The 72,089-nt window shown below is 42.0% G+C and overlaps 1 protein-coding gene and 1 pseudogene across 1 annotated transcript; both read left to right on the top strand.

Moving 5' to 3' along the window:
• The first annotated feature begins 16,082 nt into the window (after positions 1 to 16,082).
• Positions 16,083 to 16,443, top strand: LOC110293838 (28S rRNA/ribosome and sororin micro-cofactor pseudogene; annotated as a pseudogene).
• Positions 16,444 to 35,602: 19,159 nt separating this feature from the next.
• LOC110295466 (uncharacterized) lies at positions 35,603 to 50,890 on the top strand. The gene is made up of 5 exons (XM_085836118.1): positions 35,603 to 35,686; positions 35,797 to 35,899; positions 41,377 to 41,519; positions 42,482 to 42,505; positions 50,625 to 50,890. Exons 2-5 carry the CDS (start codon positions 35,819 to 35,821, stop codon positions 50,695 to 50,697), a joined length of 321 nt encoding a protein of 106 aa, XP_085692244.1. The 5' UTR covers positions 35,603 to 35,686; positions 35,797 to 35,818; the 3' UTR covers positions 50,698 to 50,890.
• Positions 50,891 to 72,089: the final 21,199 nt, after the last annotated feature.

The raw sequence follows: 72,089 nt of genomic DNA, 5'->3' as shown, positions 1-72,089 counted from the left end.
TTAACTGCCTTGTTAGTCATAAGTGCTTACTTACAAAGTCTTGGCCTTAGTGGAAAAGTATTAGCTTAGTTGAGATTTCTGTGGGAAAAAGTTGAGGCCTCTATGGGAAAGTACTACCCCCAGTTAAGAACAAATAGCTATAGATCTTGTGGACAGGTACCTAGCAACCCATTCTGTTCTGTTCCTTCTGCTGAACTTTTTACCTGGCCAATATCCTGCTTTTGGGAACAGGTGTGTTCTCCCAGAAACAAAGGGATTCTGCGTCATCCCCCTCCCCATACCCTGCTTCTGTGGGCATAAAACCTGCCTGGGAACAATAAAAATTTGACAGCTTGATCAATCAGACTTGCTGTCCGTTCTTGTGTTTCTCGCCTTTCATTCTCTCCACAGGTGATTCCCCAGACCCTGTTAGACTATTCAGCAGGCCTGGACAATTATACTTCTTAGAAATTAATCTAATATGCTTAGTGAACTGTAAACATTCTTTTTTTTTTATTATTACTCAGCTACATCTTAATTTACACAATTGCTATGAGGATACTGGTATTTACAATGTAAAGCTTGGTAGGAATGTTTATTAATAGCATCAAATTTATACTCTATATGTTATATAACAATCAAGCTTATGATTTCTAAGGACTATCACAGTACGTATAGCTATCCTAAAAAAATAATGAAAATGATATCTACGTATCCTCAAGTAGATTCCAAGTTTTTTTTTTTTTGTTTCAGTTTAAATAACTATGGTTTACCCTTCCACATGCCGTGATCACCCATATATCTTAATAGCAGTAGTGACTAGTCAACAATTCATATATTCCTGGGAATATGATATTACCATAAATATAACATTGAAAATCATCTCACAAAACACTCACTCATGCAACTGTGGGTTGCCTGACTAATTACAGTATATCTTCTTTGCCAACATTTGAACCTAATTTTTTTGTTGTTTATTTTGTCATTAAGATAAATTCTCACTATGTTGAATAGGCCAGTCTCAAACTCATCCACTTAAAAGTGATTCTCTGGCTTCTGCCTCCAATTAACTGGAACTATAGACATGTACAACCACCTATCCTGCATATCTTACTCTTTAATAGTACTTTTCAAGTTCTATTTATGTCTTTTAAATTAACATGAACTATTGTAGCAATATAACAATTCCACTTCATCATAGACACTCCAAAAAATGTCATTGTGATTTCTAATCTGTCCTCTTTCTTGAAATGTAATTTGTTCTAGTGCTAGAGATGAAACCAGCACCTCCAACCTGATAGTCAAGATATCTACCTTGAAGCTTTATCTTCAACTACTAGACTGTGGTGGGTCGATTAAGATTGGTTCCCATAGACTCCCATATTTGAATGCTCATGAGGGATTTACATTTTTGACAAGGACTAGAAGGTATGGCACTGTTGAAGGAATTTCATCACTAGAGATGGGCTTTGGCTTTTCAAAAGTCCATACAAGCCCACTGTCTCCCTCTCTTTCTGTGGACCAGAATATAGCTCTCAACGACTTCTCCACTCCACCACCGTGCTTGCCATGTCTGCTGCCAGGCTTCCGTCAATGATCATAACAGAACAAACTTGAAACTGTAAGCAAGTTGCCCCTACCCCCAATTAAATGTCTTCTTTTAGCTGGATGTGGTGGTTCAAGCCACCAAATCCCAGAATTCATGAGGCAGAGACCTCTAATTTTGCAGCCAGGCTGGTCTACAGAAAGAGTTCCAGAATAACTAGCACTACACAGAGAAGCTTTGTCTCACATATGCCTTGTAGCCTCCCTCAGCCTTGAAGCAGGCTGATCCAGACTTTGACCTTGCTGCCACTAAGAAGGAGATTACCTAGGGTAGAGCCTTCTGACCTTGATGGCTCTATTTTCTCTTCTCCAAGACTCTGCTTCCTGCTGAAAGGTCATTGAGACATTCAGGAGACACACCCTGTAGATTGCCTACAGGCTGGCTCCAGACACCAAGAATGGGCTGGCGGGGTATTGGCCCCTCTTTATAAGCACCAACTCTCAGTAAACTTCAGAGGCTTTGAACAGAAGGGTTTGTCTTGGGCTCATTATTTTCTTGCCATCTGATCTCTTTGAACCCCAGTCCACCTTTCAGGGGAAACCAGTTCGTATGCTACAATGCTCCACCTGCAGTCAAATGCTTTAATAAGAGTTGCCTTGGCTGCCATATCCGGGATCCATCCCATAATCAGCTTCCAAACGCTGACACCATTGAATACACTAGCAAGATTTTGTTGAAAGGACCCAGATATGGCTGTCTCTTGTGAGACTATGCCGGGGCCTAGCAAACACAGAAGTGGATGCTCACAGTCAGCTATTGGATGGATCACAGGGCCCCCAATGGAGGAGCTAGAGAAAGTACCCAAGGAACTAAAGGGATCTGCAACCCTATAGGTGGAACAACAATATGAACTAACCAGTACCTCCCTGGAGCTTGTGTCTCTAGCTGCATATGAATCAGAAGATGGCCTAGTCGGCCATCAGTGGAAAGAGAGGCCCATTGGTCGTGCAAACTTTATATGCCTCAGTACAGGGGAACGCCAGGGCCAAGAAGTGGGAGTGGGTGGGTACAGGAGTGGGTGGGGAGCATGTGGGGGACTTTTGGGACAGAACTGGAAATGTAAATGAAATAAATACCCAATAAAAATGTACATGCATTTTCAATAAACAAAGTATAGCATCAATATGAAGCATGAGATAACTTATATTACAAAATCTAGGAAGATGAATTATCTGTCTTAATCAGTGTTCTATTGTTGTGAAGCAAGACCATGACCAAGGCAACTCTTTTTTTTTTTTAATTTTTTTTATTGGGTATTTATTTCATTTACGTTTCCAATGCTATCCCAAAAGTCCCCCACACGCTCCCCCACCCACTCCCCCACCAACCCACTCCTACTTCTTGGCCCTGTTGTTCCCTGTACTGAGGCATATAAAGTTTGCATGACCAATGGGCCTCTCTTTCCAGTGATGGCCGACTAGGTCATCTTCTGATACATATGCAGCTAGAGACAAGAGCTCTGGGGTACTGGTTAGTTCATCATGTTGTTCCCCTTATAGGGTTGCAGATTCCTTTAACTCCTTAGGTACTTTCTCTAGCTTCTCCATTGGGAGCCCTGCGATCCATCCAACAGCTGACTGTGAGTATCCACTTCTGTGTTTGCTAGGCCCCGGCATAGTCTCACAAGAGACAGCTATATCTGGGTCCTTTCAGCAAAATCTTGCTAGTGTATGCAATGGTGTCAGCATTTGAAAGCTGATTATGGGATGGAACCCTGGATATGGCAGCCTCTAGATGGTCCATCCTTTCGTCACAGCTCCAAACTTTGTCTCTGTAACTCATTCCATGGGTGTTTTGTTCCCAATTCTAAGAAGGGGCAAAGAGTCCACACTTTGGTCTTCCTTCTTCTTGAGTTTCATACGTTTAGCAAATTGTATCTTATATCTTGGGTATCCTAAGTTTCTGGGCTAATATCGATTTATCAGTGAGTACATGTTGTGTGAGTTCCTTTGCGATTGGGTTACCTCACTCAGGAAGATGCCCTCCGGGTCCATCCATTTGCCTAGGAATCTCATAAATTCATGGTTTTTAATAGCTGAGTAGTATGCCATTGTGTAAATGTACCACATTTTCTGTATCCATTCCTCTGTTGAGGGGCATCTGGGTCCTTTCCAGCTTCTGGCTATTAAAATAAGGCTGCTATGAACATAGTGGAGCATGTGTCCTTCTTACTGGTTGGAACATCTTCTGGATATATGCCCAGGAGAGGTATGGCGGGATCCTCTGGTAGTACTATGTCCAATTTTCTGAGGAACCACCAGACTGATTTCCAGAGTGGTTGTACAAGTTTGCAATTCCACCAACAATGGAAGAGTGTTCCTCTTTCTCAACATCCTTGCCAGCATCTGCTGTCACCTGAATTTTTGATCTTAGCCATTCTGACTGGTGTGAGGTGGAATCTCAGGGTTGTTTTGATTTGCATTTCCCTGATGATTAAGGATGTTGAACGTTTTTTCAGGTGTTTCTCAGCCATTCGGTATTCCTCAGGTGAGAATTCTTTGTTCAGCTCTGAGCCCCATTTTTAATGGGGTTATTTGATTTTCTGGAGTCCACCTTCTTGAGTTCTTTATATATATTGGATATTAGTCCCCTATCTGATTTAGGATAGGTAAAGATCCTTTCCCAATCTGTTGGTGGTCTTTTTGTCTTATTGATGGTGTCTTTTGCCTTGCAGAAGCTTTGCAACTTTATGAGGTCCCATTTGTCAGTTCTCGATCTTACGGCACAAGCCATTGCTGTTCTATTCAGGAATTTTTCCCCTCTACCCATATCTTCAAGGCTTTTCCCTACTTTCTCCTCTATAAGTTTCAGTGTCACTGGTTTTATGTGGAGTTCCTTAATCTATTTAGATTTGACCTTAGTACAAGGAGATAGAAATGGATCAATTCACATTTTTCTACATGATAAACGCCAGTTGTGCCAGCACCATTTGTTGAAAACGCTGTCTTTTTTCCACTGGATGGTTTTAGCTCCCTTGTCAAAGATCAAGTGACCATAGGTGTGTGGGTTCATCTCTGGGTCTTCAATTTTGTTCCATTGGTCTACTTGTCTGTCACTATACCAATACCATGCAGTTTTTATCACAATTGCTCTGTAGTACAGCTTTAGATCCGGCATGGTGATTCCACCAGAGGTTCTTTTATCCTTGAGAAGAGTTTTTGCTATCCTAGGTTTTTTGTTATTCCAGATAAATCTGCTGATTGCACTTTCTAATTCATTGAAGAATTGAGTTGGAATTTTGATGGGGATTGCATTGAATCTGTAGATTGCTTTTGGCAAGATAGCCATTTTTACAATGTTGATCCTGCCAATCCATGAGCATGGGAGATCTTTCCATCTTCTGAGATCTTCTTTAATTTCTTTCTTCAGAGACTTGAAGTTCTTATCATACAGATCTTTCACTTCCTTAGTTAGAGTCACACCAAGATATTTTATATTATTTGTGACTATTGAGAAGGGTGTTGTTTCCCTAATTTCTTTCTCAGCCTGTTTATTCTTTATGTAGAGAAAGGCCATTGACTTGTTTGAGTTAATTTTATATCCAGCTACTTCACCGAAGCTGTTTATCAGGTTTAGGAGTTCTCTGGTGGAATTTTTAGGGTCACTTATATATACTATCATATCATCTGCAAAAAGTGATATTTTGACTTCTTCTTTTCCAATTTGTATCCCCTTGATCTCCTTTTGTTGTCGAATTGCTCTGGCTAGGACTTCAAGTACAATGTTGAATAGGTAGGGAGAGAGTGGACAGCCTTGTCTAGTCCCTGATTTTAGTGGGATTGCTTCCAGCTTCTCACCATTTACTTTGATGTTGGCTACTGGTTTGCTGTAGATTGCTTTTATCATGTTTAGGTATGAGCCTTGAATTCCTGATCTTTCCAAGACTTTTATCATGAATGGGTGTTGGATTTTGTTAAATGCTTTCTCCCCATCTAACAAGATGATCATGTATTTTTTGTCTTTGAGTTTGTTTATATACTGAATTACATTGATGGATTTCCGTATATTGAACCATCCCTGCATCCCTGGGATGAAACCTACTTGGTCAGGATGGATGATTGTTTTGATGTGTTCTTGGATTAGGTTAGCGAGAACTTTATTGAGGATTTTTGCATTGATATTCTTAAGGGATATTGGTCTGAAGTTCTCTATCTTTGTTGGGTCTTTTTGTGGTTTAGGTATCAGAGTAATTGTGGCTTCATAGAATGAGCTGGGTATAGTAAGTTCTCTTTCTATTTTGTGGAATAGTTTGTGAAGAACTGGGATTAGATCTTCTTTGAAGGTATGATAGAACTCTGCACTAAACCCATCTGGTCCTGGGCTTTTTTTGGTTGGGAGACTATTAATGACTGCTTCTTTTTCTTTAGGGGATATAGGACTGTTTAGATCATTAACCTGATCTTGATTTAACTTTGGTACCTGGTATCTGTCTAATGTCTTCTACCTGTTTAGCAGTGTTCTCCTGTATTTCTTTAAGTGAGTTATTAAAGTCCTTCTTGATGTCCTTTACTATCATCATGAGATATGCTTTTAAATCCGGGTCTAGCTTTTCGGGTGTGTTGGGGTGCCCTGGACTGGGCGAAGTGGGAGTGCTGGGTTCTGATGATAGTGAGTGGTCTTGGTTTCTGTTAGTAAGATTCTTACGTTTGCCTTTTGCCATCTGGTAATCTCTGGAGTTAGTTGTTATAGTTGTCTCTGGTTAGAGATTGTTCCTTTGGTGATTCTGTTAGCTTCTATCAACAGACATTGGAGACTATCTCTCTCCTCTGAGTTTCAGTGGTCAGAGCACTCTCGGCAGGCAAGCTCTCCTCTTACAGGGAAGGTGCACAGATATCTGGCATTCCGACCTCCCTCCTGGCCGAAGATAAAGGCCCAAAACAGGACCTGTCCCAGAAGCTGTGTTGCTTTGGCCTGTCCCAGAAGCCATTAGCTTCTGTAGTCCACACTCTCACCTGTGTAGACTACATTCGGCAGAGTCTCAGATCCAAGATATCTCCCACCGATGCTGAGGCAAAGCCCTCCAGTGCTGGGCGGACACCTATCCTCTGGCCGAGAAGGTGCCCGGATGTCTGGAGCCTGAAAAGGGGGCTGCCTCAGAAGCTCTGTGGCTCCTGCCTGTCCCAGAAGCTGTTAGCTTCTGTAGTGCACACTCTCACCTTGCAGACCACTTTGTTCAGAGTCTCGGATCCAAGATCGCATGTACATTTCTTTTAAGTATACTGAGGCTATTGGATTATTTTTTTAAAACTTCTGGATGCTTAAGCATCACTTCTCCTTTGTCTTCTGTCCTTAAATTATCAGAAAATAATCCTAAAGCAAAGAGACTCTGATAAGAAAAGAAGGTACTTGTTTTGGTCTATTTTCAATTATTATCAGTGAGAGCTTCAGGCTGAGTAATTTAGGAAGAAAAATTTATTCCCTACACTTCTGTGGTCTTCTACAGAAAGACTTTCTGCTGGTTGGATTTTACATAGACTCACAACAATGTAAGAAATCACAGTGGGGTAGGGCATCCTGAACAAAATAGCAAGAAAGAGCTTCCTTTCAAACCACGCCCTGGATAGTTCATTAGCTCATTCCTCCATGGCAAGCCATGAGTAAAGGAATTAGGTTTGCAGCAGGTGAAATTTGAGGAACACATCAAATCTCAACTGGACCTTGCTTTTCACAGCTCTTCCCTCTCTCAATTATACTCGAATTTCTAATAATCCAATATATTAAATGATTTATATTAGAGCCCCATGATCAAACACCTGGAGAGGTGTGTTACTGATATAGATATCTCTCAGGCTAATAGAATTGACAACCAAGAGGAAGTACCATGGTGTTTATATTTTCAGAACCCAAAATATCTGATAACATTCAGACAACATCAATCTGTGCATCAAAAAAGTGGACAAGTGCCTTTAATCCCAGTACTCAGGAGGCAGAGGCAGGTGGATTTCTGAGTTCCAAGCCAGCCTGGTCTACAAAGTGAGTTCCAGGACAGCCAGGGCTACACAGAGAAACCCTGTCTTGAAAAACAAAACAAAAAAATAAAAAAATAAAAAATAAAATAAAAAATAAAAACAAAAAAATAAAAAATAAAAAAAATGGACAAGTGTGATATTCGTGATTACCCCAGCACCCATACAGCATCCATGGCTAAAAAATACTACATTTGTTATTTTTCTCATCACTCTAATAAAAATTTCTACAAAAGCAACTTTGGAAAAGGATTTATTTTGTCCTAGAGTTGCAGGGGACTTCAGTCTATGTGGGACTATTGATGGGGACTAGATATGTCTATATTGGTGGGAGACTGAAGCAGATGACACATCATGGTAGCTGACTAATAATGCTTAGGCCAGTACCAGAAATGACTATGACCTCAAAGGCCTCCTTTTTGTGACCCATTTCTGCCAACCTGCCTACTAGGACATATGTTCCAAAGATTATATAACCTCTTAAAACACTATTACCTACTAGAGGGCAAGTATTCAAATACAGGAAACAGAAGCGAGGGTGGGGGGCTGTAGTCTCCCTTCCCCCAGCCTGGAACCTGTTTGCTCAGGGGTGGAGTTTCCTGCTCATTCGTCCTGCCACACCTACTGCTGGACCCTGCTGCTTTGCCCCTTGGAGCCACACACGTACCCACCCTGTTACTTGATCCCGAGACCATTCGGCGGGAATCGGGTCCCCTCCCCCTTCCTTTATAACTGAGTGTCTGAACAAGTAAAATTGAGCTTTGATCAGAATGCCTGTCTTAGCTGCATTTCTTTCTCTTGCTGCCTAGCCCCTCTTCTCTTCCAGGTTTCCAAAATGCCTTTCCAGGCTAGAACCCAGGCTGTGATCTGCTGGCTGGACACAACAGGGGGCATTTCACAGTCAAGTCACAACAAATACACCTCCCTGAATTTTTAATATAATCTTTTGACTTGTGGTTGTTGCCCACTCTTTTTTTTTTTTTTTTTTGGTTTTTCGAGACAGGGTTTCTCTGTGAAGCCCTGGCTGTTCTGGAACTCACTCTGTAGACTAGGCTGGCCTCAAACTCAAAAATCCACCTGCCTCTTCTTCCCAAGTGCTGGGATTAAAGGCGTGCACCACCACCGCCCGGCTTGTTGCCCACTCTTGTAGTAATTATTTGGGGTTTCTATCTCACCATCGATCACTTAGCTTGCAGATAAAAGAACGAAAACTTTATATTTATGGTAAGATTTTAAAGTACTTGAGCTGGCGTATACCTACCCTCTAAGCTATTTTGCCTACTTCCCTATCAATAGCCCTGAGTTAAATTTGCCATAGTCTTCCTGAATCACTTTTATTCTACTTGGCCAGCCCTCATGGCTATGTTTTCATAATTCACCTAACCCGTGGCATCTTCTCCTCTCTCCACCTTCTCCTCATGGTCCTCCTCAGACCCCAAGCTGCGGAACCAAAACCTCACCTACCTTTCTTCTGCCCAGCCATAGGCTGTTGGCATTTTTATTCAACCAATGGTTTTAAATTAAGGAACAAGGGCACATAGCATCACTTGGTGTCTGTGAGGATTCTCTGGTCCCTGAGGCAACTGGGGCTAGGATTTAGTATTACAGTACATAGCCACAAATCAGACTTCAACAGCCCACAGTGGTCATTAGGATGATAATCCAACCACTTTATAATCATAATAAAGTTCTCGCTAAATTTACTTACAGGAAAGGATGTGGCCACAGAATAGGTGACTCAAGAATGCTATATTACCAAAAACAGTTCCATCTTGGCATAGATGAAGTCTTCAAGAAAACTGCTCTATGAAGTCCAGCACTCAGTTAACCTTCCAAATCCTCTACACTCTAGCATTCCCAGGAATGCAAGAGGGAGTGGTAGGTGTGATCACAGGTAAAGTCCTGTGACCCTCTCCACCTTTTACCAGGGAATGTTGACAGCCCTGTTTCTGTTGTACAGACCTAGATATCATGGTGTTATTCTGTCAGTCACTGCAACAAACTCAGCTCCATGATAATTCCCCCAACAGCAGTACAAACTTTTCTTTGAGTGGCTAGAAAAGGAGGATCCAGTCTTTGGATATACACTAAGTACCAGGCCAGCTGTCTTAGAGTTTTATTGCTATGAAGAGACAACATGAGCAAAACAACTATTAAACAGAAAACATTTAATTGGGGCTGGCTTACAGTTCAGAGGTTTAGTCCATTATCATCAGGGCAGGAAGCATGGCAGGATACAGACAGGCCTTGGGCTAGAGAAGGACCTCAGAGTTCTACATCTAGATTAGCAAACATCAGTAAACCATTGTGCCTGGCTTGAGCTTCTGAGACCTCAAAGCCCACCTCCTAGTGATGCACTTCCTACAACAAGGCCATACCTCCTAATAGTATCACTCCCAATGAGCCTGTGGGGCCATTTTTATTCAAACTACCACACCAACTTAGGTGATATGAGTTCTTGTCTTACCTTCTCGCCCACAAAAAAAAAAAAAAAAAGAAAGAAAGAAGAAAGAAAAAGAAAAAGAAAAAAGAAAAGAAAGAAAGACCCAACCACTTGGTAGGGCAAACTTTCCTGTGGCCTCTATACTGATAAACATTGAGGACATTGCTCATTACAGCAGTGTGATGGCCCCATTCAACCTTTGTTTCAGGTTTCAGGTCAGGGCATGTTTTGGCTTCTTTTTACTGATAAGAAACTCATTGGATTGCTTCAAACTATTGATGCCAGCAATTCAGCTGAATCTCAGTTGCATAATCTTTTCTTGCCTGTATTCATGGCATAGATTTAGAAACTCCCTTTGTTTCAAATCACTGACCCTCCACTTGGGCCTGTAGATGCCTGAGAGATGACTAAAAGCAGAATAAAGCTTGACATCTCTGCTTTTGGTTTGTATCTGTTGTCTTTGTCGTGTAAGACTCTTGGGCTTCTGCTCAACTCTGCATATAGACATATAAATCATTCAACGGTCTGTCTGAAAACATGAGTCAGTGTTGATTTACCTTAAGTTTGCCTAGTCTATCCCAAAACCCTTCAAGGTTCAATGTATAAAAATAAAAGTAATAGACGTGATTTACTTTCAGGTTTTAAATGTCCATAGACAGTCCCCCGAAAATGCACCCGGAAGTCTCCAATCTTTGTCCTAAACTTGAAGTCACCTTGGATTCCAGCAACCATCAAGTCTCTCAGACAGATAATCCCATTAGAGCACTATCCTACCTGAGAGCATTTACCTCAGAATGAGAGTTGGTGCTACCCCCAGTACCCCAAACAGTAGCAGTCATTTCACGGGAACCTGGTAGTCTCCTCAACTGATTAAGATTTCTCTGGAACCACATTTAGACACCAGGGCTAAGATAATGTTCAGCAGATGTTTGACTAGATTGTTTAGCTATGTGCACGTCTGTCCCCTGATTAAAAGCATGTCTGGAATGCTCATCCATCTTTTCAATGTGACCGTACAGATTAAAATTCTTTCCTGCCGTTCACAATTTCTTACATTTGCTTTCTTTGGTGGAAGTGTGGCTATGAGGTAGGAGAATAGGCAGGGAATGAGTTCTGGAAGACCTTAAACCAAGGCCAAAAAATTGGGAAAAATGAAAACACTCTAGGTGAGGCTCACTAGAACTGCCAGGAGCATCCGCGGAGCACACGCAGGAGCACCCTTGGGTGTCGGAAGGTAATCTCTGATGACTTAGAATACCAAAGTGCATGTCCCTGGGTAGAGATTTAAATAGCTAACTAGTTCTAGGATGCATGAAGTTTTTTTGCAGAACAACGTGTAACAGAACATGGATGAGAAAGCCTGCACTATGCAAATGACCCTCAGAGCCACAAACTGTGACACAAAGGCCTCACTGTTTGTACAACATTGCCTTTGCATTGCTGAATTCTTTCTCCCTGCTCTGGCCCAGGCTCACTTCCTTCCTTGGAAGTGTGTCTTTTTCTACTACACTGTTCCAAGGTTTGCTCCTGTGCACATGTCTTTTCCAAAATTCTTATTCTGGACACGGAAACCTGGAACTCATTTGGCAATTCCCTCAAACCCCAAACCCCAATATCTATTGTATTTTATTTACTGGAACTGTGAGACCAGGTCCTCTGACTTGAGACTTTAGTTGTATATTAACATTTTATTGAACACATTTTATCTTGTAGACATTTGTTAATTATACATAATAACATTTCATTATGATGTTTTCATACATGTGTATATTCTCATAATATTCACCTCCCCCAGTTGTCTCTCTTGTCCCCTTCACAGTCTTGTTTTCTCTTTTCCAGTTAGACTTTTTCTTCTTTAAGTGTGTGTGTGTGTGTGTGTGTGTGTGTGTGTGTGTGTGTGTGTGTGTGTGTAGCAATGAGTTTAGTTACAGGAACATGGAGCAACTTACCAGTGGCCATACCACTATAGAAAATATTTCTTCCTCCCACAGACATTATCAACCTCCAGCCAAAAATGCATTTTAAATCCCATATATTAAAGAGATGTAGGATTAAAAACAAGAGCTACAAAAAATGCATGCAGCTGAAGGATCAAGAAACAAGTGTACTGGATGCAAAGAGAACTGGAGATATGATGTCTGTTTAAAACTGAACACTAAGGAATCTTGTATAGTCCATACCATAAACATAGCATGTTAAAGAATTGGTGGGACTGTAACTGAAATTAACAGACATTTTAGAGCAGGTGGACCACAAAGGAATTATGTCAAGGAAAGGGGACAGACAGTGTGTGGTGATGGCTAGTCGATAGGCGTCATATGGTAGATGGAAAGCTGGTGCCCTTCCTCCCACTCCAGCATTTGCTGTCGGGTGTCTTGTTGATCTTTCCCATTCTGACTGGAGTAAGAGGAAATCTGAGTAGTTTTGATTTGCGTTTCCCTAATAGCTAAGTTTTTTGAGATATTTCTTATTCCTCCTCTTCTCCTTCCTCCTCCTCCTTCCTCCTCCTCCTTCCTCTTTCCTCCTCCTTCCTCCTCCTCTTTCCTCCTCTTTCCTCCTCCTTCCTCCTTCTTCCTCCTTCTCCTCCTTCCTCCTCCTTCCTCCTCCTCCTTCCTCCTCTTTCCTCCTCCTTCCTCCTCCTCTTTCCTCCTTCTTCCTCCTCCTTCTTTCTCCTCCTCCTCCTTCCTCCTCCTTCCTCCTCCTTCTCTCTGTTCAGGTCCTAGGCTCACTTTCTAAATGGTTCATTTAGGTTTTTGACTAGTCTTTTAAGTTCCTCATATATTCTGGACATTACTCCTCTGTCAGGTGCTTAGTTGGCAAAGATTCTCTCCCATGCTGTGGACTTCCTCTTCACTCAGCTGCTTGTTTCTTTAACTTTGATTTTTAGTTTTATGGAGTCCCACTTACCCATTTTGTTCCTAATTCTTTAGCAAATGGACTCCTGCTCAGAGGGCTCTTCCCTGCACCTATGACACATAACTGCCTATATTGTCCTACACCTACAGTGAATACACCCTACCTATGTTCCTATGCTGTGTCACAAACAGTGCTGCCTGTGTTTTCTCCCAGCAGTTTCGGTGTTCCAGGTTTCATGCTTAGGTCTTGGATGCACTTGGAATCAGGTTTTGTGCACGGTGATAGCTACAGCTTTCAGCTAGCTCTTCTGGACGTAAACATCCAGTGTTCCCAGCACCATTTGTTGAAGATGCTCTTTTTCTCCAGCATATGTTTTTGGCATCTTGGTCATATATTAAATGGCTGAAATTCCATATCCTCTGTTTGAGTTTTCTATTTTTGTTCCATTGGACTATATAACTATTTCTCTGCAAGGACCATGTTGTTTTATTTCTATGACTGAGTATTATATCTTGAGATCTGGAATTGTAATTCGCCCGAAACTGTTCTTTTTGCTCAGGATTGTTTTGTTATTCAGGGTCTTTTGTAGTCCCATATGAATCACAACAATGACCAGCATAGCATAGCTACCCTAAAGATGAAGTATTAGCGCACATGCCGTGGCCATAACCAAAAGCTTTCTTCATTGTTCTTAAGACCCTTCAGACCTGCTCAACAGGAGGGAAATCATGCCTGGTATTGGAAAGCTAGCTAATTACTCCAATCTGGCGAGGTCATCTTGGAAGAGAACCTTCAATCACCCATTTACTAATCCCTAACTACATTCTAAATATTTGTCCTTATTACCAGAAATAAGTATAGTCCTCACCCCCATCAAGGAAACTTCTGATTGCAACAAATGGAGACCATCACAGAAAATCACAACCAATCAATATGCAAAGTTGTGGAGCCAGTGACAACTGATCCATTGGCAACAAAAGTCCTGCACCTAAGGCTCAGGGATAATTGCAGAAGAGCAGACAGAAGGACTATAAGAGGACGGGGGAACATAGAGTTTGCTGTGAGATTGTGTCCCTTAGAAATGTTAGAAGCTCTGCCCTTGAAGTCTCACCAACATGACTGCCTAAACATGACTTGAACAAGGATAGCCCCTAAGTGGACATGCTGATTTGGACTGGGGAAGCTCAAGAGGCCTCTGCTGTAGACAAAGACCTAGGCAACTAAGGAATCCTGAGAGTGGGAGAAATACTCTTCCCTATGAACAAGCACAATCACTTATCCAATGCCAAGTGGTCAGCCCTGAAAATATACACACAAGGTACATGATTCAGACTAAGCAAGTTTTATGTATGCATTCAGGGATTGTCTTAGTCAGGGTTTCTATTCCTGGACAAAACATCATGACCAAGAAGCAAGTTGGGGAGGAAAGGGTTTATTCGGCTTACACTTCCATGCTGCTGTTCATCACCAAGGAAGTCAGGACTGGAAATCAAGCAGGTCAGAAAGCAGGAGCTGATGCAGAGGCCATGGAGGGATGTTCTTTACTGGCTTGATTCCCCTGGCTTGCTCAGCCTGCTCTCGTATAGAGTCCAAGACTACCAGCCCAGAGATGGTCCCACCCACCAGGGGCCTTTCCCCCTTGATCACTAATTGAGAAAATGCCTTACAGTTGGATCTCGTGGAGGCATTTCCTCAACTGAAGCTCCTTTCTCTGTGATAACTCCAGGTGTGTCAAGTTGACACAAAACTAGCCAGTACAGGGATATATGGTCAACAACTAATTCTAAAAGAGGCTATAAATTTAAAAGAGATCAGGGAGAGGTATGTGGGAGAGTTTGGAGAGAAGGAAGAAAAGGGGGAATAATATAATAATTAACTCAGAAAAATGTTTATATGTAAAGCTGAAAATGCAACCTTCCTCATTTCAAAAGTAAGACGTGCAAAACTCAAAAAGAGTTTACATTTTCTGCTCTACTGATAGGATGTAGAGTACAGATTTACTGCCTGTCATCGTGCTTACTGCTTCTCATGCGTTTGGCAACAGGAAGCTACTGTGGATTTATAAGCCAACAAGTGGTTTGGAAGCTTCAGCAGTGAGCAGGGTTGTGGTGGCTCATGCCTGTGATACCAGCACACAAGAGGCTGAGACAGGAAGCTTTGAATTTGAGGCTAGCCTAGGCTATAAAGTGAGACCTTATCTTAGGAAAGAAAAGAAAAGAAAAGAAAAGAAAAGAAAAGAAAAGAAAAGAAAAGAAAAGAAAAGAAAAGAAAAGAAAAGAGGGGAAGGGAAGGGAAGGGAAGGGAAGGGAAGGGAAGGGAAGGGAAGGGAAGGGAAGGGAAGGGAAGGGAAGGGAAGGGAAGGGAAGGGAAGGGAAGGGAAGGGAAGGGAAGGGAAGGGAAGGGAAGGGAAGGGAAGGGAAGAGAAGAGGAAAGCAATGTGTTGGGTTCCCCCCCCCCAATGGTTATGACAAACACAATAAAAATAAAAGGAAAAAAATTAATTACTTTAGGTCATGGTTTCAGTACATAGTCATCTGTCTTTGTTCCTGGGACATATAGTAGCAGGTTGTCAAAGCAGAAAAACATGGCAGCAGGAGGCAAAGAGGTTAACACAAAAGGGTAGGAGGAAATGTATCTGCAAATTCACACCTCCAGTGACCTAGTTCCTTCAGTAGACCCTACAACCTAGAGTTTCCTTCCCCCAGCTCCCAGAATAGCCTCTAGCTGGGGAAGGAAGCGCTCAACACAGGAACCTACAGGCAGCAGCTCACATTCAAGCTACTGACAGCTGCAGAGAGACAGAACCACAGAAGAGTCTCGGTGTGTCCAATCAAGAAGACATCCATTCATCTCTAAGAGAGGGCCATCCACTAGCTAGAAAATATTCTTCAGTGTCTGCAACGGTATTGTTCTGGCTTTTTGCATCACAAAACACAAGAAAATAACACACAAGCTCTGCTTTTGTGGTTGAGGTGTCTGGAATGTTTCTACCTAAGTTCCATTAGTGTCCTTTGAACCTTAGCGTCTGACTTGGAAGGCAGCTGGTCTCTACTTCTTGATTACTTCATATTCAGAAGCCACACTCTAGATATTTAAAATGTGGACTCACACAAAGAGAAATAGAAATTGTTCTTCAGAGCAATCACTCTGCGACAGATTAGAGGGACTCAGATATCCCTAAAGTGGACAGGAGCCAGGTAGTTATATAGGGGTTAACAATGTTTTTGTAGCCATGGGACCTCCGGGAGGAAAGATCAATCGTCCCTGGACTGAGCTGAAGAAGAAGTTGTTCAAGCGCCGCAGGGTATTAAGCAGGGATCGCCGATAAGCGCCAGGTGGTCAGGGCTGTGATAGATGAAGGGCTGACTACGAAGCACCACCTCAAGAAGCAGGCGTCCAGTGCTCGTGCCAACATCACGCTGTCTGGGAAGAAGCGCAGGGAACTCTTGCAGCAGATCCGACTTGCCCAGAAAGAAAAAGCAGCCATGGAAGTGGAAGCCCCCTCCAAGTCAACCGGGACTAGTCAGCCACAGCCCAAGAAGATAAAAGCTCCCCAGGATGTAGCTATGGAGGATCTTGAAGATAAGAGCTAAAGTCCCTGCCTCTTCTACCAGAAGATGGTCAACAGCACCGAAAAGGATTTGGAGGAACTTTGGAAAAAATATTAGCATATTTCACTTTCCTAGACACCTCTTCTACAATGGACCCTGACCTTCCCTGGAGGTGTATATTGTGAAGGAAGAGGACACAGAGAAAGACTGGAGGGCCATCTCTAGCAGTTAACTCCTTTTGTAATAAAGCTTTAGTGCGTTCAAAAAAAAAAAATGTTTTTGTTTGTTTAGTTTTGGTTTTTGTTTTTTGAGACAGGGTTTCTGTGTATAGCCCTGGAACTCACTCTGTAGAACAGGCTGGCCTCAAACTCAGAAATCTGCCTCTGCCTCCCAAGTGCTGGGATTAAAGGTGTGTGCCAGAATGGTAATTCATGATAGGATCCTATAATCACTCTTTGACATTTTTTATCTCTCGCTCTCTCGGTCTCTTTCTTTAAAAGAAAAGTTTATCAATAATATGTGTCTAGAATTTATCCATTTCTTTTAGATTTTCCAGTGTTTTTAAAAGTGTAAACATTTAAAGTGTTCCCTAACCTAGACCCTCTGCATTTTCTTGGTAACTGTTGTTCCCTGTCTCTTTTAATTCTAAATTTATTAATGTGGGTCTTCTCTTTAATTATATTTTCAGAGAACCAACTATTTCAATGTTTGGTTGAATCTATGTATTGTTCCTTTAGTTTCCTCTTTATTAGTGTCTGCTAGATCTCTATTATTACTTACAGTCTATTACTTTCAGATTCAGTTTGTTTTTATTTGTCTAAGACTGGAGTTGTACAGCTCAGGCACTTATAAGTCTCTCTGACTTATATATTTTCAGGTTTAAATCTATATCCATTCTTCTTAGAACCATCTCAGCTGTATCCAGAGGTCTTCCAATGTGCTTAATGAATGGTTTTCTTACATAGCCATCTTCCCAGTGCAGAGAATGGCTTATTCTATAACACTGATACATTTCAGGAAAATGAAAAACACTGAAAGATGCCTTTACCCATATTTTGGAAAGTAGGTTTATGAATGAGTTATGGTTTCTTTAGGGTGTTTGTTTGTTCGTGTATTTTTGTTTTTTTTTTTAAGATTTATTTATTTATTTATTTTTATGTATATGAGCACACTGTAGCTGTACTGATGGTTGTGAGCTTTACCATGTGGTTGTTGGGAATTGTATTTAGGACTTCTGCTCGCTCCAGTCGACCCCACTTGCTCTGGTCAACCCCGCTAGCTCAGTCCCTGCTCACTCAGGACGGAAGACTTATTTTATTATTATAAATGAGTACACTGTTGCTGTCTTCAAACACAAGAATAGGGTGTCAGATCTCATTATGGGTGGTTGTGAGCCACCATGTGGTTGCTGGGATTTGAACTCAGGATCTTAGGAAGAGAGTCAGTGCTCTTACCCACTGAGCCACCTGGCCAGCCCGGTTTCTTTGTTTTTTGTTTGTTTTGTTTCCGTGTGTATACATGTACATATGGAAGATACACTAGTATAGGTGCACATGCGTATGATTGTGCGGGCAGGTTGAGGCCTGAGGTTGGGAATTATCTTTGATCACTCTTCCACCTTACTCATTGAAGCAGGATCTCTCATTCAAAGCCAGAGATCTCTGATAAGGTTAGTCTTGCTAGGCAGTAGCCCGAGAGAATCCCTGTCTCCGCCTCCAGAGACTAGACTGACAGGAATGCTGCTGCGTGCTCAGCCAGCATAGAGGTGGGTTTGGGGCGGATCCTTCTGCTTGTGCAGGTGCTTTTACAAAACACTGAACTATCTCCCCAGGCTCCTATATTAGTGATTTAATGCTTTGTTTATTATTCGGTAGAAGATGATTTTGAGGGAGCATTACATCTAACTGCACATTAAAGAGGAAAATTTAAGGACTCTTTCTCAATAAACCTTTCCTTAGAAATAGAAATTTAACAACTTCATGAATTTTTATAATAAAACTTCAAATGACTTGCTCATAAATCAATAAAAATAAAGTAGTGTTGAAACACTAACACCATCCAAGAAGCTTAAGGAATTACACATGGTGATCTAGGCCTGTAATCTCAAGGAGGCTGAGGATCATGAATTTGGGAGCAAGCTGGACTGTGTAGGAAGATAGAAGTTAGCTGGAGCTACACAGATACCCTGTCTTAACCATAGTAAGTCTGGAGGTACATGCCCATAATCCCAGTGCTCAGGAGTCCAATATAGAAGAATAATTAATTCAAGGGCCATCTAGGGCTACATAGCAAGGCTATATACATTAAACAACAACACATAATGGCACTGTTCTAATATTCATTTTGCACAACAAATTGTTTCAACATTTACATTGTCCTCTGGCATTGTTAAAGCAAATGTATTTCATGTAAATTTTGAGCTTTTTTTTTTTTTCTCTTCTGTTTCTGCATTTTGAGACTCACCTGCACAAAATCATTTTGGCTATTTGGTCTATTATTTTGTTTTGATTTTTTTTTAATTTGTTTATTTGGTTGGTTGGGTTTTGTAAGACAGGGTCTCACTTTACAGCCTAAGATGCCTTCAAACTTGTAATCCTTCTCCCTCAGCCTCTCAGGTGCTAAAGTTATAAGCATGAACCACATGCCTGACTGAATCAATGTCAGCACAGTCCAGAGATACCTTGGAGAGTCTCTAGATTACATAACAAGAATATTCTAATTGATCACCTTCATAATCTTCATCACGAGTCATATTAAGGGTGAGGCGGGATGGCATAATTAAAGTATTTATAGAGAGGTCTAGAACTCTAGTTCTTTCATAAGCATACACAAGCTCTTGCACTAAATCATTCAACCATTTACCATAGGTAAATTCTATTGTACTTGTCCCTATCTATTATACTCCATAGCTGAGAAATACGTAGTGTTTCTATTCCTACAGTGGAGTTCTTTGTAACATGTTTCCCACCGGATAGAGTTCTCATGGGAAAATAGAGTCTACTCTATATCTCTATGGAGAGTCGGGATGGTATCCTGTTGTTGTGGTAGAATGCCTGAGAACTTGTATAAAGAAGGGCTTCCTTTGTCTGTGATTTCAGAGGTTTCAGTTGATGGTCACTTGACTCCATGTCTCTGAGCCCGTGGTGAGGTAGACGTATCATGGTATGGAGCTCATAATGGAGTAAAGCTACTAGACCTGCCCACAGCCATGCACCACCCCAAGTTTCTGTCATCTCAAATATTCACTCCACCATGAGCAGGAATGATTCATGAGCTCGTGATACAGCCACTTCTCAAGGGCCCTGCATCTCAATACTTCTGTACTGGGGATGAAGACTTCAATGCATAAGCTTTTAAGGTATATTTAACATGCAAACTATAACAGTGAGGGTATGACTGACAACCTACCACCAAGAACGTAGAAGAGTCCCTGAGCAAGGAAAGCAACTCCATCTCCTGGATTTCCAGTGCTTTCCTACAAACACACATGAATAAAACCTCTCTAGATTCTTCTCCTTCCTCCCCCTCCCCTTCCTCCCCCTCCTCTTCCCTTTTTCTTCTTCCTTTCTCTTTACCAGACACAACCTGGCTGCACAACCAGCTTTTTCGCAGTTCTTTCCTTTTTGGCACTTTATGACATATCTCATTTGCTACTTCTTGACTCTCCGTGCTTCTGAAGTTGGCTAACTGGGGCAGCCATCAGCTGTGAGTAGGCAAAACTGATACACATGTTAGCATTGGCTGCCACATAACAATCTTCTGTTAGCACTCCAAGCACTTTGGACTCTACTTCAGTGTGTACAAGGGTAACTTATTTTTTTCTTTCTTTTAATACTTCTCTTCTCCGTTACTTCCCTGTTCTCTTTTATTTCTTTCTTTGTGTTACATAGAAGCAATTTATGATTAAGTAGGTAAGAGGTCATGCAAATAAACATTTCATAAGCATTGGTCTTTGGCATGCATTACAGTGATAAGAAGGACACAGTGAGGCAATTCTGAATTCTCCAGTTTTATCTTTCCATGGATAGAAGTTGGCATCCCAAAAATATTCTTTGCTGTGTTTTTTGATGAAACATTCATATTAAAAAGCAATAATCAGACTATCCAAATGTATATCTTGTAGAGATGGCACAGTTGACATTTTGCTTGTATAAATGTACACGTTGTAGTGTTCTGTCACTAGTTAGTTAATGCCTTCTTTTGTATAAATGCTCACTTTTTTTTGTTGTTGTTGTTTTGTTTTGTTTTTAATTTCTTGTCAATATTCTTTTTTTTAATTTATTTTTTATTAGGTATTTTCCTCGTTTACATTTTCAATGCTATCCCAAAAGTCCCCTATACCCACCCCCTCAATCCCCTACCCACCCACTCCCCCTTTTTGGCCCTGGGGTTCCCCTGTACTGGGGCATATAAAGTTTGCAAGTCCAATGGGCCTCTCTTTGCAGTGATGGCCGACTAGGCCATCTTTAGATACATATGCAGCTAGAGACAAGAGCTCCGGGGTACTGGTTAGTTCAAATTGTTGTTCCACCTATAGGGTTGCAGTTCCCTTTAGCTCCTTGGGTACTTTCTCTAGCTCCTCTATTGGGGGCCATGTGATCCATCCAATAGCTGACTGTGAGCATCCACTTCTGTGTTTTCTAGGCCCCGGCATAGTCTCACAAGAGACAGCTATATCTGGGTCCTTTCAGCAAAATCTTGCTAGTGTATGCAATGGTGTCAGCGTTTGGAAGCTGATTATGGGAGGGATCCCTGGATATGGCAGTCTTTAGATGGTCCATCCTTTCGTCACAGCTCCAAATTTTATCTCTGTAACTCCTTCCATGGCTGTTTTGTTCCCATTTCTAAGAAGGGGCAAAGTCTTCACACTTTGGTCTTCGTTCTTCTTGAATTTCATGCGTTTAGCAAATTGTATCTTATATCTTGGGTATCCTAAGTTTCTGGGCTAATATCCACTTATCAGTGAGTACATATTGTGTGAGTTCCTTTGTGATTGGGTTACCTCACTCAGGATGATGCCCTCCAGGTCCATCCATTTGCCTAGGAATTTCATAAATTCATTTTTTTAATAGCTCAGTAGTACTCCATTGTGTAAATGTACCACATTTTCTGTATCCATTCCTCTGTTGAGGGGCATCTGGGTTCTTTCCAGCTTCTGGCTAATAAGGCTGCTATGAACATAGTGGAGCATGTGTGCTTCTTACCGGTTGGGACATCTTCTGGATATATGCCCAGGAGAGGTATTGCGGAATCCTCTGGTAGTACTATGGCCAATTTTCTGAGGAAACGCCAGACTGATTTCCAGAGTGGTTGTACAAGCTTGCAATCCCACCAACAATGGAGGAGTGTTCCTCTTTCTCCACATCCTCGCCAGCATCTGCTGTCACCTGAATTTTTGATCTTAGCCATTCTGACTGGAGTGAAGTGGAATCTCAGGGTTGTTTTGATTTGCATTTCTCTAATGATTAAGGATGTTGAACATTTTTTCAGGTGCTTCTAAGCCATTCGGTATTCCTCAGGTGAGAATTCTTTGTTCAGCTCTGAGCCCCATTTTTCAATGGGGTTATTTGATTTTCTGGAGTCCACCTTCTTGAGTTCGTTATATATATTGGATATTAGTCCCCTATCCGATTTGGTATAGGTAAAGATCCTTTCCCAATCTGTTGGTGGTCTTTTTGTCTTATTGACGGTATCTTTTGCCTTGCAGAAGCTTTGCAATTTTATGAGGTCCCATTTATCGATTCACGATCTTACAGCACAAGCCATTGCTGTTCTATTCAGGAATTTTTCCCCTCTACCCATATCTTCAAGGCTTTTCCCTACTTTCTCCTCTATAAGTTTCAGTGTCACTGGTTTAATGTGGAGTTCCTTAATCTATTTAGATTTGACCTTAGTACAAGGAGATAGAAATGGATCAATTCGCATTTTTCTACATGATAAACGCCAGTTGTGCCAGCACCATTTGTTGAAAATGCTGTCTTTTTTCCACTGGATGGTTTTAGCTCCCTTGTCAAAGATCAAGTGGCCATAGGTGTGTGGGTTCATCTCTGGGTCTTCAATTTTGTTCCATTGGGATACTTGTCTGTCACTATACCAATACCATGCAGTTTTTATCACAATTGCCCTGTAGTACAGCTTTAGATCCAGCATGGTGATTCCACTAGAGGTTCTTTGATCCTTGAGAAGAGTTTTTGCTATCCTAGGTTTTTTGTTATTCCAGATGAATCTGCTGATTGACCTTTCTAATTCGTTGAAGAATTGAGTTGGAATTTTGATGGGGATTGCATTGAATCTGTAGATTGCTTTTGGCAAGATAGCCATTTTTACAGTGATGATCCTGCCAATCCATGAGCATGGGAGATCTTTCCATCTTTTGAGATCTTCTTTAGTTTCTTTCTTCAGAGACTTGAAATTCTTATCATACAGACCTTTCACTTCCTTAGTTAGAGTCATGCCAGGGTATTTTATATAATTTTTGACTATTGAGAAGGGTGTTGTTTCCCTAATTTCTTTCTCAGCCTGTTTATCCTTTGTGTAGAGAAAGGCCATTGACTTGTTTGAGTTAATTTTATATCCAGCTACTTCACCGAAGCTGTTTATCAGGCTTAGGAGTTCTCTGGTGGAATTTTTAGGGTCACTTATATTTACTATCATATCATCTGCAAAAAGTGATATTTTGACTTCTTCCTTTCCAATTTGTATCCCCTTGATCTCCTTTTGTTGTCGAATTGCTCTGGCTAGGACTTCAAGTACAATGTTGAATAGGTAGGGCGAGAGTGGACAGCCTTGTCTAGTCCCTGATTTTAGAGGGATTGCTTCAAGCTTCTCACCATTTACTTTGATGTTGGCTACTGGTTTGCTGTAGATTGCTTTTATCATGTTTAGGTATGGGCCTTGAATTCCTGATCTTTCCAAGACTTTTATCATGAATGGGTGTTGGATTTTGTCAAATGCTTTCTCGGCATCTAAGGAGATGATCATGTGGTTTTTGTCTTTGAGTTTGTTTATATACTGGATTATGTTGAAGGATTTCCGTATATTAAACCATCCTTGCATCCCTGGGATGAAACCTACTTGGTCAGGATGGATGATTGTTTTGATGTGTTCTTGGATTCGGTTAGCAAGAACTTTATTGAGGATTTTTGCATCGATATTCATAAGGGAAATTGGTCTGCAGTTCTCTATCTTTGTTGGGTCTTTTTGTGGTTTAGGTATCAGAGTAATTGTGACTTCATAGAATGAGTTGGGTAGAGTACCTTCCGTTTCTATTTTGTGGAATAGTTTGTGAAGAACTGGAATTAGGTCTTCTTTGAAGGTCTGATAGAACTCTGCACTAAACCCATCTGGTCCTGGGCTTTTTTTGGTTGGGAGACTATTAATGACTGCTTCTTTTTCTTTAGGGGATATAGGACTGTTTAGATCATTAACCTGATCTTGATTTAGCTTTGGTACCTGGTATCTGTCTAGAAAAATGTCCATTTCATCCAGGTTTTCCAGTTTTGTTGAGTATAGCCTTTTGTATAAGGATCTGATGGTGTTTTGGATTTCTTCAGGATCAGTTGTTATGTTTCCCTTTTCATTTCTGATTTTGTTAATTAGGATGCTTTCCCTGTGCCCTCTAGTGAGTCTGGCTAAGGGTTTATCTATCTTGTTGATTTTCTCAAAGAACCCGCTCCTCCTTTGGTTGATTCTTTGAATAGTTCTTCTTGTTTCCACTTGGTTGATTTCACCCCTGAGTTTGATTATTTCCTGCCTTCTACTCCTCTTGGGTGAATTTGCTTCCTTTTGTTCTAGAGCTTTTAGGTGTGTTGTCAAGCTGCTAATGTGTGCTCTCTCTAGTTTGTTTTTGGAGGCACTCAGAGCTATGAGTTTTCCTCTTAGGAATGCTTTCATTGTGTCCCATAAGTTTGGGTATGTTTTGGCTTCATTTTCATTAAACTCCAAAAAGTCCTTAATTTCTTTCTTTATTCCTTCCTTGATCAAGGTCTCATTGAAAGAGTGTTGTTCAGTTTCCACGTGAATGTTGGCTTTCTATTATTTATTTTGTTATTGAAGATCAGCCTTAGTCCATGGTGATCTGATAGGATGCATGGGACAATTTCAATATTTTTGTATCTGTTGATGCTTGTTTTGTGACCAATTATGTGGTCAGTTTTGGAGAAGGTACCATGGGGTGCTGAGAAGAAGGTATATCCTTTTGTTTTAGGATAAAATGTTGTGTAGATATCTCTTAAGTCCATTTGTTTCATCACTTCTGTTAGTTTCACTGTGTCCCTGTTTAGTTTCTGTTTCCATGATCTGTCCATTGGTGAAAGTGGTGTGTTGAAGTCTCCCACTATTATTGTGTGAGGTGCAATGTGTGCTTTGAGCTTTACTAAAGTTTCTTTAATGAATGTGGCTGCCCTTGTATTTGGAGCATATATATTCAGAATTGATAGTTCCTCTTGGAGGATTTTACCTTTGATGAGTATGAAGTGCCCCTCCTTGTCTTTTTTGATTATTTTGGGTTGGAAGTCGATTTTGTTAGATATTAAAATGGCTACTCCAGCTTGTTTCTTCATACCATTTGCTTGGAAAATTGTTTTCCAGCCTTTCATTCTGAGGTACTGTCTATCTTTTTCTCTGAGATGAGTTTCTTGTAAGCAGCAAAATGTTGGGTCTTGTTTGTGTAGCCAGTTTGTTAGTCTATGTCTTTTTATTGGGGAGTTGACTCCATCGATATTAAGAGATATTAAGGAAAAGTAATTGTTGCTTCCTGTTATTTTTGTTGTTAAAGTTGGCATTCTGTTCTTGTGGATGTCTCCTTTTAGGTTTGTTGAGGGATTACCTTCTTGTTGTTTCTAGGGCGTGGTTCCTGTCCTTGTATTGGTTTTTTTCTGTTATTATCCTTTGAAGGGCTGGATTCGTGGATAGATAATGGGTGAATTTGGTTTTGTCGTGGAATACTTTGGTTTCTCCATCTATGGTAATTGAGAGTTTGGCTGGGTATAGTAGCCTGGGCTGGAATTTTTGTTCTCTTAGTGTCTGTATAACATCTGTCCAGGCTCTTCTGGCTTCCATAGTCTCTGGTGAAAAATCTGGTGTAATTCTGATAGGCTTGCCTTTATATGTTTCTTGACCTTTTTCCCTTACTGCTTTTAGTATTCTATCTTTATTTAGTGCATTTGTTGTTCTGATTATTATGTGTTGGGAGGAATTTCTTTTCTGGTCCAGTCTATTTGGAGTTCTGTAGGCTTCTTGTATGTTCATGGGCATCTCTTTCTTTAGATTTGGGAAGTTTTCTTCAATAATTTTGTTGAAGATGTTTGCTGGTCCTTTGAGTTGAAAATCTTCATTCTCATCCACTCCTATTATCCTTAGGTTTGGTCTTCTCATTGTGTCCTGGATTTCCTGGATGTTTTGAGTTAGGATCTTTTTGCATTTTCCATTTTCTTTGATTGTTGTGCTGATGTTCTCTATGGAATCTTCTGCACCTGAGATTCTCTCTTCCATCTCTTGTATCCTGTTGCTGATGCTCGCATCTATGGTTCCAGATTCTTTCCTAGGGTTTCTATCTCCAGCGTTGCCTCACTTGGGTTTTCTTTATTGTGTATACTTCCCTTTTTAGGTCTTGGATGGTTTTATTCAATTCCATCACCTGTTTGGTCTGGTTTTCCTGCAATTCTTTAAGGGATTTTTGTGTTTCCTCTTTAATGTCTTCTACCTGTTTGGTTATGTTTTCCTGCAATTCTTTAAGGGATTTTTGTGTTTCCTCTTTAATGTCTTCGACTTGTTTAGCAGTGTTCTCCTGTATTTCTTTAAGTGAGTTATTTAAGTCCTTCTTGATGTCCTCTACTATCATCATGAGATATGCTTTTAAAATCAGGTCTAGCTTTTCAGGTGTGTTGGGGTGCCCTGGACTGGGCGAAGTGGGAGTGCTGGGTTCTGATGATGGTGAGTGGTCCTGGTTTTTGTTAGTAAGATTCTTACATTTACCTTTTGCCATCTGGTAATCTCTGGAGTTAGTTTTTATAGTTGTCTCTGTTTAGAGATTGTTCCTCTGGTGATTTTGTTACCCTCTATGAGCAGACCTGGGAGACTAGCTCTCTCCTCTGAGTTTCAGTGGTCAGAGCAGTCTCTGCAGGCAAGGTGTCCTCTTTCAGGGAAGGTGCACAGTTATCTGGTATTTGCACCTCCTCCTGGCCGAAGATGAAGGCCCAAAACAGGATCTTTCCCAGAAGCTGTGTTGCTTTGGCCTGTCACAGAAGCCATTGTTTCAGTAGTCCACTCTCTCACCTGTGTAGACTACTTTCCTCGGAGTCCTAGAACCAAGCTGGCTCCTGCGGAACCTGAGGCAGAAGCCTCTCAGGCCGGGCGGACACCTGTGCTCTGACCAGGAAGGTGGCCGGTTGTCTGGAGCCGAAAATGGCGCCGCCTCAGAGGCTCTGTGGCTCTCGCCTGTCCCAGAGACTGCTGGCTTCTGTATTCCACACTCTCACCTCTGCAGACTGCCCTCCGCAGAGTCCTGGAACCAAGCTGGCTCCCGAGGAACCTGAGGCAGTAGCCTCTCAGGCAGGGCGGACACCTGTGCTCTGACCAGGAAGGTGGCTGGTTGTCTAGAGCCGAAAATGGCGCCGCCTCCTTGTTTTGTTTTTTGTGTTTTGTTTTTTTCGAGACAGGGTTTCTCTGTATAGCCCTGGCTGGAACTCACTTTGTAGACCAGGCTAGCCTCGAACTCAGAAATCTGCCTGTCTCTGCCTCCCCAGTGCTGGGATTAAAGGCATGTGCCACCACCTCCCAGCAAATGTTCACTTTTAAATGAAAATTTAGTGTAGGGCATGCATCACTTTATGCTTTTTTATTTTTTAGAGATTTATTTACTTTTTACTTATATAAGTACACTGCAGCTGTCTTCAGACACACTAGAAGTGTGCATTGGATCCCATTACAGATGGTTGCTGGGAATTGACCTCAGGGCCTCTGCAAGAGCAGTCAGTGCTCTTAGCCTGCTGAGCCATCTCTCCAGCCCTTTATTTGTGCTTTTAAGGACCAGCATCATGCTATGCTGCCAGGCAGCAGACAAACTCCTGGGTCTAAGCAGTTCCCCTGATTCAGCTTTCTAAGCAGCTGGGACTACAAGGACATGCTGTGCTCAGCTTGTCATTTTAGAAGATGCGTACTACATGCCTGTGAGACAATACTAAGCTAAATCAGGGCTGCCTGGGATTTTACATGTGAACAAAAAAAGTACCCGGTAAAAGATTTATTTTCTCTGGAATGTAAAGGTGTCTTAGTCAGAGTTTCTATTCCTGCACAAACATCATGACCAAGAAGCAAGTTGGGGAGGAAAGGGTTTATTCAGCTTACACTTTCTTACTGCTGTTCATCACTAAAGAAGTCAGGACTGGAACTCAAGCAGGTCAGAAAGCAGGAGCTGATGCAGAGGCCCTGGAGGGATGTTCTTTACTGGCTTGATTCCCCTGGCTTGCTCAGCCTGCTCTCTTATAGAACCAAGACTACCAGCCCAGAGATGGTCCCACCCACAAGAGGACCTCCCCACTTGATCACTAATTGAGAAAATGCTTTACAGCTGGATCTCGTGGAGCCATTTCTCCAACTGAAGCTCCTTTCTCTGTGATAACTCCAGCCTGTGTCAAGTTGACACAAAACTAGCCAGTACAAAAGGTATGGAATATTCTATTCTTTACACTCTTCTGCATTTTCCAGCTGCATAATTTATACATAGACGTGCATGATCATGCAAATACACATTGTATACACAATACACACTTATACTACAGGCTTCAAGATAACATATAGTCCTAAATTTTGACTTGAGAAAAATTATGTCCTATCTATGGGTCTTTATTATTTTGTGTAAAAATGAAAATGGCAGGTAGGATTTGCAGTCATTCTTTCCCCCAGTAGAAGATAGATAGATAGATAGATAGATAGATAGATAGATAGATATAGATCTATCTAGTATTTTATTTTAAAATGTAAAAATTCCAGAATTAAAGTATGCAGTCTAGAGTGCATGTGTGTGTGTTTGTGTTTGTGTGTGTGTTTGTGTTTGTGTGTGTGTGAGAGTGTCTGTTTGTCTTTCTACTATCTTAAACCAAGTTGAAAGTGTTTGTCATTGGGAGAATATAACCAGCAGTGTCTTAGACAGTAGAGTGCATATATTAGACACTCAAAGCTGAATTCATGCCTTATATCTTGAACAAGGAAGAATTTTTTTTATATAACAAGTCCAAATATATGTTAATGGTAAACATTTAACATTGTGTATTTCTGTTTCAAAATTATATCAGGATACCTTAAAATATGTTGAAAGTTATGAAACTTCCCCTAAAAAATACCAGTAGGAGAGAGAGAGACAGACAGACAGACAGACAGACAGACAGACACAGATATATACACAGAGACAGACCGAGAAACCTGGGGATAGAGATACAAAGACAGATACAAAAAGTGTAAAACATTTTTGTAGTTTCATAGTTCCTCTGAAGCTTTGTAGCCTCCCGGAGCCCTGAGTATGCTGGCTCAGACCTTGCTGTCACTGCCACTGAGAATGGGACCACCTGGGGTGGAGCCTTTTGACCAGAGATGGCTTTATTGTTCTGTCACCTGCCACTGCTCTTCTCCAGCCAGCTGCTGAGAGGCTGAACCTGTCTTCCTCAGATATTCCTGAGATAGTGGACAACCTGTGGACTTGATGACCTAATGCTAACAGCTCTCACACACTAGTGCTAACAACTTAGCAACAAAGCATCAAGAAGCCTGGCGTGGCAAGGGATGCCCCCTCCCACCTTTATAAGCACAGAGTCTTAGTAAATATTGGGCCATGATCAGAAAATTTGTCTTGGTCTCTTTACTTCTCTCCTCCATTCTCTCCTTTACAGCTCCAGCCTCCCACTCAGGAACCCAGTTTGTGTGGCCACAGGCAGCTACAAAGCTTGGTTGTTTGAATTCTTGATAATGCTCAAACGTGGGCTACAGCTTTTCATTAGAGTACCTGAGGTGTTTGTATTGAATATAAACTCCCAATATTGCTCCATTTCTTTTTTTTTAATTTATTTATTTATTATATGTAAGTACACTGTAGCTGTCTTCAGACACTCCAGAAGAGGGAGTCAGATCTTGTTACAGATGGTTGTGAGCCACCATGTGGTTGCTGGGATTTGAACTCTGGACCTTCGGAAGAGCAGTCAGGTGCTCTTACCCACTGAGCCATCTCAGCAGCCCAGCTCCATTTCTTAAATTACAGTGTTCATATGGGTAGACAGGACTCAGTGTTAGTGGTTTATAATATGTAACTTTAAGCAGAATTTGCCCATTTTCATTCTATGTATAATAAACAGTGAAGGGGGGCATTGGGTAGCAATAACAGCATGACAATTAGCACTTGGCACTTTAAACCAAGTGAACGACATGGTCACACTAATTAGTGGAAAGACTAAATTTTGAGTAGTTTATAGAAGTCAACAGACTAGTAATCTAAAATAGCAAAAGTATTTTCACAAAAATGTGATGCTAACAGATTGGCTTATCTTTGTACTTAACTGGCCCTGACCTAGTTTGGTTCTCTGTTGTGATAAAACACTGACGAAAAGCAACTCGAGAGGAAAGGATTTCTTTAGCTTACAGATCACTATCCACCATGGTGGGAAACAAAGACAGGATCTCATAGACAGACACTGAAGCAGAGACCATGGAGTCTGCTTGCTGGCCTGCTGTCTGCTTCTTCTCAGCTAGCCCCTTTATACAGCCAGGATCACTTGCCCAGGGGTGGCACTATCCACAGAAGGCGAGACCTCTTCTATCAATCAGCAATCAAAAAAATGTTCCATAGACAGCCAGTCTGATGGAGGTAATTTCTTTACTGAGATTCTCTCTTCACAGGTGTGTCATGCTGACAGCCAAGAATGGCCATTGCAGAGTTGAAGCTTAGAACTCAGCATACAGTCAAATGGTGGTGTGATTGTTGGTTTTGAAGATGGGAGGGGGCCACAAGACAAGGAAGGAAGGAAGGAAGGAAGGAAGGAAGGAAGGAAGGAAGGAAGGAAGGTGAAGTCTAAAAGCTGTAGAAGGATCATCCTACACCTCCAAAGAAAATGAAGCTTTGTTAACATCAACGTTAGGCCCCTAACACCCATTTCTTAGTTTCTGATCTCTTAACATGAAACAAATAAAAGTATGTGCTGTTTTAAATATCCATTTTGGTGGTTTGAAAAAAAATAATCCCCAAAGGCCCATATATCTGAATCCTCGGTCATTAGGGAGTGGCACTATTAGAGAAGGATTAGGAGGTATGGCCTTGTTGGAGAAAGTGTGTCATTGGGGGATGTTCTTTGAGGTTTCAAAAGCCAGGCTACACCAGGCCCATTGCTGCTCTCCCTGTCTTTGCCTCTCCAACACTACACCTGCCTGCCACCATGCTCCCCACCATGATGATAATGGACTAAGCCTCTGAAACTGTAAGCAAGCCCAAATTAAATGCTTTCTTTTATAAGAACTGCTTGGTCGTGGTCTTTCCACAGCAGTAGAACAGTGCCTAAGATAGAAGTTGGTACCAAGAACTGGGGTATCATTGTGACAGGGCTGACTATGGTATTTGTTGATGGAGTGTGGAAGACGCTGGGACTTTGGACAAGAAAAGCTGCTGGATACTTTAAGCAGGGGTTAATGGGCCATCCTACTAAGAGCATGGAAGACAGTGGTGTTGAGCCTGATGTCAACTGTGGGAATCCACATCAAGAATTTTTAGAGGGAAAGAATATTAGTAAATGGCCTAGACACCATTCTAGTGATGTTTTGGCAAACAATGTGCCTACTTTCTGTCCTTGCCCTAAAAATCTGCCTGAGGCTAAATTGAAGACTTTTTGGACCAATGGATTTGACAGAGATTTCAAGGTAGCCCAGTACTGACTATCCTGCCTGGTTATTAGTGGTCACTCCTATGTAGATTGATAATGAAAGGAGCAAGCTGAGCAAGGAAAAAATACACTGTTTGGGGATAATGTACAGTTTTAGGGGGAAAGGAGCACCAGGAAGTATAATGGAGCTAAGTCCAGTGCTCAAGGAGATTAAAATGTTTAAAGAAAAGCCTGATGCTAAATGAAATAAAGGTTCGCCCCAGGTAAAGATACACCCAGCTAAGCTTCCAACTTGTGAAAGGAAATTGGAGAAAAGTTTAAGCTGTGAAGGAAACTAGCAACAAGAGAAAGCTGATGCGCATGTATTTAAGGCAGAGAGCCAAGATTCAGGTTTAGGAGAGGCTAGGCTAGGCTACAGGCTGAGTTCTAGGACAGTGAAGGAAACTGTCCCAAACAAGAAGCTGGAGAAAATGTATTTGAACAAAGGGGCCAAGTTCCAGACCTGGTAAGCAGCAGAACTTGGCAGCCATGTGGTTCTAGCTTTAGAGTCAAGGATACAAGAAAGGGGTTATTTAATCTCCCTCTGCAACTAAGGAAAATTACCAAGGCCAGGAATGGGTCAGGGCTCCCCTTTCATGAAGATCTAGAGAGGCCACTGTGTGAAGCTCTTAGGATAAAGCCCGGTGGGTTAGAGACCCCGAGATATTGGAGATGCCAGAGCTATGGGATGCCTGCTGGGGAAAGCTGCAGAGCACGTGTGAACCAGCCCAAGAGACAGAAGTGTGCTGCAGTCAACAAGGTTGAAGATCTAAAGAGTGCTTTGATATTAGTCAGGGAGATGCAGTGGAGTGTACCCAGATGGGTTTTAGTCTTTCTCTGGCCCAGTATTTCCTCACTATGCTCCCCCCCCCCCCTTGGAACATTAATGTATATCCCGTGTATGTTAGAAGTATGTAACATACTTTTCCTTTGAGACTTTTGATTTTATAGGGGATTACAGTTAAGGTATTGCCATGAGTCTCAGAAGAGCCTTTGAACTTCTATCATTTAAACACTGTGATAGACTATGGGGACGTTTGAAGTTTAACCAAAGACACTTTTGCATAGTGAAATAGCTACAAGCCTATGGGGGCTAGGGAATGAAATGTAGTGGTTTGAATAGGAATGCCCCCCCCCCACACACACACAACACACACACACCAAGGCTCATAGATTTGAATGCTTAGTTATCAGGGAGTGGCACTACTTGAGAAGGATTGGGAGGTTCAGCTTTGTTGGAGGAAGTGGGCTTTAATGGTTTCAATGGGGGTGGGCTTTAAGGTTTCAAAAGCCAATGCCCGGCCTAGCCTCTCCCCATCTCTGCTTGAAGATCAAGGTAGTTCTCAGCTACTTCTCCCAGCACCACAACTGCTGCCACCACGCTCCCTCCCACTATGCTCCCGCCATGATGATAATGGACTAAACATCCAAAACTTTAAGTCAGCCCCAACTAAATTCTTTCATTATAAGAGTTGCTTTGGTCGTGGTGTCTCTTCACAGCAACAGAACACTGACTAAGACAGTTTCTGATCTCTCTCTGTCTCTCTGTCTCTCTCTGTCTGTCTCTCTGTCTTTCTCTGTCTCTCTCTGTCTCTCTCTGTCTCTCTCTGTCTCTCTCTGTCTCTCTCTGTCTCTCTCTCTGTCTCTCTCTCTCTCTCTCTCTCTCTCTCTCTCTCTCTCTCTCTCTCTCTCTCTCAATATTTCTGAGACAGGGTTTCTCAGTTCAACACCTCTGGCTGTCCTGGAATTCACTCTGAAGCCCAAGATGGCCTTGAACGCACAGAGATTCACCTGCCTCTCTGCCTCTGCCTTCCAAGTGCTGGGATTAAAGGTGTGCACCACCTCGCCTGGCTTCTTATATCTTAAAATGAAACAAACAAGCTGGGTGATGGTGGCACTTATCTTTAATCCTGACACTCAAAAGGCAGAAGCAGAAGGTTCTCTGAGTTCAAGGCCAGCCTGATCTTCAAAGTTCTAGGACAGCCGGGGTTACTTAATTACAGTAGCAGTACAAAAATTAATGTGACCAGTTACTTGACTAGTGATGCATCAGGAATCAAACCTAGATGTCTCTGACTTTTGGTTTATGCTCAAACTACTTTACATAAACCTGGGAGGAATAACTGACAGTGAGATGCTATCATCAGAAGGAAGCACCACAGCTTCTGGCATGCTTGAGTCTATCCATTGCCGCCTCAGAGAAGCTGGACACGGAGCCAAGTCTGGATGAATGGCACGTGGCCAAGTGCTCCAGGGGACAATCACGGCATAGTGCTGAAACGTAGTCCAATCAGGGGAATTGATTCTTAACGTGCTGTAACGATTGAATTCACCCAGTTTCCATCCCTACCAGGAAATGGATCTTAGGTTATTTCATACACAGTTAACAGGGAGTACACAGGCCCATCATGCTCTGTTTACTTTGAGAGAAGAGATACATTTTATTCTTTTTTCTGATTTTAAAGTCATGCCTATAACAAAACAATAAGATTATAAGGCTAGGGTGAGTGTTCATAACTTTTCTGTAATCTCAGGTAGACTCAGCAGGAAGAGAAAAGGGTTCAGGAGTCTGACAAATTTGAATTCAAATCCAGATTCTTCCATTTACTGGCTCTGTGGTCTGTGTAAGTCACCCAAACTTCCTTAGTTTAGTTTCAGGTTCCTCATCTATAAAACATAATGGCTTCCTTAAAAAGTAGTGAGAATTAAAGGTGACTCCAGATATAAAATAGCTAACCCAAATGTGATTGGGACTTCATGGTTTTCAAGCCAAAACTAAACTGGCTCCCTGCTTATGCTTACATTATGCTTTTAGGAGAATCTGCTCATTCATGTGACCTTCAGGCATGGGTCTCTGAGATAATCATTCTTTTTTAATAAAGGTACATGGAGATAAATACATGGTACCCGGAACCTGACATGTCCTGGCTATCTGTACTACGCCTAGGCCACTCTCAACCTTCATCATCCCCTGAAGGACCTTGTGTATTTTAATCTTTATCTTGGTTTTCATTTTTCTGATAACAGTAATATTCTTAATAATTTTAATATTACTGTTAATATCTTGTATTGCTTACTGATTTGAATTATTTTTGAAAAGAGATACAGTAGATATTAAGTTACACGAATGGCTAGACCATAAGTTATATGACATTTGAAACTCAAAAGGGAAATAAACACTAAGTATACATTGTAACGAAACATTACCTCTTAGGTCACTTTTAGCATTACGTCTTGGGTCACTTTGGAAATCATCTTTATGTTTCCTTACTCTGCCTCTCAATATCTACATCCCTGTTGGTCCTCCCTGAAAACTAATTCTTCACCTTCCTTACAACTGTCCTGGCATCCATGAAGATGATTCAGGACTGCCTATGCAAATCAGGCTACAAATTTCTGTTGAGAACCAGTCTGTACAGACACTGTTGTTGGCAGGTAGGGACGTTGGTACAAAGGTTAGAAGTTGCACCACTTTGCCCTAGTTTGTTGTGCCCTGACCTTCCACCTCTGTCTTCACCAGGACCTAGATTCTGCCCTGTTCTTCACTCTGTGTCCTCTGTCTGGTTTGCTGGGTGCCTTTCTGATTCCCAAGGTTTCCACACACACAATAGTAAGTGTGATTCAAGTGAAGGGTAACCTGTCAATGGTACCACTTGTACAGAGCACATTCATCCAAGTCCTGAGGGAGGGGGAATGGCGAAGATGATAAGCAAGCGGTTATCAGTTTCTACTTCTTGCCCTCGTGTCATGATGAAATTAGTACACATTGCTTCATTTAGCTTACTAGTTTTGCTTTGATTTCTTTCCTTATGGTCATGATTACATTGTCCTAAAGTCTTCATTTCCAGCAGTATTCTTTCAAGGTTTGGTCTCCAGGCTATGCTAACCTTATAAAATGAGATGGGTGTTACTTTCTGTTTGTCTCTTCTCTGCAAGTTAGAGTAAAACAAGGTTTGTTTGTTTTCCATTGAATGTTGGCTAGAGTTCACCAGATAAGTCCCGTGATCCTGTAGCTTTCCGTCTATGTTCTGTCCCATTAAAGATTGCTGCCGTCTTGTGCAATGTTAAAACTGATTAAACTTTAACTGCTGAGGTAAGCGCAAAGGTGTTTAGTTTGCATAAACAGATTCACAAGAGTCACACAAGAAGGACCTTTCCCCTAGACTCCAGTGGTCACATTCATCGCTACAGTGTGTGTCAATACCAGGAAACTGATGTTGGACCCACATAAACATACAATCCTGTGTGCTCTCATCACAGCCAGCGTGAGTTTGCATAACCACAGCCACAGCCAAGGTACAGGAAGAGTGTCCCCGTGCCACTCGCTGGTACAGTCATGTCCCTTCTGTGTTTTCCTGCCTACCACACACAACTGCTGCTGGTCGCTGGTCTGTTTATTATTTATATAATTCTGTCCCTTTAAAACTGTTGTATAAATTTAGGATACAAGACTCAGATGATTCAATCTGGTTCTAACCCAAAATCTTCTTTCCTGCAGTTCAGATTCCATAATCCTAGGCATGATGACAAAGGAAGGAGACGATCAGTCGTCCTATACAGCTTCCCACAACAATGAGCAGCACTGCAAGACATCCCTAAAGGTACACAAGTGTCCCTCATATATTTGGTGTTTCCAACGCTGTGTAATTGGACTTAAGACCGCACAACAGGAGGGCAAATCAGGGATGGTACTAAAAACCCCATCAACTACCCAGAGCTACTGAGGCTGTGGGTCTTAGAAGAGAACCTCTTATTAAACCTGCTAGATTGACATGATTCTTTGCTGCGTTTTAAATTGTATTTTTATACCCACAGACAAGTATAACTCTTACCCTTCAAAAAAAGAAGTCTCTCTTTGACCTTTGAACTCTCAGTCCTAAGTCTTACCAGTCTTCTGCTTATATGTTACAATTTCTGATATGATACAATTTATGCTTTGTGGGTTCTGTTTTGTGTCCACCCCTTGTAGTAGTATTAATTTAAAACCTTGCTATGGTTAGAAGTATTTAGTGATTTTTCTATGACCTACATCTGTGTTCCCTTTACGATTTACTGTTAAAGTCTTGTTTGCCCTTTGTGGCTTCTCTTAGCAAAAAGTCTGCTGTGAACCATGATCGTTTCTCTTGAGACTTTGCTCTTCGATTATAGTCTTAAGAATTCTGTGTGTATCCTCTGTGTGGGTGGGTGTGGTCTTGCAGATGAATAGGGGGCCTGCTGTGTGCTGGGTGAACACTCCAACCCTGAGATTAGGTTCTAAGTTCTAAGCTACAGTTCTCTATTTTCTGTTTCCAGCCGCTTCTTAGACACAGGATTTGTGATCAGTTCTGTTTGACTTATCATCGTCTTCACTCACTTTCAGACATTATTATTCCCTTTTCGTGACACTAGGGATCAAGCTCGTGGCTTTATGTGTGGCAGGCAAGCTGTGCATCACTGAGCCATATCTCCATGCTTTTTATATCGTAATAACGCCTGTTGTAGAACAGAATGTTAACATTTTGATCTGGTTCAGTTATCGCCTGTCCTTTCTGGGGATCGTAGTTTAGTATCTAGCTCCCGCCCCTGATACTCAAGTTCCAGCCTCTGGGGAGTTTATCCTTTTAATTCCTACAATTGTTATGATTTTACATTTTATGACTATTTTCCATTCTGAGTTAATATTTTTAAAAGCCTAAGATTTCATCATTTTTCTGCCTGTTCTTCCTTCCCTCATTCCCTCCTTTTTCCCCACTCTCTTTCTTTCTCTTCCTTTTCATTACTCATAAACTTATCATTGTTTTGGCTTCATATATAAATATATATATATATCATTTTATGGATACTAGAACATGATCATATCTGTCTTCTAAAATGCCCCCAACACACACTGGCTGTTATATAAACTCATCTTCTGTTACTACAAGAAAATACCCAAAGCCAGGTATTTTAGTCATAGTTTTCAAGACTGAAATTCCCAAAACCTTGGCACTCTTTGTAGGGCCTTCTTGGCTGCATCAGGTCCTCACAGATGTGTCTTGGCAGATGTATGATGTGATAGTGAGGCAAGAAAGCAGGGGGAAGGCCACCTGGCTCCCTTGACTGTTCCACAAGAACTACTTCCTTACGTCTGTGGGGAGAACCTGCATGATCTCCTGCTAAGCACGTCACGTGCAGGTCCCACTGCCTACGGATGTCAGCTGACTAGGAACCAGTCACATGCGCCTTTGAGGAACACATTTGAACTGAAGTCTAGCCACTCCCCATCCCCTTCCTTACATCGCCCTTTGGTGGACAGTATTTTTGTCATCCTGAAGAAGACCAACTAACCAGCCCTTGATGTTTCTCCTTATACTTGTGGTGCATACCTGATGCTTTATTTCCAAAAAAGTTACCTCTGCTTTTCCATGTTGATTTTATTTCCTGTGCTGAAGTTATCAGATCTACTCATTTTTGTGGAATCTTCAGATCATACATGCATCAAATGTACTTTCTTTTGCTTTTATTCTCCATCAATATAAACAGATCTGTTGAATAGAGGTGGGGAATGGGGTGCCCCGTGTTACCCCAGATTTATTAGATACTCCCTTCTAAGATTTTGGGTTTTTTTGTGCTCTCACTCTCTCTCTCTCTCTCTCTCACACACACACACACACACACACACACATGCTTTGAGCACACTTTACAGACCCTTCTACAAGACCTCATCAAGTGGCTGATGTCTCCCCTTCCTTGGGGATGGTTTGACTGTGGTAGTTGCTTGGGTGAGCTGTGGTTTTTGTGATGGTTGATCTTGACTATCAGCTTGATGGAATTTAGAACCACTTAAGAGACACACTCCTGGGGATGTTTGGGAGAGAGCTTTGAGAGGATTTTTTTTTTAAAGTGTGGTACCTTCCCCTGACCAGTCCACACTCTCCCACTCCACTTCTTTTGCTTCATGCCTCTGTTGCCATCCTCTGAACCTTTGTTCTTCCAGCAGGGAACACCCAGGGTTTCAGCATCAAAGAAACACCTATGGCAGCTGCCTTGTGAACTGAGCAGCCTCCAGAGCCTCTGACACTGCAGGACGCAGCCACCATTGCTGGACTACCCAGTCCTGATGTGTGAACCAATCTAGTAGATTGCTTTTGAATGTAAACACATTCTATTAGTTCCCAGGCCCTAGAGGACCTTAACTCATACATTCATAATTTTAAAAAATATTTATTTTTGCATTGTGATTTTCCTTGTTTTTTTTAATGCAATATTAGAATGTCATAGTGTGGTGACTGTAAATGAAATTCTTCTTTTTCCTTGAGTTTTACTCTTTACTTTTTGTTGTCCCAATCTGTAAAGGTTCTTTCATCTGCTGGTTTTCACTGAGTGTGTGTGTGTGTGTGTGTGTGTGTGTGTGTGTGTGTGTGTGTGTGCATGTGTGTGCATGTGTGTGCATGTGTGTGCATGTGTGTGCATGTGTGTGTGTGTGTGTATGTGTGTGTGTAGGAGTGCTCTTTGTCTGTGTGTGGCTGGAGATTGAACTCGGAGCCTTGCACATGCCAGGAAAGCACTTTACTGCTGAGCTACACTCCAGTTTTGTTAGTTTAAAAAAATTATTTCTCTTATCTTTGAGATTATAATGTAATTATTTTACTTCCTTCTTTTCCTCACTTCTCCTTGCTCTTTCAAACTCATAACCTCTTCTTCATTAATGGTTGTTACATATATTATGCACACACACACACACACACACACACACGGAGATGTGGAACCTGTTCAGTTTGTATAATGCTACTCATTACATATGCTTCAGAACTGGCTATCAGGTCTTGCATCACCAACTGATATGTTCTTCCCTGTAGAAGACTATTTCTTTCAGTCTCAGTATTCCTTAGTTGCCTGAAATTCTTTGTGTAGAGTGGAGGACAAAATTTTCTTTGTTTGCCTAGAAAGGAAGGGAGGGAAGGAAGAGGAGACAGAAGAGAAGGATAGTGGGAGGTCCTGTCCTAGGTTTTCTCAATAGGCTCTGTACTGGTATTCCTCTTCCACACTGAGCCAAGTGTTGGAATATTCATGTAGTACTCACTGGGATGAGTCTTGGGGATTTGTTGAAGCGAAGCTTTGAATTCTGAGCTTAACATGAATCTTGCCCTGACCCTGTGTGTGCCTGTCTCAGGTCCTCATAATACAAAGAAACTAAGTTGCTTTTTTGTTGTTGCTTCGTGATGAGGAAGAGGAGAAAGGGGAGGAGACAGAGTTTCATGTAGCCAAGGCTGGCCTGGAACTCCAACCACTGATTCTCCTGTCTCCACCTCCCAAATGCTGAGAGTGAAGACATACCCTGTCATTCCCGGCTCTGAATTCACTTCCTGAATGCACCACTTTCCAAAGCAATTCTCTCCTTGACTTTGCTTCCCAACCCAGAAATGATCTGCTGTGGCTTCAAGCACAACCTTGCCCTAGGCTGCTACAGGTTTTCTACCATCTGATGTTCTGAGCAAAGCCTTTTCCTAGCCTCGGTAGGTTTCAAATTAGGGAAGCAGAGAGAGAGAGAAAAGAACACATTGACTCCGTCCTTAAGGCAGCCCTCAGGCAAGTCCCATAGAAACTAGTGAGAAGGATCTGCTCTGTTCTTTCTCTCTGAACCGGAAACAAAGATTCCACAGTGGGAATATGGGCTGCTGTCCTCAAAATTATCACTGAGCAAGGGAGGCTGGTATCACTGCCCTGGTTTTCCTAGCAGTTTGTTCTTCAGAGTTTAATAAGGCTGGTGATGACTGTTTCCATGGGCAGATTAGAGCTCACAGCTGTCAGTTTGGTTGTCATTCCTGAAGTGACCTTCTGAAAGGCTTTGCTGATGCTGTCCCTTTAGCATCTGTCTGTGCCTGACTTTAATATGGCTGAGGCAGCATAACTGAGTGTTACCACAGTGGCAGAGCCATCTCCATCCCTGACTTTGTCAGCATTCGCATCTGTGCGTTCTAACCTGGTTCTTATCCATGGGTGAGCTTGTTGCATTCCACCTGAAAGTTCACTCCCCACTGAAACATCAAACCTTTCACACACATGGAGCACACGTGTGCCTGAGGTTAAGTTGTATCCCTTATAGAAATTTCTGATGGCTCTTGTCTTTCTGCCTTCTTAACATACGGCAGCAGTGCATTCTTCCTTCTATCTTGGTTTGAAAGTAATGTGCTGAACATTTTTTCAGGTGCTTCTCAGCCATTCGCTATTCCTCAGGTGAGAATTCTTTGTTCAGCTCTGAGCCACATTTTTTAATGGGGTTATTTGATTTTCTGGAGTCCACCTTCTTGAGTTCATTATATATATTGGATATTAGTCCCCTATCTGATTTATGATAGGTAAAGATCCTTTCCCAATCTGTTGGTGGTCTTTTTGTCTTATTGACGGTGTCTTTTGCCTTGCAGAAGCTTTGCAATTTTATGAGGTCCCACTTGTCAATTCTCGATCTTACAGCACAAGCCATTGCTGTTCTATTCAGGAATTTTTTCCCTGTACCCATATTTTCGAGGCTTTTCCCTACTTTCTCCTCTATAAGTTTCAGTGTCTCTGGTTTTATGTGGAGTTCCTTAATCCACTTAGATTTGACCTTAGTACAAGGAGATAGGAATGGATCAATTCCCATTCCTCTACATGATAACCGCCAGTTGTGCCAGCACCATTTGTTGAAAATGCTGTCTTTTTTCCACTGGATGGTTTTAGCTCCCTTGTCAAAGATCAAGTGACTATAGGTGTGTGGGTTCATCTCTGGGCCTTCAATTCTGTTCCATTGCTCTACTTGTCTGTCACTATACCAGTACCATGCAGTTTTTATCACAATTGCTCTGTAGTAGAGCTTTAGGTCAGGCATGGTGATTCCACCAGAGGTTCTTTTATCCTTGAGAAGAGTTTTTGCTATCCTAGGTTTTTTGTTATTCCAGATGAATCTGCCGATTGCCCTTTCTAATTCCTTGAAGAATTGAGTTGGAATTTTGATGGGGATTGCATTGAATCTGTAGATTGCTTTTGGCAAGATAGCCATTTTTACTATATTGATCCTCCCAATCCATGAGCATGGGAGATCTTTCCATCTTCTGAGATCTTCTTTAATTTCTTTCTTCAGAGACTTGATGTTCTTATCATACAGATCTTTCATGCAACCACTCTGGAAATCAGTCTGGCGGTTCCTCAGAAAATTGGACATAGTACTACTGGAGGATCCTGCAATACCTCTCCTGGGCATATATCCAGAAGATGTGCCAACTGGTAAGAAGGACACATGCTCCACTATGTTCATAGCAGCCTTATTTATAATAGCCAGAAGCTGGAAAGAACCCAGATGCCCCTCAACAGAGGAATGGATACAGAAAATGTGGTACATTTACACAATGGAGTACTACTCAGCTATTAAAAATAATTAATTTATTAAATTCCTAGCCAAGTGGATGGACCTGGAGGGCATCATCCTGAGTGAGGTAACACAATCACAAAGGAACTCGCACAATATGTACTCACTGATAAGTGGATATTAGCCCAAAAACTTAGGATACCCAAGATATAAGATACAATTTGCTAAACGCATGAAACTCAAAAACAATGAAAACCAAAGTGTGGACACTTTGCCCCTTCCTAGAAATGGGAACAAAACACCCATGGAAGGAGTTACAGAGACAAAATTTGGAGCTGTGACGAAAGGATGGACCATCTAGTGATTGCCATATCCAGGGATCCATCCCATAATCAGCTTCCAAACGCTGACACCATTGCATACACTAGCAAGATTTTGCTGTAAGGACCCAGATATAGCTGTCTCTTGTGAGACTATGCCGGGGGCCTAGCAAACACAGAAGTGGATGCTCACAGTCAGTTATTGGATGGGTCACACAGCCCCCAATGGAGGAGCTAGAGAAAGTACCCAAGGGGCTAAAGGGAACTGCAACCCTATAGGTGGAACAACAATATCAACTAACCAGTACCCCGGAGCTCTCGTCTCTAACTGCATATGTATCAAAAGACGGCCTAGTCAGCCATCACTGGAAAGAGAGGCCCTTTGGACTTGCAAACTTTATATGCCCCAGTAAGGGGAACGCCAGGGCCAAAAAGGGGGAGTGGGTGGGTAGGGGATTGGGGGGGTGGGTATGGGGGACTTTTGGGATAGCATTGGAAATGTAAACTAGGAAAATACCTAATTTAAAAAAAAAAGTAATGTGCTGTTCCTGTCCTTACAGCTCTCACCTTGGAAATCCACAGAGGTATGCTGGGCATGGCTTAGGTCACACAAGAATTCCTCCCCGCCTCAGTTGATGTCTCATTCACTCTATTTACTTATGGCAAATTATTCTACACAATCCAAATTTACTTAGATTTAGTTAGTTCCAATGCACACTGCCATGCCTGAGTTCAGATGTTCAAAGTCTGGGGGGGGGGGTTTGAAATACAAGAGCAATAATGATCATTCTCCTAATCTTTTGCTGAGAGAGAGAGAGAGAGAGAGAGAGAGAGAGAGAGAGAGAGAGAGAGAGAGAGAGAGAGAGAGAGAGAGAGAAAGAGAGAACAATCTTACATGGAAGGTCACTGAATGAATATATATGTACCTTGACATTATAAATATTGTAATTATCTCCAAGTAATTGAGATACAAACCCCACTGTACACATTAGTGCCCCTAAATCCACCGTAACAAACATCACAGAGAGCCATGATTAGGCACAAAGCAATCTGAAGGCTGCAAGACCAAAACAAGGTGCCTGCAACTTTGGTTCTCTTCTGAAGCCATTCTTTTTTAGACCAACGTTAACTGTCTCTTTGAAAGGCCACATCTTCTAAACTAGTGAATCTGAGTTGCTATTTCTGTGGCAATGGTACTGAGCCTAAATGCAAAGGGTGGTTATAACTTGATATCTCTTTATTGGTTATTAACCAGAACAAGTAACTTTAAAAAAGTCAGTCAGTTCATAATAAAATGGGCAAAGATGTCTACCATTACTTACCTAAGCCACCATCATGGGCTAGGGATGGAGCAGAATTCATAAGAATTAGCTTTGATAGCTTGGTGAATTATATGCCTTCTATCAGGAAGATATGTGATGTCAACCTGATTCAAAAAATAAAAATAAAAAAAGCAGGCTTCTCCTTTGTTCTCTGTTACTGTGACGAACCCTGCAAACATCACTTGTGGGGGGTGAGGAAAGGGTTTATTTGGCTTGGACTTTCAAGTCATAGTTCCACCACTGAGGGAAGTCAGGGCAAGAACTGCAGCAGAGGCAGGAGGCAGGAGGCAGGAGGCAGGAGGCAGGAGGCAGGAGGCAGGAGGCAGGAGGCAGGAGGCAGGAGGCAGGAGGCAGGAGGCAGGAGGCAGGAGGCAGGAGGCAGGAGGCAGGAGGCAGGAGGCAGGAGGCAGGAGGCAGGAGGCAGGAGGCAGGAGGCAGGAGGCAGGAGGCAGGAGGCAGGAGGCAGGAGGCAGGAGGCAGGAGGCAGGAGGCAGGAGGCAGGAGGCAGGAGGCAGGAGGCAGGAGGCAGGAGGCAGGAGGCAGGAGGAGGCAGGAGGCAGGCAGGAGGGAGAAAACTGCTCACTCACCGGTTTGCTTTCAGGCTCATATTCAGCTACTAACACAGTTTCAGAGACAGTCTAGGCCCATCTACATGGGGATGGTGCCACCCACAGTGGACAGAGAACTCCCACAGCAATCATCACTTCAGACAGTCTCTAATGGATCTGACCACAGGCCAATCTGATTGAGGCCTTTTGTCAATTGTCTTCAAAACATCTGATCGTGGCTGTATTATCACGGAGGTACCCTCTAGCTCTCAGTGCCCAGCAGGCCATCTCTATACACACTTCTAGACAAGAGATTCCCTTTCAGCAGAGCCTAGCTGGGGAATAAAGTTGTATGATGGACTGTTGACATGGGCATGGCTGACTCAAAGGCAGTTGCATGACCAAAAGGTCCACATCAGCACGGGTGACACCTCACAAAAGCTGCACCCCTAGACCTCCTTGCCAGCTTGCAGGGAGCTCTACTGTTGAGTCACTTCTCCCATACCGAGTACTCTACTCGCTGCTTGCCTACCCTTGGGGTGGGGCCTTGTGAGTCGCGCAACTTTCAGAACTCCGAGAACCTCAAAGCCTCCTTTGCTTCCTGGTTTTTAGATGCCTTCCCTCCTCCCTCCAAGAGAAAATGTTTCAAGTCAGAGGAAATAGCTACACAGTGGTCCTCAAGACTGCCATAGGTGACGGGTGGGCAATGAAATATATCCAGCAGGGTACCACAGTGTGAAGACCAAACCAAAGAATTGCTATGCCATCCCTATATGACTGAATCTTTTATATATATTCTCTCATAATCCTCTCAATAATAGCCCTAGCAGAAGAAGGCATTCTTTATTGTATAGCATGGGAAACGGAGTAACGTGCTCATATTCCCGTCTCATTTGGTTGTCTCCCAAGCTCTGGCTCCTCCGCTCCATTGTCACATCTGCTGCTCCATCATCACGTCTGCTGTGCCCTCGGACACAAAGGGACACCCAGAGGCAGTTTCTGTGCAGCTACTCCAGTGTTAACAGTGCAAAGAAGGGCAGGAATTCAAACAAGCTCCTCTGTCACGTACTTTGGTTGAGTCAGTTTGACATAGCGAAAGCTGGGAAACTGACCGATGAAGCAATGGGTTTCAAAGGGGACTCTCTTCCTGAAGTCTGACATTTTTCTCCCCAAAATTTTAAAAATCATAATTATAATCCTCCACTCACCGTTAGTCTAATGTATAGACTCATGTGCACTCTATTAAGCATTACCTTATAAATGCCTTTTAAGATTGAATTCTAACATAGCTAAAGCCTTTCCCAGTGTTCTAAGATCCCAGATAACAGCAAGGAGCTTAACCTATTCAGTAACTAATTTAGCTCTACCATAAAACAATAAAACACTAGCCATTAGCTCAGTTATCTGCAAAAAGAGACTAAAAGTCTCACTGAGATAGAAATATTTACTACAAACTACATTCCACATCAGAGCAAGTTGGTATACTATCCTGATAATGGAAATTCTCCAAATTAGATAAAATTTAACAAGGCCTAGAGAATTTCGGGGTCAGTGACACTACATTACTTTTGAAACCTGTCAAGAGTTAAACCCCCTGGAGCAATTAACAAAGTGTAAAACTTTTGCCTGGTCAGGGCTAAAGCAGGCATTTATCTCTAAGTAAACATAGTCTTTTTAAAGTCACTCCTCTTGCACCTGGGAAACTTCAATGTACCGTATCTGTTATGTTTTACAATTTATGATATTCGCTGTAATATAATAGTCTCATGTTTTACCAAGACATTACATTCAGATTCGACACCTCTCTTGTGTGTGTTTCTGTCTGTCCCATCCGACTCTTTGCCCATCTGCTCGAGAGACTCTTTTCTACGCAGGCACGGGACCCAGAGGGTCTGCGGCACTCCTCTGCCTGTGCTTGTTGCCACACGCATCTTAAAGGGCTTATTTGAGCAGAAACCATCCTCAACTGCCTATTTTTCCCCCTTTCTTTCTTTTCTAATTAATCACTTGTGCTGGGATTTGAAACTGTCCTCTAGTTTCCAGAGCACCCACCCCTGCTTGGTTTTGTTTATCCAGTGGCGTCCAGGGTGGATGAATAGGGCCTTATTGTTTGGGTTTCTACTCAGGGAGCCAAGTAAGTCCAATTTGCTTTGCACTAGTTCTGCAGGGCTATGGCTTTTTTTTTTTTTTTTTTTTTTAGCACTCAATACACAAGAGGAATGATGTGTTCTGACAGGTTACAAACTTCTGGAGGACCCAGCCTAACTCCAGAACAAATTGGAAACTAATTACAAATGTTGTATTAAGAGTGAAAAACGAATACCAAATTAGAAACATTTTGACAGGTGAGCCTTGGGAAGGGAAGTCTGGAAGGTAAGAGGTGGTGCTCAAAGAAATTACCAATATTTGCCCACAATTTGATCAAATTATAGTACTAAAGTGGTGGAGAGGGTTAAAGGTTTATCTTTTCTAGTTTTTAAATTTATGCATACTTGTTTTTAATTTTAAGCTGCTTTAAAACATGCTAGTCTCCAGGCCTTTGCTGTCGACAGTATGCGGCAGGAGTCAGTGAATTGGTGCCTCAGAACTGGGTACAAGCCTCAGGCAAGGCGTCAGAACTGCTGAGTCAAATCCAGTTTGACAAGGTCTCCAGGTGACATCTGTGCAGTGGTCTACCCTGAAAAATGGTAACAATGTCTCGAGAGGCCATGGTGTTTCTTTTCTGTGGGTGGGGGGATTGGTGGGTATGGTGGGATCCTTCCTAGAAGAGCTTGGGTAGGTGATACCAGGAGGTGAACTTCCAGTACAGTGCATGGTGCAAAGGGGCACACTGTCCTCCTAGGCTGGTGACTCAAACCTGGGACAGTAACACCTGCTTTCCCTGAGTCAGCTGTGCCTACACAAAGAAACATGGTTGAAACTGCATAGCTTCTGGATCCTGCCTGACCCCTGTGGCCTCAGAGTTAAACTCCTTCATACTGAATTATAGGTGTGCTGGTTAGGTTTTACCAACATGATGCAGGCCTAGACCTATCTGGGAATCTCAATTGAGGAACTGCCTCCATCGAACTAGCCAATGGGCATGTCTGTGCGTTTTTGTTTTTTGTTTTTTGTTTTTTTAAATTGTTAATTGAATGGAAGGGACCCAGCCCACTGTGGGCATTCCCACCCCTGAGCAAGTGGTCGTGGGTGTTATAAGAGAGCGAGCTGATGAAGTCATGGAGGTGGAGCCACCAAGACATGTTGCTACCCCCAGGTTCCTGCCCAGGCACCCTTTTCTTTGCAAGTTGCTTTTGGTTATGGTGCTGATCAGAGCAACAGGAAGCAAACTCTACCAATAGATGGCTTTAATATTAACTTGCTGTTTCCTCATTTCAACTCCTTCTTCACAATTTCTCCAATGCTTTCGTTTTGCTAACATAACTATTCTGTATTTTCCTGTAATGTTGCGGGGTTTGTTTGTGTATATATTCGTGTACATTTATGTTTGTATGTGATCATTTCAAGTGTTATCACGGATGGGGGAAAGCTGCCAACTTGCTTCTGAGATCCAGTTGGTTAGCAGAAACATCTTGGTTTTCAGAAACAAGATTAGTGTTTGAATTATAGAATTAATATTTCAAAACACTTATACATAAAAAAACCCACTTTACATCTAAACTGTAGCAGTAAACATTAAAGGTAATTTCCCAAGAGACCTCAACCCTACACAAAGAACTACAGGCGACTGAGCTAAGCTGGGAGTGGGAGAGGTCCCTTCCTAGGGAGTAATCTCTGAAGCACCAATTGGCTGCTCAGTGGAACTGAGAAGCATATGCGTTTGTTTACACTTGGGGTCCTGTGAAATGAGATGTGGATAGTCACTGACAGCTGTTCCAGTAGAAAGGATATTCTGTACAGCAAAACACACAGTACTAATTAAGGCAGTGGCAATCTAGATTGCTGTTAATTAACAGCTGAAGAGCCTGACTCAGAACCTGAAATTCTGGTTGCGCTTCAAAGATTATTTGGACCCAAAAAGGCTTGGTGGTACAGATCTGTATTCCAAGGTACTTGGGAGCCAAGGTGAAAGAATTGCAAAGTCCAGGATTGCCTGAGCTGCAGAGTGAGTTGGAGGACATTCTGGGCAACTAAGTGGGACCCAGTCTCCAAAAGAGGAGGAGGACTTGGGTTAGAACTGATCAGTCGAGGGTTTGCCTAGCATGTGTGAGAGGACCTAGGTTGGAGCCTCAATAACCTCCACGCAGAAAGTGAGGAATCACATTTATAGAGGGGACAGCTGTCACCAGGCTTGCCAGGGATGTGATAAGGAAAATGGACATAGCTTTTTGTTGTTGTTTAAGTTTGAGATTGTACTTTAACTACAACGCTGTTCTCTTCCACTTTCTCCCTTCATATTTCCCAACACCCCTCCCCCTTGATTTGCTAAAAATAAATGGCCTCTTTTTAAATAAATTCTTATTGCATGTCTATATATATATGTATTTATATGTACACACATATCCCCAATATAACCTGTTGAGTCCATGTAACATGACTCGTATGTGATTTTTCAGGGCTGATGTTTTGGCACTGAGCAACCAATTGGTGCTCTAAAGATTACTCCCTGGGAAGGGACACCTCTCCTACTCCCAGCTTAACTCAGTTGCCTGTAGTTCTTTGTGCAGGGTTGAGGTCTCTTGGGAAATTACCTTTAATGTCTACTGCTACAGTTTAGACAGAAAGTGTTTTCCAGAGGCCCCTGTGTCAAAGGACAGGTTCCCCACCATGGCATTATTAGATGTTAGTAGAACGTTTAAAAGACAGACAGAGCCTAGGGGACAGGGGCTGTGGCAGGTGTGACCCTGAACAGTGGATCTTTATGCTGCTTCACTGCTGTAGTGTGAACAGCTTTCTGTCCACGTTCCCACCATGGTATGCTGCCTCTGTCCAAGCCCCAAAGCAATGATGTAATTGACCACATACTGAGTCCTCCAAAACTGTGCCTGAAACCTTTGCTTTTTAAGGTTGATCATCTCAGATAATGGTTAAGTAACAGAAAACTGATCAACACGCTCCCCATTCTTTAGATCTACGGCCAACATAAAACAAGGTCACTAGAGTGTCCCCACACTGCCTGCCTGACAGAAAAATATGTTCAGAACAAGGTCAGAGTAAATCTAGCCTAGGCACATTGCCCTTTACTCCAAGCTTAAATAACTCAGGAGCTGGTCCCTCCTCCATGTAGCCTTCTCCCAAACTGTCCTTTAACGTTTGCCATGTAAGAAACTTCCCTACACTTGGTGGCTTCTTATAACCAATGATTGTTTCTCATGTCTGCAATCTGATTCTTGTCTTATTCCCAAGTCTGGGTGTTTTAGTAACGGATCAGATATTTGATTGGACTCTGTCAGAGCATTTTATCTCACAGATGCTCTGATTTTTACAGGCAATTATAGCAAACAAAGATGACTAGTGTGACCACTTGTATGGATGCTCTGTGAGTGATTAGAATAAATTTCTGTTTATTATTTGAATAGATTTCTGTTTATCATCTTAAATTATTTGCTAATCACAATGGTTCCCGTGTTATAAATTTAAAAAATGGCTAAACCCTTCTGGATGCAATCACTTTCTCTGTCTTGGTTTTTATGCTCTTTAGAAAGCAAGCCACGTTTCCCTAGCATCTCTTAGAACAGGTCACTGCTTAGTAAACAGCATGACCATTGCTGGAGCTTCAGTTTTACCTCTGTTCTTTCTCTAGCGCATGGCAAGGCAATAATTTGTCATACATACACAACACTTTCAGAAGGAGCTTTGTCAGAGTAGCCCCAAGGGACATTCTTTGTCATCTGGTCTTTGAAGAGTCTCTACCAATGTGAAAAGGAAGCTATATCTCTTCCTCCTATCAATTGTAATAGATTTCTCCTTTACCTCACCAGACACCCTACGAACCTTCTCAGAGCTGCTAGGGTCTAAACACATATGAAAGATAAGAACCATCGCTGCAGGTGCAGCCTTTCCAGTAGCGAGCCCCCGCCCTTAGTGCAGAGAGCGGCACTATGTAAAACAGTGGGCCTGGCCACTGACCATTCTCTTTTCAGAAGTTTCCTGTGAACCTCCTGATGTTTCAGTATGCATTAACAATTACAGTCATTTCCAATATTAGTAGTTATGATCCATTGGCTACAAAGTCCATCAGCAGCACCGACTGCCAGTTTGACAAACCAATTCTTGACTGCTAATCTTTGTAAGCAGATAAACAGGTCAAAGAGCTGTTTTTCTCTGTCAGGAGTACACACCAGGGGCAGTAGGTTAAAGGAACATGTTTTCTTTTCTAAACGGATGGTTTCCATGTTGCTGTATTGTATTTCCCTAAAGGAAGATTATCATCTTGGTGACGTCTTGTCACAGTCAAATGCACATTATTGTTTGTTCCTGACACTTGAATTCACTCTGGCTTTGACCACGTCAGTCCTGCTGGCAAAGTCCCCGCAGCTGGCTCTGCTCTCTGAAGCTCTCTCTTGGATGTCAGATGTTCACTTTTGTATTTTCAAAGAATTTTGACAGGTTCACTCTGTGAGACTGAATTCCCCATAAGAATGGATTTATCCAGAAAGAATGAAAAGCATACATTATCCCCTGCCCCCTTTCAGAGAATGTTCATATATTTATATATGGGGATGGACACACACAGAGACACAGAGAGAGACAGAGAGAGAGAGATGACCTTGGGTAGTAACACAATGAAATTATGCACATGGGTGTGGTAATTGCTATATTGTATGTTTAGAGAAAGTAGATTTAGAGTATGCATGTAAGACATTCTCAAAAAAATTATTTTTTTTTTGCAGGCTCATTTGCATTTTAATTGGGTCATTTTCCATCCTCTCCTCCCCCCACCTTGCAACTTCTCTGTGCTGCTGAGAACTGGAGACAGATGTTGTCGCTGCATCTGGGTGACTGGAATGTCAATGTCCATTCAGTGGCTACCAAACCACATGACCCCTGAATTAAAAAGCTGAGGGAATTCCCAGTTCAAGTGTCATATGTCCAAACAGCCCCACCACAGTAGAAACTGTTTTGTTTTGTTTTTTAAAATTAAAATCTACAACAGTAAGACTTTATTGTGTGGTCCTTCCCAGTGAGTTGATCTCACCCCTTCCTCTTTACACAAGGTTCTTGCTTTGAAAAGGAAAATTCACAAGAAGGGGGCTCATGTCTCAGGGGACAGCTATGAGACTTTGGAAGAACAGACTGAAGCCATGAGAGAGGCAGATGGGAGGGAGTAGGTGCCATTTTCCCAGACAGTGATTTAGCTGTGGTCCCGTTGAAATCAAGGCTGCACTGTGACTTGACGACTTCTTATTCACAGAGTTGACACAGAAAGCTGGTGAAGCAAGGCAGAATTCAGGCTAGCGGCCTCAGTGATTCTGACATTACTGTGCTTGTAGGGAGTTAGGGCAGCATGAAATATTTATGATGAGCCTGGTGGGAATTGGCGGACCTGGAGGTTGAGAGCTGTAGAATGTAGGGCATGCAGATGGCCTGGAGTGGCGAATACTTACCTGGTTGTCCCTAAGAGTCTGCATTTCATGGAGAATTGCTGTTTTCTTTTTTTTTTTTTTTTTTATATTTTTATTACATATTTTCCTCAATTACATTTCCAATACTATCCCAAAAGTCCCCCATAGCGCCCCCCACTTCCCTACCCACCCATTCCCATTCTTTTGGCCCTGGCATTCCCCTATATTGGGGCATATAAAGTTTGCAAGTCCAATGGGCCTCTCTTTCCATTGATGGCCGACTAGGCCATCTTTCGATACATATGCAGCTAGAGACAAGAGCTCCGGGGTTCTGGTTAGTACATCATGTTGTTCCAACAATAGGGTTGCAGATCCCTTTAGCTCCTTGGGTACTTTCTCTAGCTTCTCCATTGGGAGCCCTGTGATACATCCAATAGCTGACTGTGAACATCCACTCCTGTGTTTGCTAGGCCCCGGCATCGTCTCACAAGAGACAGCTATATTTGGGTCTTTTCAGCAAAATCTTGCTAGTGTATGCAATGGTGTCAGCGTTTAGAAGCTGATTATGGGACGGATCCCTGGATACAGCAGTCTCTAAATGGTCCATCCTTTCATCACAGCTACGAACTTTGTCTCTGTAACTCCTTCCCTGGGTGTTTTGTTCCCAATTCTAAGAAGGTGCACAGTGTCCACACTTTGGTCTTCATTCTTCTTGAGTTTCATGCGTTTATCAAATTGTATCTTATATCTTGGGTATCCTAAGTTTTGGGCTAATATCCACTTATCAGTGAATACATATTGTGTGAGTTCTTTTGTGATTGTGTTACTTCACTCAAGATGATGCCCTCCAGGTCCATCCATTTGGCTAGGAATTTCATAAATTCATTCCTTTTAATAGCTGAGTAGTACTCCATTGTGTAAATGTACCATAATTTCTGTATCCATTCCTCTGTTGAGGGACATCTGGGTTCTTTCCAGCTTCTGGCTATTATAAATAGGGCTGCTATGAACATAGTGGAGCATGTGTCCTTTTTACCGGTTGGGACATCTTCTGGATATATGCCCAGGAGAGGTATTGCTGGATCCTCCGGTAGTACTATGTCCAATTTTCTGAGGAACCGCCAGACTGATTTCCAGAGTGGTTGTACAAGCTTGCAATCCCACCAACAATGGAGGAGTGTTCCTCTTTCTCCACATCCTCGCCAGCATCTGCTGTCACCTGAATTTTTGATCTTAGCCATTCTGACTGGTGTGAGGTGGAATCTCAGGGTTGTTTTGATTTGCATTTCCCTGATGATTAAGGATGTTGAACATTTTTTCAGGTGCTTCTCTGCCATTCGCTATTCCTCAGGTGAGAATTCTTTGTTCAGTTCTGAGCCCCATTTTTTAATGGGGTTATTTGACTTTCTGGAGTCCACCTTCTTGAGTTCTTTATATATATTGGATATTAGTCCCTTATCTGATTTAGGATAGGTGAAGATCCTTTCCCAATCTGTTGGTGGTTTTTTTGTCTTATTGATGGTGTCTTTAGCCTTGCAGAAGCTTTGTAGTTTCATGAGGTCCCACTTGTCAATTCTCGATCTTACAGCACAAGCCATTACTGTTCTATTCAGGAATTTTTCCCCTGTGCCCATATCTTCAAGGCTTTTCCCCACTTTCTCCTCTATAAGTTTCAGTGTCTCTGGTTTTATGTAAAGTTCCTTGATCCACTTAGACTTGACCTTAGTACAAGGAGATAGGAATGGATCGATTCGCATTCTTCTACATGTTAACAACCAGTTGTGCCAGCACCATTTGTTGAAAATGCTGTCTTTCTTCCACTGGATGTTTTTAGCTCCCTTGTCGAAGATCAAGTGACCATAGGTGTGTGGGTTCATTTCTGGGTCTTCAATTCTATTCCATTGGTCTATTTGTCTGTCACTATACCAGTACCATGCAGTTTTTATCACAATTGCTCTGTAGTAGAGCTTTAGGTCCGGCATGGTGATTCCACCAGAGGTTCTTTTATCCTTGAGAAGAGTTTTTGCTATCCTAGTTTTTTTGTTATTCCAGATGAATTTGCAGATTGCACTTTCTAATTCGTTGAAGAATTGATTTGGAATTTTGATGGGGATTGCATTGAATCTGTAGATTGCTTTTGGCAAGATAGCCATTTTTACAATGTTGATCCTGCCAATCCATGAGCATGGGAGATCTTTCCATCTTCTGAGATCTTCTAGAATTTCTTTCTTCAGAGACTTGAAGTTTTTATTATACAGATCTTTCACTTCCTTAGTTAGAGTCACGCCAAGATATTTTATATTATTTGTGACTATTGAGAAGGGTGTTGTTTCCCTAATTTCTTTCTCAGCCTGTTTATTCTTTGTGTAGAGAAAGGCCATTGATTTGTTTGAGTTAATTTTATATCCAGCTACTTCACCGAAGCTGTTTATCAGGCTTAGGAGTTCTCTGGTGGAATTTTTAGGGTCACTTATATATACTATCATATCATCTGCAAAAAGTGATATTTTGACTTCATCTTTTCCAATTTGTATCCCTTTGATCTCCTTTTGTTGTCGAATTGCTCTGGCTAGGACTTCAAGTACAATGTTGAATAGGTATGGAGAAAGTGGACAGCCTTGTCTAGTCCCTGATTTTAGAGGGATTGCTTCAAGCTTCTCACCATTTACTTTGATGTTGGCTACTGGTTTGCTGTAGATTGCTTTTATCATGTTTAGGTATGGGCCTTGAATTCCTGATCTTTCCAAGACTTTTATCATGAATGGGTGTTGGATCTTGTCAAATGCTTTTTCCGCATCTAACGAGATGACCATGTGGTTTTTGTCTTTGAGTTTGTTTATATACTGGATTACGTTGATGGATTTCCGTATATTGAACCATCCCTGCATCCCTGGGATGAAACCTACTTGGTCAGGATGGATGATTGTTTTGATGTGTTCTTGGATTCGGTTAGCAAGAACTTTATTGAGGATTTTTGCATCAATATTCATAAGGGATATTGGTCTGAAGTTTTCTATCTTTGTTGGGTCTTTTTGTGGTTTAGGTATCAGAGTAATTGTGGCTTCATAGAATGAGTTGGGTAGAGTACCTTCTGTTTCTATTTTGTGGAATAGTTTGTGAAGAACTGGGATTAGATCTTCTTTGAAGGTCTGATAGAACTCTGCACTAAACCCATCTGGTCCTGGGCTTTTTTTAGTTGGGAGACTATTAATGACTGCTTCTATTTCTTTGGGGGATATAGGGCTGTTTAGATCATTAACCTGATCTTGATTCAACTTTGGTACCTGGTATCTGTCTAGGAACTTCTCCATTTCATCCAGGTTCTCCAGTTTTGTTGAGTATAGCCTTTGGTAGAAGGATCTGATGGTGTTTTGGATGTCTTCAGGATCTGTTGTTATGTCTCCTTTTTCATTTCTGATTTTGTTAATTAGGATGCTTTCCCTGTGCCCTCTAGTGAGTCTGGCTAAGGGTTTATCTATCTTGTTGATTTTCTCAAAGAACCAGCTCCTTGATTGGTTGATTCTTTGAATAGTTTTTCTTGTTTCCACTTGGTTGATTTCACCCCTAGTTTGATTATTTCCTGCCGTCTACTCCTCTTGGGTGAATTTGCTTCCTTTTGTTCTAGTGCTTTTAGGTGTGTTGTCAAGCTGCTAATGTGTGCTCTCTCTAGTTTCCTTTTGGAGGCACTCAGAGCTATGAGTTTTCCTCTTAGAAATGCTTTCATTGTGTCCCATAAGTTTGGGTATGTTGTGGCTTCATTTTCATTGAACTCTAAAAAGTCCTTAATTTCTTTCTTTATTCCTTCCTTGACCAAGGTATCATTGAGAAGAGTGTTGTTCAGTTTCCACGTGAAGGTTGGCTTTCTATTATTTATTTTGTTATTGAAGATCAGCTTTAGGCCATGGTGATCTGATAGGATGCATGGGACAATTTCAATATTTTTATATCTGTTGAGGCCTGCTTTGTGGCCAATTATGTGGTCAATTTTGGAGAAGGTACCATGAGGTGCTGAGAAGAAGGTATATCCTTTTGTTTTAGGATAGAATGTTCTGTAGATATCTGCCAGATCCATTTGATTCATAATTTCTCTTAGTTTCACTGTGTCCCTGTTTAGTTTCTGTTTCCATGATCTGTCCATTGGTGAAAGTGGTGTGTTGAAGTCTCCCACTATTATTGTATGAGGTGCAATGTGTGCTTTGAGATTTACTAAAGTTTCTTTAATGAATGTGGCTGCCTTTGTATTTGGAGCATAGATATTCAGGATTGATAGTTCCTCTTGGAGGATTTTACCTTTGATGAGTATGAAGTGTCCCTCCCTGTCTTTTTTAATGACTTTGGGTTGGAAGTCAATCTTATCAGATATTAGAATGGCTACTCCAGCTTGTTTCTTCATGCCATTTGCTTGGAAAATTGTTTTCCAGCCTTTCATTCTGAGGTAGTGTCTATCCTTTTCTCTGAGATGAGTTTCCTGTAAGCAGCAAAATGTTGGGTCTTGTTTGTGTAGCCAGTTTGTTAGTCTATGTCTTTTTATCGGGGAGTTGAGTCCATTGATATTAAGAGATATTAAGGAAAAGTAATTGTTGTTTCCTGTTATTTTTATTGTTAAAGTTGGCATTTTGTTCTTGTGGCTGTCTTCTTTTAGGTTTGTTGAGGGATTACCTTCTTGTTGTTTCTAGGGCGTGGTTCCTGTCCTTGTATTGGTTTTTTTCTGTTATCATCCTTTGAAGGGCTGGATTCGTGGAGAGATAATGTGTGAATTTGGTTTTGTCGTGGAATACTTTGGTTTCTCCATCTATGTTAATTGAGAGTTTGGCTGGGTATAGTAGCCTGGGCTGGAGTTTGTGTTCTTTTAGTGTCTGTATAACATCCGTCCAGGATCTTCTGGCTTTCATAGTCTCTGGTGAAAAATCTGGTGTAATTCTGATAGGCTTGCCTTTATATGTTACTTGGCCTTTTTCTCTTACTGCTTTTAGTATTCTATCTTTATTTAGAGCATTTGTTGCTCTGATTATTATGTGTCGGGAGGTATTTCTTTTCTGGTCCAGTCTATTTGGAGTTCTGTAGGCTTCTTGTATGTTCATGGGCATCTCTTTCTTTAGATTTGGGAAGTTTTCTTCTATAATTTTGTTGAAGATGTTTGCTGGTCCTTTGAGTTGAAAATCTTCATTCTCATCCACTCCTATTATCCGTAGGTTTGGTCTTCTCATTGCGTCCTGTATTTCTTGGATGTTTTGCGTTAGGATCTTTTTGCATTTTACATTTTCCTTGATTGTTGTGCCGATGTTCTCTATGGAATCTTCTGCACCTGAGATTCTCTCTTCCATCTCTTGTATTCTGTTGCTGATGCTCGTATCTATGGTTCCAGATTTCTTTCCTAGGGTTTCTATCTCCAGTGTTGCCTCATTTTGGGTTTTCTTTATTGTGTCTACTTCCCTTTTTAGGTCTAGTATGGTTTTGTTCATTTCCATCATCTGTTTGGATGTGTTTTCCTGTTTTTCATTAAGGACTTCTACCTGTTTGATTATGTTATCGTGTTTTTCTTTAAGGATTTGTAACTCTTTAGCAGTGTTCTCCTGCAATTCTTTAAGGGATTTTTGTGCTTTCTCTTTATTGTCTTCTTCCTGTTTAGCAGTGTTCTCCTGCATTTCTTTAAGTGTGTTATTAAAGTCCTTCTTGAAGTTCTCTATCATCATCAGGAGATATGCTTTTAAATCCGTGTCTAGCTTTTCCGGTGTGTTGGGGTGCCCTGGAATGGGCGAAGTGGGGGTGCTGGGTTCTGATGATGGTGAGTGGTCTTGGTTTCTGTTAGTAAGATTATTACGTTTACCTCTCGCCATCTGGTAATCTCTGGGGTTAGTTGTTATCGTTGTCACTGTTTAAAGATTGGAGCAGAAGCTGTGTTCCACTCACCAGCAGTCTCTAAATCCTGTGGCGGGGGTCGTGGGTAGCTGACGGTACCCCGGTGCTGGTCCAGCCGGAAGAGGCCTGTGGTCCTACACAGGCCGTTTTTCTGCTTCCCTAACTAATGCAGTCTCTGGTCCCGCGTGCAATTGGATTGGAGCAGAAGCTGTGTTCCACTCTCCAGAAGTCTTAAGATCCTGTGGTGGGTGTTGTGGGTAGCTGGTGAGTGTCAGCCGACCCTGCGCCCCAGCTGCCCTGGTGCTTTTCTGACCGGAAGAGGGTTGTGGCCCTATGTAGGCCGGATTTCTCTCTCCCCAACCAGAGCAGTCTCAGGTCCCGCGTGATTGGACTGGAACAGAAGTTGTGTTCCACTCACCAGCAGTCCCAAAATCCTGCGGAGGGGGTCGTGGGTAGCTGGCGGGTGTCAGGCAACCCTGCGCTCCCGCTACCCTGGCGCTGATCCGGCAGGATGAGGCCTGTGGCCCTACTCAGGCCGGTTTCTGCTTCCCTAACTAATGCAGTCTCAGGTCCCGCGCAATTGGATTGGAGCAGAAGCTGTGTTCCACTCACCAGCAGTCCCAAAATCCTGCGGCGGGGGTCGTGGGTAGCTGGCCGGTGTCAGGCAACCCTGCGCTCCCGCTACCCTGGCGCTGATCCGGCAGGATGAGGCCTGTGGCCCTACTCAGGCCGGTTTCTGCTTCCCTAACTCTCAAAAAAATTATTATGGTTTAAACAGCTTTAGTGATCTATTTTCTCATCAACTTATACAAATAAAGCCAATGTTCTGCAGTTCTCAGGATAGAAGAAGTGTGTTTCAGGAGCTAGCAGAGCTGGCAATATTGGTGACTTTAACACAGTGAAAAGCACACTATGATACAGGTCTCATGGCCTCTGATGCTAATCCCCTAAAGTGCGCACTCAGACATGGGTTTCTTGTGATTTAACAGCTCTGTCTCATAGTCTTCCTTACCAGCCATTGGACTATCATCTCTTTCTTGCCTCTGAGCAGAATGAGGCATTTTCCCTTCTTGTATCCTGTTAGTATGAATTAGCCACACATCACATTAACCCACCCAAATGTATGGAACGTGGGAAATACTAAGGATCATGTAGGGTTTCCAGGAATATTAATATTTCCTGATGCAATCATCTAGGAAAAATATAAACAACCCTAAACTCTCACCTTACTTTCTATTTTGCAATATATTTAAAATATTAGTTTTCGTGTACAAACTAATTTATTGTTAAGCCCTAGATAAAGTGTTAAGGCCTAGGTAACAGTTACCTGGCTAGCCTGTCATTAGAAGGAAACTTTCTCATATGTTTCTGCTGTTACTAGAACACTTTCTAATGTCAAAATTGATTACATATTCTGTTATGTTCTGTGCCCTTGGAAACCAATCATGATAAAAGCCAATAGAACTGGTTGTGTATAGCTACCCATAACAACCTTGGAACTGAAACAACCACCCAACAGCAGTTTCTGCTCCTATGGGATAAACTGCCCCTGGGATAGACCCAGCATAACTCCTCCATTGGGGTCCCCTGCTTAGTCCGACGGTTGGCTGTTGGCCGTGAGCATCTTCACCTGTATTGGTCAGGTTCTGACAGAGCCTCTCAGGGGACAGCCATACCAGGCTCCTGTCAGCAAGTGCTCTTGGCCTCAGCAATAGTGCCTGGGTTTGGTGTCAGCAGATAGGATGGACCCCTATGTGGGGCAGTCTCTAGATGTCCTTTCCTTCAGTCTCCACCTGAAGACACCTGCACCAATATAAGAAACTATTTGGAATACGATTTCCGTTTTCAGTAGTGGTCTAGTAAATTTTAAGTTCCCAAGACCTCCCTGGGAACTGACACCCTACTTGGTAGAAAGAGACATGGACATGGGTAAGTGATGGGTTGGCAAATTAAGTCTACTTGTTCTTTAGTTAGCTCCCATAAATTTCACATGTATTTACTGAAGGACTTTTTCTGCTTTCAGTGTACTTAGACTCCAGTTTTGTTTGAGGGGGAAAAAAATTTTAAAAAAAGGAGCAGACTCTCTTTCAGGTGTTGGCTGCGATGAAGTGACACCTTCTGGTGAAAAATGGGTACTGCATGCTAGCAAGTGTCCTTATGAGGAGACTGCATTTTTTTTTCCACTACCCTTTTATATATATAATTTTAAATCCAGAATTCACATCTTTTACCATGAAGGGATGTTGGATTCTGTCAAAGGTTTTCCTCCATGTATTGAGATCAGTTGACTTCTGGCCTTGAGTCTGTTTATGGATCTACTGCATTTATTGGCTTTCGTGAGTTAAGCCATTTCTGCACTTCTGAATGAAGACAGTGTGTTCATGGTAAATGCTATCTTCTGATGTACTCTCTGCTCAGTAGTTTTGTGTCAATTTGACTCAGCTGGAGTCATTTGGAGAAACCCTCAGGTGAAAAATGCCCCCACTGATTGGCATTTAGACAAGCCTGGGTGACATTTTCTTGATAAATATTTGATGTGGAAAGGCCCGGAACACTAAAGGTGGTGCCATCCCTTTAGGCCTGTGGTCCCGGGTCCTGTAAGAAAACAGGCTGAGCTGGTCCTGATGATGGGCCAGTCAGTGAGAAGCACTCCTCCATGGCTTCTTCTAGGGCCCATCTTGGCTTTCCTTGGTGCTGGATTAACAAGCTATAAGCTGAAACAAACCCTTTCCTCCTCAAGTTGATTTTTGTCATGGTGCTTCATCATAGCAATAAAACCCTAACATACCCCTTAAATTCCATTTGCACGTATTTTATTAAGAATTTTGTGTTTATGCTCATTAAGAAGATTGGCCTCAATTTTCTTTTCTCTTTTCTCCTATAACCAGCTAACTGTGGCTCCATAAACAGAGTTGAAATGACAGTGTTGATTCTAAAGTTCATAATTTCCATTTTTCCATAAGTCATTACTAGTTCTTTAAAAGGGAACAAAACAGTACAAACGCACAAATGCACACTCATCCTCCCTCCCTCCCTCCCTCTCCCTCTCCCCCCACACCCCCCATCTCATGCACACATTCGGGGGCGTGTTATCCAGGTCTTTTCTTCACTGCATGTCTCACCCAAAAGGAGACATCTCAGAACCAAAGATCCACTGGAGTCCTCACGACTACGTGAGAACAGAGAGCATTGTGAGAGACTCCGGCAACAGCTGTTAACAGGCCTTGCTGCTTATCTACATTGGTGAAGCCCCAGGTTACAGGAAGATGGTAGAGACAAATACACTAAGGCTGTTCCTAACATCACCATGGAAAGCAGCATCTGGCTCTTCACGTGCATTGGTGTGCTAGGGTTGGCATTACAAAGTTCCACAAATGGGCAGCTTTACCAAGGGAAATACGACAAATCAAATCCTGGAGGCTTCACATCCAAGATCTTGGTGTCACAGCACTTGGTCCCTTCTGATGACTGTGCAGGGGAGCTCCCTCCTTGCTATCTGCCAACTTCTCAGGGTTTTCTGGAAACCTTCAGTGTTTCTTGGCCTTTATAACATCATCCAGAATTTCTCTTTCAGATTCAGTGGGCCAGATGGTCTACTCCTTGTGTGCGTGTCTTCTCACAGACCTTTAATAAAGACACTGATCAGTTGATTAAAGGCCCAACCTATTCCCCTATGACTTCATTTTATTGAATGTGTCTACAGTTGACATAGAAACTGACCAGAAAATGGGAAGATTAGTGTACTGGCTAGTTTTGTGACAACTTGACACAGGCTGGAGTTATCACAGAGAAAGGAGCTTCAGTTGAGGAAATGCCTCCATGAGACCCAACTGTAAGGCATTTTCTCAATTAGTGATCAAATGGGAAAGGCCCTTGTGGGTGGGACCATCTCTGGGCTGGTAATCTTCCTTCTATAAGAGAGCAGGCTGAGCAAGCCAGGGGAAGCAAGCCAGTAAAGAACATCCCTCCATAGCCTCTGTCTGCATCAGCTCCTGCTTTCTGACCTGCTTGAGTTCCAGTCCTGACTTCCTTGGTGATGAACAGCAGTATGGAAGTGTAAGCTGAATAAACCCTTTCCTCCCCAACTTGCTTCTTGGTCATGATGTTTGTGCAGGAATAGAAACCCTGACTAAGACAAATTGGTACCAGCATAGTGGGGTATTCTTGTGACAACCTGACCGTGTTTTGGGGAGGACTGTGGAAGGACTTTGGAACTTTGGGCTTGAAGATCCATTCGTTGTTAAGAGCTCTGACAGATGTTATGTAGGAGCTTGGAAGATAATGCTGAGAACAGTGCAGAAGATGGAGGCCTGGCTTGTGAAATTTCAGAGGGAAAATTAAAGACTCTTTTCAGGGCCATTGCTATTTTGATTGGAAAGATTCTGTGGTTCTGGTTAGCTGGGGCTGAAGAATCAGCTGTGATTAACAAGATACCAGAACTACTAAAGCAAAACCCTTTGCATATGTTATAATACATATGCATTTAGATATATACATATATGTATATGTGTGTGTGTCTACGCCATTAATTCACCAACCTTTATTATGTAGAATTAACAGTCAAAACTCCAATGCTTGCAAGATGGCTCAGTAGGTAAAAGAATTTGCTGCCAAGCCTGACAATCAGAGTTCAATCCCTGCATTCCCACATGGTGGGAGGAGATAACTTACCCTTGCAAGCTGTCCTCTGTTGTCTACACACATTCTGAGTAACGCGCACACACATACACACACACAAAATAAAATAAAATATAAACACACCACCAAAAGTCTCCCTTCCTTCACTGGAAACCTAAAGCATGGAATGCAACCTTTCATACCTCAGGAAATTGTAAAATTTTGCTTCATTTCTAACATGATGTAAGAAGTATTTTCTTAGTACAGCTAACACAGAAACACAGGTTGAAGTGTGAAAGTTTTTCAGAGGCAACAGTTGGTATCTTCCCTGAAGTTTCCCTGGCACTTTTACTGAATGTTTTCTGTACATTCTGGGAGACGTTGTACCAAACGCATCACCCACTAGGGAAGGAGGGGCCGTGATGCTGCTGTAACAACAAAGGTAAAAGGGGGTGAACGTTCAGCTACTTAAAGCAAGGAGAAGCTAAAGCATAAATCGAAAACTACATCAATTGAAGCGCAAATTCCTCCTCATTCAAAAGAGTGGAGGTTATAAAAAGTTTGCTGGGCAGACTGAGTCAGAGACTGAGTGTGTTCAAATGAAACAGAAAGCACTCACGGTGACACTGGACTCTAGGTGCTGTAAACTGCTAACAAACTCCACTCCTGGATGAGGAAACACAAAGTGTTTTATATAGTTAAAAATTCAACCATTCCCAAAGATTTCTATCTTAGGGAATAGAAACTGGAGAAAGCAAAGAAATTGAGTGTTGATTAAAATTAGAAAATCAGGTTCCCTAACTCTATTGGGGGAAAATCCCTAAATCATTTTCCCAGCCAAGAGGGAAGCCATGCATATTTCTCTCTGGCATTAACAATTGCTGTGGAGAGTGATTCATTGATTGGTTTGCTAACAAATAGCATGCCCCACTTTCACACACTAAGATTGTTTCCAGGAATGCAAGCGATGGTCTGAAGCAACCATGTTCCTAACACTGTGGAGCTGCAAAACAGATTTCAGAAAAGGGTCGTGAGTTTCCTAAAAGGTGGGGGAAATGAATTAACATTATTCTGGTCTCTTTCTGAGGCTAATATAGATGGTGAGGATGAAGCATCGGGGTTGAAGCCATTAATCTGCTGTAGAATTTAATCCTGATAAATGAATAAAAGGCTACAAACAAGTTTATTATAAATATCTCTTGAATAAGAAAATCGTGAATCATGTTCATGTTCAGAAATAGTTATGACTTTCTGGTTTTCCAGTGAAAGAACTCAAGGCAAGACTTCTATAACAGGTATAAGAGTTGACAGTGACAGCTACAAGTGGAAGTGACGATGTCAGCTCCCCCCTTTTCCAGTTAAAAGAGTAGCAGGTTATGAAATATAAGACGAAGCGTTCCCTCTGGCCGTTCTGAGGAAGAAAGCCAGTACGTAATCTGTGGGAAGGAAGTGCTCGACTGCACAGCCACATCGGCTGACAGTTGCATTTACGCTGCCGCCAGCCTACCACGCATGTGCTGAGCCCACGTGGTATGAGGGTACTGTTGTTTCCTGTGCTATGTCTGCTCCTCAAAATCTTTTTATATAAAACTATAAACTCACTTGGGTAGCACCTCGTGAAGGCTTCTTAATTTATGTTAATAATCTCTGCTTTTGATGCACTAGTTAGCGTTCTTTGAGTGAATATTTATGGGAGAAACTAAGGAATACTCTGCATGACTCCATGTTACGAGCTTCTTTGGGGCCATTCTGACTTCAGTTGTCCGCTATGGGCTGCATGTGTTACTTCATACTGCCACAGTGGTGGCGCACTCCTTTAATCCCGGCACTTGGGAGGCAGAGGCAGGCGGATTTCTGAGTTCGAGGCCAGCCTGGTCTACAGAGTGAGTTCCAGGACAGCCAGGGCTACATAGAGAAACCCTGTCTCGAAAAACAAACAAAAACAAAAACAAAAACCAAAACCAAAAAACGAAACCTAATTCTTAAATAATAGAAAACCACCAGGAAGCAGCTCAGAGAGAGAAGTTTCAGAAGTAGGATTCCAGTACTAGCTAGACTCTCACATCTCTCCTCTTCCCGCTCTGCCACCTCCTTTCTGCCATCATTATTCCTGATTTTTGCTGCTGATTCTACCATGTCCTTGAGACTATCTCTTAGTTTGCCTTCTAAGGCCATCTCTATGCAATGCATGAGAAGTCATTGGTACTCTGATAAAATCGGCAGTAGCGTTGGGAAGATGTGATTTATCACCTGCCTAAGCCAGAGTAGGGAGCATGACCTGCATGAAGTAATGAGCCATGATTCTGTACATTGTATACACTCTATAAACCCACCTGACGCTGTGCTCTTCTTTTATCTCCATTTTGCAGGTGATATAAATGAAGAGGAGAAAAGAAGAAACTTTGTTAAGGATCCAGAACCATAAACTCATAATGGGTCTGTTTGCCCTGGGTTTGGGCATATTCTTGCTCCTAGTCTCTAGGTTTCAGCCTTTGTAAGGAAGCCCAGTAGGTGTTTAGTCAACCTTATATCCATAATTGCCTGACCTCTTTAAGGGGTGGCTGTCTTCTGAGGTCATTCCTTCATTAGACCGCCCAGGTCATTCGAGATACTGTTTTGGACTCTTTCTAAAGTCATTGTGTTCCAGCTCTCTTATATATTGTCACTCTCTGTTCACAGAGATCTTCTCCTTACACTGGGCATGCTTAAATTTCTCCTTACCTACAAGCATTGCCTTACCCACTTTCCTTTATATGATTCTCCCCGGAAAGCCCACTTTCCCATTAGATGCCCTGCCCTTCATCTGTAACACCGCTTACCACTACTGCACCTCAACAAGCTTTTAAAATGTGTTAGGTAAGTAAGAACTGTCTTTTCTGTCCTTCTCTATAAGTGCCTGGTAATGAATAATAATGACAGCAGCTACAGTGGTGAAATAGAGCTTAAGTTCCTGATGCGGTGTCAGGTCTCATAAAACATAGACGTTATTGTCTTAAGGATCTCTGGTAGACCTGACCTGGCAGAATTGCCACCACTTTCTCTTGACAGCTTCTCACAGTCATTGGTGAGAATCTCCCAACAGAAACTTTGACATCCCAGACCTCTGCATGCCTGACTCTTGATCACTAAACGAGGGAAAGGAAAGTATTTTGCAGATATTTCTATCCTTGTTTAGAGATGTTATTGGCATGCTACTGTGTGTTCTAGCAAAAGCAGTGTGGCTGCAAATACCTTCCTGTGATGGTCAGTGTGTTTGCAAATATAATAATGTAATCATTCTTTGAGGATTTCATACACGCACACAATGTATTTAGATAATTTTCACACACACTCCACTCCTTTTTCCAACTCCTTTCTAAGCGATTTCCCTCTGTGATGGCTGTTCTTTGTTGCCAACTTGACTACATCTGCAATTAACTAAAACCCTAGTGGCTGAATACACCTGTGAAGGATTTTTCCTATTCGATCATTTGAAGTGGGGAGACCCACTTTTAATCTCGATCTTTTATTTATTTATTTATTTATTTATTTATTTATTATTAGATATTTTCTTTATATACATTTCAAATGCTATCCCAAAAGTCCCCCATACCCTCCCCCCTCCCTGCTCCCCTACCCACCCACTCCCTCTTCTTGGCCCTGGCATTCCCCTGTACAGGGACATATAAAGTTTGCAATACCAAGGGGTCTCTCTTCCCAGTGATGGATCTTTTGAAGTGGGAAAATACACCTTTAATCTGGGCCACACCTTCTAGTGGCAGCCTATATAAAAGGCATTGAAGAAGGAAGCTTGCTCTCTTTGCCTGCTTGCTCTCACTCTTGCTGTCAAGTCCATTCCTTCACTGACATTAAAAGCTTCTTTGGAATCCTGGCATATACTGAAGACCAGCTGCAGCATCGAGCCTTGTGGACTGAACAACTACTGGATTCTTGGAATTTCTGTTAGTAGAGAGCCATTGTTGGACTAGCTAAACCACAGCTTGCAAGCCATTTTAATCTATCTATCTATCTATCTATCTATCTATCTATCTATCTATCTATCATCTATCTATCTATCTATCTATCTATCTATCTATCTATCTATCTATCAATGTTCTTGTAGAGAACCCCCTAAAATATTCCCTTTTCTACTTTTGACTTTCCTCAATTTCTGCTCCATCTTTACCTTTTCACATCTTGTAGGCAGGACAACTTGTAAGTCAAAGGTTTTATGGTTGGGTTAGTGTCGCATCCCCCCACGATTGAAAGTCTTTTCTGGCTACAGGAAATGTCCATTTCAGATTCCATATCCCCCATTGCTAGGATTCTTAGGCAGGGTCATCCTTATAGATTCCTGGGAGTTTCCATTATTCTACAGTTCTAGCTTGTCCCAGAGATGGCCATTCCATTTCTCTCTCAGTACTATCTTGCTCTGTCCTCCCCTTTCTTGATGCCTCTTGCTCCCCTTTCCACCACATTCCCTCTATCCTCACCCCCACCCCCCATATCTATTCTATTCTCAGTAAGATTCAAGCATTTTACCTTGGGCCCTCCTTGTTATTTAGCTTCTTTGGGTCTGTGGATTGAACATGATTATAGTGTACTTTGTGGCTAATATCCACTTATTAGTGAGTCCATACCATGTTTGTCTTTCTGGGTCTGGGTTACCTTACTCAGGACAATCTTTTCTAGTTCCATCCATTGTCTGAAATTTTCATGATGACATTGATCTTAGTAGCTGAGTAATAGTCCATTGTGTCTTGCCAAGTCCTACATGGTCATGGAAGGAATGGAGCAACATGGTTCCCAACAGAGCCATCAGGGCGTGGGCCTCCATGAGTGTTGATAGTTGGTAGGCATGAAGCTTGTTTGTAGTATATATATTATCCCGTCCCGCGGGATTCATTTATTCGTGGGTGCGAGGGGGACCGGGAACCTGGAAGGAAATGGGAGGAAAAGAAAGAGAGGCGGAGACCAAGTAGACTGTCAGAGACCATCCCGTGAGAAAGTGATCCCTTCTCAAATCTCTTTAACAAATCAAATGGCCTTGTGCTAAGAGCTGGTTGCCACCCCCCTTCCTCCTTATTCCCTTCCTAACACCTAAGGCTGTAAAGTTGAATAATGGTCCCCTCTTCCTTATCTCTTCCTGAGTTCCCATGACATCCAAGGACATGAGTTACGCCTGAGCCCAGCCTGACACCCAAGGCTGTCAAGGAGGATCTATGTTCCAGAGATAAGATGCAGAGTGCCTGCAAGTTTGGCGCCTGACCTCAGCCCCCATGTCAGCAGATGCCCACTTCTTTGTTCTTTGTATAATTCTCCCTCGACCCCTCCCATTTTCTCCGCGATGTATGCTTTAAAAAGAAGGCACCTCAGCTTAATAAATGAGACCTTGATAGGTACAATTCTACTTGGTCTCCGCCTCTCTTTCTTTTCCTCCCATTTCCTTCCAGGTTCTCGGTCCCCCTCGCACCCACGAATAACTGAATCCCGCGGGACGGGATAACTACATATATATACTACATATATATATATACTACATATATATATATACTACATATATATATATACTACATATATATATATATATATACTACATATATATATATATATGTAAACACATCTAGATTGTTTCCAGTTTCTCTATTTCGAATAAAGCTGCTATGAACATAGTTAAGCAAGTGTCTGTGGGATGGTGGAGCATCTTTTGGGTACATGTGCAAGAGTGGTATAGCTGACTTGAGGTAGGTCTATTTGCAATATTCTACACTTGATCCTAGCCAAAAGGCAGAGAAGCAATTATTTGCAATTTTCTAAGAAACAGACAAATTTATTTTCAAAGTTGGCACTCCTACCAGCAATTGATAAGTGTTCCCCTTGCTCCACTCAGCAAGAGCTGTCTTTTGAGTGTTTTGATCTTAGCCATTCTGATGGGTATAAAATGGAATCTTAGAGTCATTTTAATGGATGAGGATGTTGAACATTTCTTTAAGTGATTCTTGGCCATTAGAGATCCCTGTATTAAGAACAGTTTAGATATGTACCCCATTTCTTTTTTTTTTTTTTTTTTTTTTTTGGTTTTTCGAGACAGGGTTTCTCTGTGTAGCCCTGGCTGTCCTGGCACTCACTTTGTAGACAGGCTAAAGGCCGGAATGTGGAAAGCAAAACTGAAAGACAGAGCAAAGTGTAACAGGGCTTCTGGGATCTTGAACCAAAAATGCTTTTTAAAAATAAAGCACATGAAGTGTAAACACTGAGGAAAAGATTAATAGATTGTGTCAAAATTAAAACTCCTGTGTATCAAAAGATGTAGGGGGCACAGAGGTCCTTGCATTCACAGAGAAGCAGTAAGAGAGCAGTTAATCACACAGGGGATTCTCCTCAATGGAGGAGACAAAATCAAATACCTGTATTCCATCCAGAAAGCTGAGAATGGGTTTTCTTAGTGATCTGTTGATCTTTTTGCTATCTGTGGACACAGACTTCACCCAATTTTTGCTACAGAGGCAGACCTCACCCAAACCCCCCAGAATGATTATCTCAGACTCTTCTCTCACTAGACCGTTACCCATCAGTAGGGGAAATGTCACATGTATTTTATGGCCTGCTGACCTCTGTGCTATTGGTCAGAGACCACATTAGATTCTAGCTATAGAACCCACCCTTATGGTCACATGTACTCTGTAAAGGAGTTCCTGTGTACTCACACCTTAAGATTTATCGTTCCCCTGGATTGGACTGATTGGACTGATTGTTGCCTGGAAACCTTTTCCCAAATTGTATGGTGTACAATGGACTGCTTGCCATCAGACTCCCTGAAGTCTGATCCAGGTTGACAAAGTCAATGTGCTCCAGGTTTTCATTCTCTCTGCACATTCTTCCCCCTGTCTGACACCTTCAGGGAGCCTCTCAAAAAGAAACCTTCAAAAGCTGAAAATGAAAACAATTGTTCAGCACGCAGGCGGGTGGGGTCGACAAGTAGGAGACTGATGTGCCTAAAGCTTGCGGACTGAGTGCCATGCAGTCAGGAGGGTGTTACTGGAGGAGGCTTTGAGGTTTCAAATGCTCAAGCCAGGCCCAGGCTCGCTCTCGCTTACTGCTGCCTGCAGATGTAGAACCCTCAGCTACTTCTCCAACACCATATCTGCCTACATGCCACTGTTCTTTCCACCATGAAAATAATGGACTCAACCTCTGAAAACAATAATCCGTCCCCAATTAAGATATTTTCCTTTCTAAGAGCTGTCATTGCCATAGCAATAAAACGCAGCTAAGACATTCTCATGAGACAAAAGCAGAAAGACCTGGAGCTGTCAGATCTGACTGAAGTAAAGGGAGGTGTGACAGCATTAAAGTCTCATTCTCACACTTAGCAAAAGGTAGAAAAGCCACCTCCAAAGAGCTTCAGCAAGATGTTGTCTAGACATGGGGCCATGGTGCAGGGGACAGAGGCTTTGAAGGGCACAGAGAGGCAGATACCATGTAAATAAAGAGATTTGGCTGCATAGTCATACAGTTTTATAAGTTCAGGTGGCAGAGTCTCTTTTTAAACTGTTTTTTTTTTGTACAATCAGGATAATTCCAGTGTTCAGGCTTATCACAAAAATATTTATGTACATTTCTAGAAATTAACATGGAACAAAATATTTCTACATGGCAGCAATTCGACTTTGTTTTTGAAAAGGTTGATTACAGAAGGGGTTTGTTATTAGTGCATCAACTAATACATGATATTCAGTGTCTCACAGAACCTATGTGGTGCAATTAACTAGCTTTTTGGGATAGCTTATTTTTCATTTATTCATCGTTGGTTACTTTCTAATGGTAAACAGCCTGAGCTTGTTTGCAAGTGCTGTTTTGGATTGGCACCTTCAAACTTGTAATTTTGACAAATAAAAAACATATCTGAAGTATCAATGGATGGCAAGAATGTATATAAGCACTCTTTATTATAAGTCTGGACACTGGACTTATCCTGACTATAAAAAGAACGTATTAAACATTCTTAAGGACACAGAGCTAAATCTGCTCTGATGAACAGAGACTGACCACTTTAGAAAACCCTTTGAATGTATTCAGTAAGGTTTAAGAGACTCATTCCTTCCTGGCCTTGGTGTGTAGCCAATAGTCCCCACACACGTTCAATATTTAAATAACCTAAATTTTCATTAGTGGAAAAGGAAATAAGTGTGTTAAATATAGTCTTCAATTAATAGAAAGCTATACCCTAGTTCAAATAAGCAGAACAGAGGCACTCTGTGAATAAACAGGGGTGGAGCTTACAAACGTGGCACTAAGGTGGTAAGGCAAGCGGCAGAAGAGTTACCAGACAACAGGCCAGGGGCATCACACACCTCAGAGGTGTGCCAGAGTGCCAAGTTGTAATTGGTGCTTCAGTGTTATCAATTTATTGCATAGCCTTACAAAAATGGGAAGCAAAAATTGTAAGTACTGGCAGAGCTGGAGGAGACATATACCTAATGTATGAAGAATGGTATTTTTAAAAACTGGATGTCTTTAGTATCTCACAGACCTGATTTCAGAATGTGGTTGGCTCTGGCACAGAGTGCCATCCTTATCCTAGGAGACTTTCTCAACCCTTTCCAACCTTATGACTGTACTTGTATTTGTCTGATGGTATTTTAAATTTCATTTATTCCCAACTAAAACACAGAATATAAAGGTTGTACTTGTTTGCAGGGTGCTCTACATGATGTTTTTGTAGATGCATACATGGACTAATATTTACATCAGGGTAGATATACATAGGTCCTTAAGTATTTATGCTCTATTTATGATGAAAAATTTCAAAATGCTTTCTTTTGGCTTTTTTTGAATTGTATTGTATATTATTACTATCTATAATTACTGTACTATGCAATGACATCCCAGAATACCTTACTCCTGTCTAAATATAACTCTGTACCTAGTGACTTAACTCTCCCTACCTGCTCTTTCTCCTGTGATGGTTAATCTTATCTCCACTTTGAATGAATTTGGAATCCTCTAGGGAACACTGCTGAGTGTATCTGTGAGGATGTTCCCAGAGATGCTTAACTGAGGAAGGATGACTCATTCATGGTGTGAGCAGCCCCATCACATAATTTGGGACAAAGACTTAATAAAAACAGAAAAGAAGAGAGAAGGTAGATTAGGACCATCTTCCCTGATCTCTGCTTCCTGGCTGTGGAGAGGATGTAGCCAGCTCTCTCATGCAGCTCTCTCATGCCCCTGCTGTGGGGCCTTCCCTGCCATGAGGAACCTCAAACTATGAGCCAAACAAAAATAAGCAGATCAACACATCCTTCCTTCCTAAGTTACATATTGCCATGCTTTTGGTCACAGCAATAATTTAAAAGTATGTCACCAAAGACTCAAGTAACCACTATTCTATTCCCAGCTTCTACATTCACTGACTTTTATGTTGTCTTTCCCATATAATGCCGTCTGATTATATTCGTGTCTTACATGACAGAATTTCACTTTTATGGGTTAATAGTACTATGTATATAGATGTACTATTTCTTTATCTTTCCATCAATTGAAGGCTACTTATGTTCCTTCACCTCTAATTTCCTTGGTTGTGCTAGAAACATGGAAGTGCAGATGTCTCATCAAAACATTGATTTTATTTTCTTTGGCTATATTACCCAATAGTGTGAATGCTGGACCAAAGGAAGTTGTATTTCCTCTTTAAACACTATTGTCTATGTATGGGTGTATTGTCTGTGTATATGGCTGTGTGCCATGTGTGTGCCAGGTGCCTTTGCAGGCCAGAAGAGCGCATCAGATTCCTTGGAACCGGAGTTACAGATGGTTGTTAACTATCATATGGACCCTGGGAATTGAACCTAGATCCATTGGAAGATCATTCAGTACTCGTTACTGCCTATCCATCGCTCTAGTCTGTTTTTCCCCTTTTGGAGCACGTCTTAGTTAGGGTTTTACAGCTGCAAACAAACACCATGACCAATGCAAGTCTTTTAAAGGACACCATTTAATTGGGGCTGGCTTACAGGTTCAGAGGATCAGTCCAGTATCATCAAGGCAGGAACATGCAGCATCCAGGCAGTCATGGTACAGGCAGAGCTGAGAGTTCTACATCTTCATCTGAAGGCTGCTAGTGGAAGACTGGCAGCTAGGAGTAGGGTCTTAAATCCCACACCCACAGTGACACACCTACTCGAACAGTGTCACTCCCTGGGCCAAGCATACACAAACTATCACAGAGCATTTTCCATTTCTCTGTAATATCTATATGAATTTGTATTAATATGCAAACAATATGCTTTGCATTTCCATAGTTCTGAAGTGTCTGTGTTATGGTTAGCATGTCTT

Source organism: Mus caroli, unplaced genomic scaffold (assembly GCF_978045245.1).
Source record: "Mus caroli unplaced genomic scaffold, Mus_caroli_1 scaffold_4, whole genome shotgun sequence".
Lineage (NCBI taxonomy): Eukaryota > Metazoa > Chordata > Mammalia > Rodentia > Muridae > Mus > Mus caroli.
Note: the sequence above shows the minus strand (reverse complement) of the source record. Positions and strands in the feature narration are given on the sequence as shown.

Coding starts and splice junctions, on each gene's coding strand:
- LOC110295466 (XM_085836118.1), top strand. CDS start 35,819: ATGATGACAAAGGAAGGAGACGATCAGTCGTCCTATACAGCTTCCCAC. Junction 41,520..42,481: donor TCCAGAAGATGTGCCAACTG/GTAAGAAGGACA, acceptor CTGTCCTTACAG/CTCTCACCTTGGAAATCCAC. Junction 42,506..50,624: donor CACCTTGGAAATCCACAGAG/GTATGCTGGGCA, acceptor TTTTTTTTGCAG/GCTCATTTGCATTTTAATTG.